The sequence below is a fragment of the Lactuca virosa genome, chromosome 7 (assembly GCF_052849685.1).
Source record: "Lactuca virosa cultivar CGN04683 chromosome 7, Lactuca_virosa_CGN04683_v6, whole genome shotgun sequence".
In the NCBI taxonomy this organism is placed as follows: Eukaryota; Viridiplantae; Streptophyta; class Magnoliopsida; order Asterales; family Asteraceae; genus Lactuca; species Lactuca virosa.
Window position 1 is genome coordinate 149730693 of NC_136432.1, and position 72089 is coordinate 149802781.

General features: G+C 40.5%; 3 protein-coding genes and 1 pseudogene across 5 annotated transcripts; all 4 read right to left on the reverse strand.

The window, feature by feature from the left end:
- Nucleotides 1-9047: 9047 nt before the first annotated feature.
- Nucleotides 9048-10748, reverse strand: LOC145125215 (F-box/LRR-repeat protein 25-like; annotated as a pseudogene). The gene is made up of 2 exons (XR_013715870.1): nucleotides 9731-10748; nucleotides 9048-9301 (listed from the first exon to the last, which is right to left on the reverse strand). The product of XR_013715870.1 is annotated as an F-box/LRR-repeat protein 25-like (transcript).
- Nucleotides 10749-16745: 5997 nt separating this feature from the next.
- LOC145124972 (Peptidase C15, pyroglutamyl peptidase I-like protein) lies at nucleotides 16746-20009 on the reverse strand. Of its 2 annotated transcripts, none has more exons than XM_079060452.1 (5): nucleotides 19863-20009; nucleotides 18822-19120; nucleotides 17625-17729; nucleotides 17300-17347; nucleotides 16746-17215 (listed from the first exon to the last, which is right to left on the reverse strand). In XM_079060452.1, exons 2-5 carry the CDS (start codon nucleotides 19083-19085, stop codon nucleotides 16976-16978), a joined length of 657 nt encoding a protein of 218 aa, XP_078916578.1. In that variant the 5' UTR covers nucleotides 19086-19120; nucleotides 19863-20009; the 3' UTR covers nucleotides 16746-16975. The 2 variants fall into 2 exon arrangements, with proteins under 2 accessions (XP_078916578.1, XP_078916579.1); XM_079060453.1 differs by lacking the exon at nucleotides 19863-20009 and adding an exon at nucleotides 19319-19500.
- A 947-nt stretch (nucleotides 20010-20956) lies between these two features.
- On the reverse strand, nucleotides 20957-22020 carry LOC145127223 (uncharacterized). Its single transcript, XM_079062450.1, has 2 exons — nucleotides 21489-22020; nucleotides 20957-21417 (listed from the first exon to the last, which is right to left on the reverse strand). Exons 1-2 carry the CDS (start codon nucleotides 22018-22020, stop codon nucleotides 20957-20959), a joined length of 993 nt encoding a protein of 330 aa, XP_078918576.1.
- A 9142-nt stretch (nucleotides 22021-31162) lies between these two features.
- NET1A (Kinase interacting (KIP1-like) family protein) lies at nucleotides 31163-37721 on the reverse strand. Its single transcript, XM_079059039.1, has 4 exons — nucleotides 37470-37721; nucleotides 36584-36808; nucleotides 32739-35872; nucleotides 31163-32467 (listed from the first exon to the last, which is right to left on the reverse strand). The coding sequence occupies exons 2-4, from the start codon at nucleotides 36684-36686 to the stop codon at nucleotides 31349-31351; spliced, it is 4356 nt and encodes a 1451-aa protein (XP_078915165.1). The 5' UTR covers nucleotides 36687-36808; nucleotides 37470-37721; the 3' UTR covers nucleotides 31163-31348.
- Nucleotides 37722-72089: the final 34368 nt, after the last annotated feature.

Here is a 72089-nt window from a genome sequence, read left to right on the forward strand (position 1 = left end):
AGTCCAATTACTTGCATTACAATTCACCAAATAACTTAAATAATTAAACATTATCTTATAAGGCAACAATTATTTGATTAAATGGCAATTATCTACTATTTTGGCAAGGATATTCACTCAAAATCAATAAAAATCGGATTTTACTAATTAAAAACGTTTATGGTAAGTATCCCAAGCCAAAACAGCAAGTAAATCGCGAAAATAAGCTGTCAGACCCTTTAACTCGTCGAGTCAGGCCTGGACTCGTCGAGTTCAGTCGACTCAGCGAGTTCACCATGTGACTCGGCGAGTCTTGAAGTCAGACTCAAAAAAAAATTGATTTTTCAAGCAATAATCGATCAAATAAGCATCAATTCATCAACAAACAACCAGTCTCTGATACCACTGATGGGTTTTTGAGCACTACAATATTCCTATGGTGTACATGCAAACCCTAAAGCTTTGGATCTAGTTTGTCTAATGAACATGCAATAATCATCAAAAGCCATAAACCCTAGATCTAGCATGTGATAATCAAATAACATATGAATTAGGATTTAGATCTTACCTTGATTGTTATGTAGCAATAACAATCTCAATTCCTTCTTGTAATTGACTTCTAAAAGCTTAGAGTCACAAGAATCACTCCTCCAATGGCTCACAAACACCAAGAGCAAGAGGATGAAGAAGGAGAAGAGGAGAGGCACCCAAAAACGTCTAGAAACCCTAAGGAATCAGTTAGCCACGTTTTTGGTGCCCTAGGGGTGCTTAAATAGTGAGGCTATTAGGGTTATCTAACAAGGAAACCCTAATTTGACTGCTTAGGACCTAAGCACCCCATGGACTCCTCCTTTAGAGGCCTTGGACGATTTCTAATGGTTTTCCACATAGAATTCGTCCACCCCTCTAATAAGAAGTCCATTAGCCCAATATTCAACTATCACACAATTGATAGTTCTAGTCCCCTAAGTTTAATTAATCTCTTTTAGCCACAAAATTAATTCTTAATTAATTATTGGCTAATATTAATTAAACAATATTATTTCTCCTTTAATATATTATTCTCATAATATATTAATAAATCATAAGTAATCCTCTCTCTCTGTAATTCATCCTATCAAGTTGCTTTGGTGAAGGCATCCCAAAAGGACCATGCACCATCGGGTCAAGTACATACCAAAATAGTTATGGACTTAGACACTAATCCAACAGATCTATGCGCCTCCTCCATCAGTATACGCCGAGCTCCGCCCGTATAGGGCACCCAAATTCGCCCTCAAAAAGTCATAAGTCCTCGGCTGTCCGTCACAAACTCGGACACCTGCCCAATCACCCGCTCCCTCTTGCGGTTTTCCGGTCTCACAGCCTCCACCTGGGCCTCTCGTATGGTATCCAAGACCGAAGTCATCACGATCATCCTCATACACACATCTCGGATCGGGGCGCACTCTGATCTGCGGCTCAGGGCGTCGGCTACCACGTTAGTCTTGCCCGGATGATACATGATCTCACAGTCATAGTCTTTCACCACATCCAACCACCTCCTCTGGCGCATATTCAGGTTGGGCTGATCTATAAGATACTTCAGGCTCTTGTGGTCCGTATATATGGTACATCGAACCCCGTACAAGTAGTGGCGCCAGATTTTGAGGGCGAACACCACCGCCCCCAACTCTAGATTGTGGGTGGGATACCTCGTCTCATGAGGCTTCAGCTGCCTCGATGCATAGGCTATCACGTGCCCTCTCTGCATTAACACCGCACCCAACCCAGATATGGATGCATCACAGTAAACCACGAAATCCTCCATCCCCTCGGGAAGGGCTAACATTGGGGCTTTGCACAACTTTTGGCGAAGAGTCTCGAATGAGGTCTGCTACTCAGGACCCCAAGTAAAAGAAACGCCCTTCCGGGTCAATCTGGTGAGGGGGACGGCTATATTGGAGAAATCCCTGATAAATCTATGATAGTAGCCGGCCAAACCCAGAAAACTTCTGATCTAGGTAGGGGATTTCGGCACTTCCCATCTCATAATAGCCTCAATCTTGGCCGGATCGACCAATATCCCATTCTGGTTAACGAGGGGTCCCAGGAATTGGACATCCCGCAACTAGAAATCACACTTGGAGAATTTGGCATAAAGCCTATCCGATCTCAACACTCCAAGAATCTCCCGCAAATGCTCCTCATACTGCTCTCTGGATCTCGAATACACCAAGATAGCATCGATGAACACGATCACCGAACGATCCAACATAGGCCTGCACACCCGGTTCATGAGATCCATGAACGCTGCCGGTGCGTTAGTGAGCCCAAAAGGCATCACCACGAACTCGTAGTGCCCATAGCGAGTCCTGAAGGCCGTCTTCTGAACATCCTCCTCGCAGACTCTCATCTGATGATATCCGGACCTCAAATCGATCTTGGAAAACCAAGATGCACCTTGCAACTAATCGAACAGATCGTTGATCCTCGGAAGTCGATCACGGTTCTTGATCGTCAGCTTGTTCAACTCCCGGTAATCAATGCACATCCGGTCTGAACCATCCTTTTTCTTGACAAAAAGGATAGGCACTCCCCACGGCGAGCTACTTGGTCGGATGAATCCCTTCCCCAACAGCTCCTAAAGCTGCAAGGATAACTCCTGCATCTCAGGCGGCGCAAGGCGATAAGGGGCCTTGGCAATAGCGCTCCCGGAACCAAATCGATCTGGAACTCCACCTGCCTCTCGGGAGGCACACCCGGTAACTCCTCAGGAAAAACATCTGGAAACTCTCTCTCTCTATCGGAACCTCGGCGATAGAACTCGATCTCTCGGCACCCACTCGCGTATCCATAACATACGCTACAAAACCCTTACAACCCTGTTGTAGACTCTGTCTCGCTCTGGCGGCCGAGCAAAATGGCGACCCAGATCGGGTACCCTCGCTGTATACTGTAAGTACTCCCCCACTAGGGTCTCGTATGGTCACTAACTGACGCTTGCAGTCGATCACAGCTCCGAATCGAGTCAACCAGTCCATGCACACGATGACACAGACATCCCCCATCGCGATCGGTACCAGATCTATCGGGAACTCAACTCCAAAAATCTCAAGCACACATCCCGGATCACATCAGTCGCAAACACCGCACGCTCATCGGCTATGGATACTCTCAGAGGTCGACTCAACGCCTCTCGTTGGATGCTAATGTGACGACTAAACGCTAGTGATACGAAGGATCGACTCGCACCCGAGTCAAATAACACCAAGGCAGGTACAGAATTCACAAGAAAAGTACATATTCATGTCACGATATAAGCACAAAATAACCTTAAATAAGTAAAAAGAACACATACCGGCCACAACGTCAGGTGCTGCGCGGACCTCCTCCGCTGTCAGCTGAAATGCTCTCCCACGGGCTCTCTGTGCCTCGGCCTTCACCGGCCGACCATCACTAACACGTAAAGCAGCAGGCGTAGATCCCTGTGCTGATCCCTAGACAAGCTGTGGACACTCGGCATTCCTATGGCCGGTCTGGTTGCAGTGAAAAAAGACTGTGAACCCCTTGGGGCAATCCTTGGCTATGTGCCCCTCCTTGCCACACTTGTAGCAAGCGCCTGCTCGACAGATCCCCTCATGACCCTTGCCGCACTTCCCACAAGTGCGGCCCTTCTGGCCTCCAGATCTCGAATCAGCGGGCTTTGCCCGCTTGGCTACCGGCGGAGACTGTGCCAGTCGCCTATCCCTCCCCTGAGATTCCGCCTCCTCTCTGGCCTGAGTCTCCAGCTTAATCTCCCTCTTTCGGGCATTTTCCTGAAGCTCAGCAAATGTACGATATGCCGAGTTCGCCACAAACTCGCGAATATCCCTCCTCAGTATGCTCAAGTATCGGCTCATTCGTGCCTTCTCGGTAGACACGTGCTCAGGGCAAAACAACGCCCTCTCATGGAACATCCTCGTAATCACTGTCACATACTCTGTCCTCTGCTTTAGGGACAAGAACTCCTGGGCCAACCGTTCCCTCTCCACCGGGGGAACATACTCGTCTCGAAACATAGTAGTAAACCTCTCCCAAGACACTGCAGTGAGCTCTGCAGGAGTGAAGTTGGCTGTCACAAACTTCCACCAATCCTTCGCCCCCAAGCGAAGCTGGTTCAGCGCGAACCGTACCCTCAAATATTCCGGACAGGAACAAGTGTAGAAACACCCCTCAATGTCAAAGATCCATCTCATCGCGGCAATCGGATCCTGAGTCCCGTCAAACTCCGGTGGCTTCGTGTTGCTGAACTCCCGGTACAGCAACGAGTCACCCCATGTGGTCTGGCAGCAGCGACAGCTGCGGTGGCTGCAGCAGCAGCTGCCTTGGTAATCGCAGCGTAACGCTCATCAAATGTCTCAATCAAGTTGGTCTTGATAGACCCAAACATCTCGGGAATCTCTGCTCGGATGGCTGCGGCTACCTCCTCGTGAATCATCCTGCGAATCTCCTCGTCACTGGTACCACTAGTACCACTGCCCCCTGGGTTGTGGCGCATACCCACCATGATGTCTCTCTGAAACACAACACAAAATAATCAGAGACTCGATCGAGAATACTCGCACTCGATCACTCACCCCTACTTGTTCCTTAGCACCCTAAAGATTCTTACTTGGACTGCTTACCGATCCGGTGCTTCCAGTAGTACGGGCCCAATACTACCTTTCACACCGCATCCGTATTCATCCCAAGTCCTCCTCCTAGGATCCCAGATCGCAAGTACTCTATGCCTCTCTGAACACAGGCTACTCTCTAGTAGACCTCACATAGGCTCCTCTCTGCTACCTACTCGCACTCAAAGCAACTCACAGTGGCAGTAACTCCTAGGCTAAGGCATCACAAATCAGGCCACTCTAGTCCTAAGATATGAAATACCTAGCCTACTCTCTAGCATGCATAATATATCTCATAATATCTCATAACACATAAAATAGGGGTATTTTGGGAAATCACCGTTTGGGCGTTGGCTGATTGTACACACTGCTCCTTTCCGCTTTTCTCTTGAAAACTCTTACTCGTTTTTAGAAAAAAATCATTTTTCTTGAAATTTTTTCTCAATCCTCAGTTTGAGTCCAGACATACCCGAAGGTCTATCCAAATCCCTCAAACCAAGGCTCTGATACCAATTTGTAACGACGTAAATTTTAAACCAATTTTTCATATTTTTTTTTCACAAAAACACATGTCACGTTTCTCAAAAACTCGAAATACCAATATTCAACATAGTTTTCAAAAACATTTATTCACAATCCAGGATCCACAAAATATAACTCCAACTCCATAGTGTGTGTACAATCATGCCGGTGCCTTCCCGCGATCCTCTGAAGTACCTGAAGCACATAACACATAACAGGGTAAGCACGCATGCTTCGTGAGTTCCCCAAAATACCACGCACAAATAATTAGTCACTCGAGGCTATAGCTCTGTAAGACCTTCCGGTCAATGTGTCTCAGTGGGACCTTCCGGTCCCACAACTCTGATGGACCTTTCGGTCCTAGCCATGATGACCTTCCGGTCCTAACTCTGTAGACCTTCCTGTCCTAACTCATTTGACCTTCCAGTCCTAGCTTTGTAAGCATCAGGATATAGCATATACATATCACATAAACAAAAACATAATACTACATAACTCATGTAAACACATAAGACCCTCTGGTCATGCATAGTCACCACTCTAGGTAAGGTATAGTGAGAAAACTCACCTCGCAGCTAGTAGGAAATAGACACGCACTCGAGAATCCCGAACTAACCTCCGCCTAACGCATTAGACAAACATTTCAATCAGTATCCCTTATTTCCTCATTTACACCTAAAGTCCTCTTTTCTCTTTCTACTCGCTTGGATGGGTAAAAGACCATTTTACCCCTCCATGGTCTCAATGTTCCTAATTAACCCACTCATGAAGTCAACAGAAGTCAATATGAGTCAACAGTCAAAGTTGACCTGACTCGTCGAGTGCACCCATGTGACTCGCCGAGTCCACTCATATCCTCTGAATTCTTCCAAGGGTTTCACACAGCTCGTCGATTTAACCCCTAACTCGACGGGTTATCACTGGGTCACGAATCGTTGGAGCAACCCGATCCGACTCGTCGAGTCATCTCATAGACTCGGCAAGTTGACTCATCCGAATGTCTCATTTGGACGTATGAGGTCAGATCTGCAACTCCAACCTCTAGATCTAGCCTCTTAATACCCAAAAGTCACGTAAAGGTTCTGTCTTGATGACCATGCATGGCATAAATGCTCCATAATGTCATCACAAGCTCCAAGGAAGGTTAAATGCATGGGGACCTGTCTCTAACTTAATAAAGTTCAAATCTTTGGACCCTCAAGGTCCTTTTTAGTCTAGATCTGAGGCTCTAACCTCAAACCATGCCCAAATAGCTCAAGAACACAATATGCTTGAGAGAAAACCCTAAAAGCTCCCAAAAATGGGATCTAACAAACAAGAGGTCAAGATGAGAGCTTTATACCTCTGAATAGCAGCTAATGACAGAAGAATGCAGGATCCACAACCTCCTCTTGATTAGATCCACCAACTCTTCCAATCTTTCCTCCAAAAACTCAAGAATGCTCAAGATGGTCTCTCTCTCTCTCTCTCTCTCTCTCTCTATATATATATATATATATATATATATATATATATATATATATATATATATATATATATAGATATATATATATATATATATATATATATATATATATATACAACGAAAAGGGCAGGTTAGGGTTTCTCTCTTAGGAAGGTGGCCGCAAAGGGAGGTCATAAGGGCCTTTAAATAGGCCACAAGCCCGAGAAATTAGGGTTTCCCTCAGCAGCGCTGACTCGGCGAGTCGGCTCACGGACTCGTCGAGTCCACTCATTAATCCACGTCACCAGTCGCGACTCTAGTCGACGAGTTGAGGCACCAACTCGTCGAGTCACTCCACATATCTCAAAATAAATACTTAAAATATTATACCTGGAAATCCGGATGTTACAATTCTCCCCCACTAGAATCAGACTTCGCCCTCGAAGTCCTGTCTTTCAAATAGCTCAGGATGTTGCTCCCGCATCTCTGACTCCGGCTCCCAAGTCAAATCGGATCCCCTCCAATGCTGCCACTGGACCTGAACCAGGGGCACTTATTTGTTCCTTAGAACCTTCACCTTTCAGTCTAAAATCGCGATCGGCCTCTCAATGTAATTCAGGCTCGCATCCACCTGAATGTCCTCTAGCGGTACTACTGCCGTCTCGTCGGCCACACACTTCCTCAGCTGGGACACGTGGAAGGTGTTATGAATCTGACTTAGCTCTAAAGGTAGCTCCAACTGGTATGCTACCCTACCCACTTTGGCGGTCACTCTAAAAGGACATATATATCGGGGCCCCAGCTTGCCTCGCTTCCTGAACTGGATCACCCCTTTCCAGGGGGATACCTTCAGGAGTACAAAATCTCCGACCTGAAACTCTAGCTCGGATCACCGCCTATCTGCATAACTCTTCTAGCGACTCTGGGCTGTCAGTAACCTCTGTCTGACCAGCTGAATCTGCTCGGTCATCTTCAGCACTATCTCTGTGCAGCCCATCAACCTCTGCCTCACTTCCCCCCACCAAATGGGAGTCCGACACCTCCTCCCATATAGGAGCTCAAAAGGAGGCATACCAATACTCGAATGATGGTTGTTGTTGTAGGAGAACTCAGCCAATGGTATGTAGGTGTCCCAACTTCCTCTGAAGTCCATGACACATGCCCGTAACATGTCCTCGAGCGTCTGGATCATTCGCTCGCTCTGTCCGTCTGTCGAGTCCACTCATTAATCCACGTCACCAGTCGCGACTCTAATCGACGAGTTGAGGCACCAACTCGTCGAGTCACTCCACATATCTCAAAATAAATACTTAAAATATTATACCTGGAAATCCGGATGTTACATCAAACTTGGTCAGCACAGCTGAGTACGCCCAGCGTACACGAGTATTGACCAAAACGGGCTGCGTTGACCTCGAACGCTAAGCGTTCCTGGGCTACGCCCAACGTTCGCGAGGGACTTCTTTCCTTTCTTAATCCTTAAGCTCTTTTGTCCATAATCTAGATCCAACCCTAAAATAACGTCCTTAACCATAAAGTTTCTAACTTTATGGTCTTGCATGGCCATTAAGTGTCGAAACACAAAAACCCTAACTACTTAACCCATTAAGACCTTGTAACTCATGCATGGAAGGAATCTAACAACCAAAATTAAATTTTTATGTTTCTAGATGCTCCAAAACGTCTGAAAGGACAGCTTATATGGATTAGAGTAATCCATACTCATAATACCAAGCTTATGGACCAAAAGAACACCATTTCATAACTGAACAAGATCGAAACAACTCTTAATCAAGTTCAGAGCTTTTTACCTCCAAATGATGCCAAATGATGTTGCTATTTTGGATCCAAAGTGTCCCACTCCTCTGAGATGATCTTCTCTTCTTCCTCTCTCCTTCAAGGTTACCAAAACACACACAAAAGATCAAGAATGTTCTAAAAATGGATTAGGGTTTGCTTGGGGACAAATATGGGTTGGAGGCTAATGAAAGGAGATAAATTTGGGACTTAAGGATGCTTAAATAGAGTCTAAACCCTAAAAATTAGGGTTTGCACTCTGGCCACCTACGCCCAACGTTCCTTGAAGAACACCCAGCGTACGTACCCAACTCCCAAAATTATGAAAATGCCCTTTTAGTCCAATTTTGCAATTAATTCACATCCAAGGTCTAAAATGAAATAAATTCTCATACTTACAATAGTGTGGGATTAGGGTTTTATAGCTACCACAATATATGAAATCCTACAAATATCACGACTTCACAAACATGAGACAACATCATACTCCAACACTCAACATTATATGTTCAATCCATATGTTATCAAGACAAAATCATCCTAACAAATGTTTGTCCATTTCGCTCAAGAAAATGTAATAGCTCGTACGAGAACAACAATTATGAACAAAAGCAAGCGACTAAGCTACAATAACAACTAATAATGAGTTTGTTAAATAAAGAAAGAACATATGAAACAGTCAATCAACCAATATCTTAAAATATGAAATGATGGAAACAATGGAACCACATGTACCAAAATGAAAAGAAAATAGAGACAATATTTTACATAAACTAAAATGCCAAAACATAAATTCAATTCATTACAAATCTCCGCTCCCAACTGAATCGCTCTCGCTCTCGCTCTCGGACCAATCATGAAAAGCATCAGGAAACTTCATATTTGATGAAAAAACAAAACCTTTAGCTTCCAAACGCTTCAGAACCTACCAACAAAAGAGTACAAGTGAGAAGATAACAAATATGGGAATCTTGCAATGACATCTTGTTAGAATAGAAAGAGACCCAAGAGGTAGAAGCAAAGATATACATAGCTTCATACAAATGAGTTATAAGCAGCACATGTATAACATAGATTAACAAATAAGAACGTTGAGAGGGGTTTGTAGTTTCTGACTTTCTTCTACAATGTAAATGTATGGGGATGTTTGGAGGTGCATTTAGATAGAGACTACTATGATTTAAAGCAGATAATCAGTTGATTACAGATAGAGATAGTTAGGGTCAATTCTTTATTTAACAATAATCAGAAATCGTAATCATAATCATTTTTAACCAAACACTCAAAATTTACATTTTAATGATCATATGATTTTTACATACATATAAATTGTCAGAGGAAAGCAAAATTTTACCTTATAACAGAAAATCCCAATTTTAAGATCCTTGACATGGGAGAGGTTTAGTATAAATCCTTTAAGCATCTCTTCTTCATCTTCTTTATGCGATGTTCCCCAATGCCCTATCCTTGTATAGTCTAACTCTGCTTGGACTAAAGAAGGCACGTTTACCAACAAAAGCTTCCACAACAACAAATCATCTATGATTGTTAGTGATGAAATATTAGGAGCATTGATTTCAATAATATCGTTAGGAATATCATATTCATGCTGAGGATCATCATATCCAAAGAACACCAACTTCTTAACGCTTTTTGAGGTGATATTGAGCAGCCTGTAACCATAACAACGTTCTAATACCAAAGTTTCCAATACAGGACTACCAGATAATATGTTTTCAATCAGTTCTTCATCTAAATTTCCATCTGAAATCCTCAAACTCCTAAGACATTTCCAACTAATCGCCCCAGCTGGATTCAATATGCAGCCTGATAATCTCAAATCAGTAAAACATGAACTTATGAAAAAAAAATTGATCTACCAGACACTCATCTTCAGAATCCATATCCCATAACGTTAAGTAAAGCTCTTCAACATTACATCTTGTAGCATAACGTATCCAATTGTTGACTTTCGATTCAAAGCCATTATAATAAGTTGCATCCACTTCGAATTTCTTAAGCTTCACTTGCCGACATTGAACTAGGGTTTTGTCGACGCACGAAACAAAATCGGACCATGGTTGATTATCCTCAATATGTATGAAAACTAAAGAAGAAAGCGCAGTCCAAAGATTTGTCCATCGCTTCGAAAGTGTACCTGTTCTAATGGCACCTTTTGTGCAGGGTAAACGAGACAGGATTTCTAGAAGCAAGCAATCCGGCAACTCACTGATTCGATCGTCTTCTCCCTTCTCCATGATTTTTTGCAACTTTCGGGGAATTTTAGGTCCGTCTTCCACCGTTTCCATGGCGGTTTCCCCCACGAAGACTACACAAAACTCAAATCAGGCGCATAAGGTTACAATTGGTGAAATGAAGTTATGCTTTCACCCCTAAACTTTGAAAAACTAAACATTCAGTCCTTATAAACATAACCACTACTTTGATATTTAATTCATTCTTTATTGATTGATTATCACCGATTGTTAAAAATGCCCTCTAGAAATATAAAGCAAACCAAGTTATGGTAATCTCTCACGTCTCTTACACTAGCAACAAAAGTTATAAAGTTGTAAATTGTTAATCCAGTCAACTTTGACATTGGAGAGAAGAAATATAAAACAAACCAAGTTATGGTAATATCACTAAAGTCCCATGTTTTTGGCACTAAATTGGAAAAAGCCCTGCATTTAATTTTCATTTACTGTGACCACGATATTTTCATTGACTTATTGTTTGAGGGCAAAGAGCCGGTTTCACCGGTTTCAGCAGGTTGCATAGCTTAGTCGAACATTGGAGGTAGTTTTGGGTCGATTCTTCTCTCCAACGTCAAACCAAAAAGATGGTAAGCTCCTCCAACACGCACACACAAGGTTACAAAGAGTGGGCTTTAAGGAATCGTTGGTCTGAAGATTTGAGATGCGAATGTGATGAACCTGTGACATTCTCGATCTCCAAAACTGTCGATAATCCATGGAGGAAATTCAGGGGGTGTCCAAACTATCAGGTAATATTAAGTAATTTTTTGTGGTCTTGTTGAACCATTATGAACAAGTGATTGTTGTGCAAGACTCAAAAAAAATGCGAATTTTTTTATGGCTCGATCCACCCCTGCCAAACACTTACTACAAGGAGACTATGAAGAAGTTCCATATGGATTTGGAGGAGGCTAACAACAATAAAGCATTTGGAATGGAGGTTTTGAAGCTTTCGGAGGAGGCCAAGAACAACAAAGCAGTTCAACTGGATATTTTAAACCTGTTGAAGGTGGAGCTACTTATGATGGTCATGCTTTTGGTGGTGGTGATAGTGATGAGGTTTATGGTTCACAATGTTATGCTTAAAGCACTGTGAAGTTGTGGGCATTAGTTAGGTTCAGGTGGAATGGTAGTAGTAGTTTAGGTGTAAGGGTATTTTGGTCAAGTTAGGCAGTAAGTAGATGCATGTGTTATGTATGGCAATATTTTGGTTTTGTAAGAGATGACAATGACAACAACTTATTATGTCTTAATGATAACAATGTATTAATTCCTTTAACACATACATATGTATAAAAATAAACAAATCATGGAAGGTAACAACAATTACAATTAAGTCATTTAAGACATACATATCAATGTCAGTTAACAGCCCAAAAATGGGAATGTACTTTACAATGCTTCCCACAAACCACTATCATACCATTTAACCTAATTAGAACCAAACTTCCAATTCTACCAAACATTATGGATATGAATTGGAAGCTTGTTACCAAAAGACAAGTGTACCCAAAATAGATGTTTACAAAAAGGGCAACCTATTTACTAATGCCCATTCTACCCATTGAACCCTTAAACACAACTCCTTACTCTAAAACCCAAGGGGTTTTGGAGGAACCACCACCATCAACATCTTCAACCATTTTCCTGAGCTTCACTTTCCTAATTCTTTCAGAGAGTTTCCTCTTTTTCTCCCAATGGAAATTGTAAGCACCATAACTTCTTCTGGAGGGTAGGACTCTTGCTCCAACCTCTCTCTCTTCAACTCCTTCTTCCTCAACCACTATGCCTTCAACTTCTTCTTCCTCAACCTGTATGCCTTCAACTTCTTCTTCTTCAACCTCTCTCTCTTCAACTCCTTCATCAACCTCTCCTTCTTCAATCAGTTGTTCCTCAACCTCTCTCTCTTCAACTTCTTCCGCATCCTCTTTTTCTTCAACCTCTTCAACTCCTTCCTCAGCCTCTTTTTCTTCAATCTGTTGTTCCTCAACCTTTCCATAAACCTACAATATGGAGGGCTAGTTAGTAAATCTACAATATGAAAGCCAAAAATAGTGATTACCAGAACATACCTCTTTCATAGCAGCCACTGCTTCAGTATGTGTATATCTAGACATCAGCAACTCCTGTAAAGTAAGTCTTTCACTCACATTCACCTCATTGTCATCATGTTCTTGTTCCTGAATATCCTCTTTTGCTTGACTCATACCTTGCTTACCAGTAGGTGCATGGGTAAAAAGATCAACAAAATCCTCATCACAGGTTAGGGACACATCGTCCTTTGCTTCACTCTTATGTTTCTTACCATTAGGTGTTTTCTTTGGTGTTTTGTTCCTTGATCCGGACACTTTAGTTTTCCCTCCTCTCCTTGCCATCATCTTAGTCCTTTTCAGAGGACTAACATTAGGACCACCTACTTGATTACCAGATTCTGAAACTAGGGGAGGAGTAACATCACTTCTTGGTATATCAGGCCCACCAACTTGATCACCACATTCTGAAACTAGGGGAGGAGCAACATCACTTCTTGGTATAGCAGACTCAACTGGAGGGAATTGGTCAAAGATAGGTTGGCCTCCCCCATCTTTCCTAGGTCTTCCAATCTTCCTTTTTGGGACAGGGGGCTTAGGTACCTCATTATTTGTGCATGAAATCTTATTATGCCCAAGTTGTTGGCACTTTCCACACCTCACAGTCCTAGTAACCTTTAACCTTTGTGAGGGGTATTTGGCATCTTGTGATTCAGATGCATGCTTCACTCTATTTACTTTGGGTCTTCCAGGCATCCTTCTAACGGGGGGTGGTAATGGTTTAATAAACTCAGTCATTGGCCACAAGTTGCTTCCACCTACAGGTTGTATGTTCTGACTGTAGGTTGCAACATATTTGTCCTTATGGAACCAAGAATAAAGGAATTGACTTGGATCTTTGTGGACATAGTTGATTGCAGCTTGACTATGCATACATGGTATGCCCGACAACATCCACAAGTTGCAGGTGCAAGTGTGATTGGCTAAATCAACATTGTATCCATTGTAGCCATACCTAGTCTCAAACACATCACCACCACTTAGCACCATTGTCCACAACCTACACACAAAACAAACAAAGTACACATATAAATACTTAATATTTTTTGGATACATGCCAATAAAAACTTATATTACCTCATATCTTTCCCAAATTCATTAAGCTTCAGTTGTATGTTAGGCCCATAATTACCCCTCCATTTGGCTACCTCTTGACCTCGGAAGGTCCCTACTAGGGATGAGATTTGGTACTACTAGGGATGAGATTTGGAACCGGAAGGTCCCTATGGTTTAGGGTAATTTGCATGTTTGGTCTCTAACTTATTTTTTTAACTCGGAAGGTCCCTACTAGGGATGAGATTTGGAACCGGAAAACCGGACCGGAACCGAAATCAGACCGGAACCGGAACCGTTAGAACCGGAATATATAGAACCGGTTCTGGTTCCGGGTTTAAAAATTGGCTTTATCCGGGTTCCGGGTAATCCGGGTTTGGGTTCATCAGGTCTGAGTAAACCGGGTCTAAAAACCGGAACTGGAACCACTTTTAGGGTTGGAACCGGTTTTTGTGAAATGTTTAAAAGATGCATATCTCATTCGTTTCAACTCCGATTGACATGCGGTTTTTTCCAACGTGTAGTTTAGAGTTTGTACATGATTTTAGACTATAAATTTGTCATTTTTAGTTTTATATTCATTGACTTACAGTCCCCCAAAGTCGAGATATCAAAGCTGAAAATTTGTAGTTTTTCAGTTTTCTTGTATTCTGTGAAAGTTTTAAAACACGCGTATCTAATTCGTTTGAAGCCCGATTGACATGTGGTTTTTTCCAACTTGTAGTTTAGAGTTTGTACATGAGTTTAGACTATAATTTTGTCATTTTTGGTTTAAAATTCAATGATTTACAGTCCCCCGAAGCCGGGATATCAAAGCTGAAAATTTTCAACTTTTCAGCTATTTGTTTTTGTACTTTGTATTCTGTGAAAATGTTAACACATGCATATCTCATTCGTTTAAAGTCGGATTGACATGCGGTTTTTTCCAGAGTGTAGTTTAGAGTTTGTACATGATTTTAGACTATAATTTTATCAATTTTGGTTTCATATTCAATGAGTTACAGTCCCCCAAAGTTGGGATATCAATATAAAATTTTTCAAATTTCAACCCACTAAGTAGTAAGTAATTACCAAAAAAATTCAGTTTTTCTGGGTTTTCCGGTTCTAAACCCACGTTATCCGGTTCCAACCTACCCATTTCGATGTTTCTGGGTTTTCCGGTTCTAGACCCACTTTACCCGGTACCGTACCTGGAACCGAACCGGAACCGGTTCCTATATATCGGTCCGGTTTCCGGTTCTACAAAATCTCGTTAAACGGTTCCGGGTTTTTCGGGTCCGGGTCCATCTGGTCCGGGTTTGGACCCACTTTCATCCCTAGTCCTTACTGTTTGTTTTTGTTATGCGTCTGGTCCCTGTCCTACCAAAAAAAACTATTTTGCACTTGATTTTTTAATTTATTTAAATAAACACACCCCCTCACCTTACCTTACATACCCCACCATTTTTCCCTATTTAAATAATAATCTTTTTAGGTAAGGTAAGGACCAAATGCGTAACAAAAACAAACATTGAGGACCAAGCGCGTAAAAAACAAACATTAGGGACTTTCCGAGTTAAAAAAATAAGTTAGTGACCAAACGTGCAAATTACCCCAAACCATAGGGACCATTCGTGTAATTTACTCATTATTTTTTACATTCATTATTAAGTTTGAATAAATAACATGGACTCCTAAAGGTAATATTTGCCTTTTTTGTTTGTGCTTTGCTGGATATACAGATATGTTTATATACATAAGTTCAATCTTGGTGTACAGTGGTGTTGATATTAATTAATTATTACAACATAATTAAATTGGTATAATTGCGGCAATTGATTTTAGTGGAATCGTAGCTGGTTGTGTATATTGGTTTTAATTCTGATGTAATTATTTTCACGCTAATAATTTCTTTAATAACGGCTTGCCTCAAAATGTAGGACACTAAATTTCTATTCTAAAATAAATCACAATAATTTGGAATAGCAATTATTAGCATGAAAATAATTACATGAGAATTAAAACCAAAACACCCAACCAGCTACGATTCCACTAAAATCAATTGCCGCAATTATCCGTCAACAGAATCCGCCTCCTTCAAGTCCAATAGTCGTTCGTCGGCAGCCCCCACACAAATCGGTCTTATCCACGACCAAGACCGCCGTCCTTGACTCCAATGATTTGATCGTTCAATGTGCATTCCTTATTTTGCTCCGAAGCCAAGAGCAAGGGTAAACTTGCATTAAAGGAACTTGTAGTTGTCGAACCAAAGGGTCCTTCCAAAAGAGATCAATCTCCCACACCCTACTATTTGTTGTAAATTGGAATGTTCAATAATTCTTTATTCATGCAAGTTATTTATTGACCTAATTAGTTACTCCCATGGTCGAAGACCTCAGTTAGTCACGCATAAAAAATGGGTATGTAAGTGGCGGTTTGATTCGGTTATTAGCCAAAACCGAACCATATTCATTATAAATGGTTAATGCATTTCAGTAGTCATTGGTTATCGGTTATAGTATTGGTTTTGGTTACGATTTTAGTCGGTTAGTAATTATAGTTTATGGTTAATATTGGTTAACCATAATGGTTCAAAATGATATAAAAATTAATAAGAATAAATACTTTGCTATCAAAAGTTAACAAAATAAAGTACATTGCTATAAAAAGTAATTGATTGAATGTGTATAATAACTATATTTATATGACAGAAAATTATGTATACTATCTAATTCCAAATAATTACCCTTTAAATTTTCAATTCTTAATACAAATACATACTATATATTTAATATTGTATTATATTAAAAATATTTATCATTATTATTGACTAGATTTAACATAACAAACCCAAAAAAGAAAGGATCATTCATCAAGTAATGTCTTACTGGCTTTATGTTGGTCTACTTCAACACTTGATAACAACATCCAACAAAAGAAAACCCAACCCTGGGAACTGTAAAGGGATCAAAACCCAAAAACCCAAACATTAGAAAAGTGGGAGCAAATGCAGATGATATACAGATACAGATTCACAGCAACACAAGGAGACAATGGCTTGGCTTGGCTTGATTAATATTCACAAGTTGTGAAACATAAGAAAAGTGGGAGCAAATGCAGTTGATGCAAATTTAACACAAACATAACTGATTATTAAAATAAAACACAAAACCTTTAAAGGATTTGGATTTGAGCAGACAACAAATAGAAGGTAGATTTCTAGCATAAAGAAGCAAGCAGCTCCAGCAAGGAAGCAGCAAATTGCATTTGGATGTCTTGTTCGATTGTTTGGAAGAGAGGGACGTGTACAAAGACGGATTTAACCCCATTTTGCTCTGCAAACCTAAGGGAATGATAGTAGACATAGTTGCACACAAATCTCCCAGCATCATCAGATGTCACCACATCATAACCCATCTTTGCCAACGATCTTGTTATCTCATCCACAGGAACACATGTCTGCAATAAACAAGTAGTAAAAATTAGTTTGAAATCTTATGAAAAGACGTAAATGCCCTCCCTCATCATCGGAAATGATTTTACCTTTCGTGTTTTTGAAATTCCACCGTCTGCAGGAATAATAGGAACTTTCTGCAAATAAAAAGGATTTGACATTACAGACCAAACAACAGCACAAGAATAAAATAAAAAATAAAAAGTGTATTCAAGTCAGAATTGGGTAACTACTGAAAAATATATTAGTTACTTACCTTTTTTTCATAAGAATTTTGAAGTACAGGGGTGTTTTTTGAACACTTTAGATAGTAGTTAGTTACCCAGTAATTCTGACATTAACTTTTGAAAAAAAAAAAAAAAAAAAAAAAAAAAAGGTTATGATGGAGTATGGAGGGAGGGAGGGAGATCTGACCTGAGGCTTCCATCCCATCTCATCAGGACAGCGGAAAGTAGCTTCATTTACAGCTTGATGCTCAATAGCAAACCTTGTGGCCCCGCTATTTACTCCAAAATGTAACTGAAAAAATAATAATTTCGAAAAAAATATATATTATATTATATACTTCATTGGCTTATAGCTCATACACACATTAAAAATAATAAATAAAGGTTTAAATGGAAGTTATAATACACAAATATATGAAACTACATTGCTATTTCTTGCATTTAGCCCTAAAGCCTCGTCTTCTTGTGTTTACTTTTACTAAGTGCACCTATAATAATCTAAACTATCATGGAAAAATTCACGTTGACTTGCCTCTTTCCAATGCCTAAAACATGAATTTTCCTTTAGATTCCATCATTATTTCTTGTTTACATAGTTTGTGAGCATTTTTAAAATATCACAATTACCCTTCCCATGTTCCCAATCATATTTCCCCATGTATCACTTTTTTACTTAATTGACTTTGTGGGAACAAAACAAAATCCTCAGAAGCTGTATAGTATATAGATGTTTCTTTTGAACTTAATGCAAAAACAACAACTCAATAGAAAAAGTTATGGAAACAAGGTTTTCCCCCATTGAATCCTAATTATTTACAAATTTCCCTCGTTTATTTTTTATTTTTCCTCTTTCTCGAAATATCATTCAAACGGTACTTTATCTTATCCAGACAGCGGTTAATAGGAAAATAAAGAGGAACAGGGCCTCAGAGAAAGGAAATTTTATGGAACTCCCACCTTGATTTGATGGGAATTTTGGACTTTTTTATAATGTAATGATACAATACAATCACCAAGGACATTTTTTTGGAACATTTATAACAGCTATGATAAAGGATCTATATGCATGGTGATACTTTATTTGTAAACTACTCAATTCACAAGGATCAGCCTCTGGGTATTAAGATATGGTGGTATGGGGTATGAAATAATAACATACAGTTGCTCAATCTAGTGCTAAAGTTGAATTTAGATACATGGAATATGCAGTAGGTGACCTTTTGTGGATAAAAAAATAAAATCATAATGGATGAATGATGATCTCCAAATTTAGAGATAGAAACCTATTGAAGTAGTAATGAATATTAACTTTGTATGTATACAATTAGTAAACAGCAATTTCACATAGAAAATTGAGAATCAAAGATTAGAGATAACAACTGACCAGAATGACTTTGGAGAAATTGGATTGTTCAGTGTCCTTGCTGACAGCAGATTGTAATGTCTGATACAAAGGAACAAGAGCTCCTTGGCCTGCAGTCTCCAGAATTGTGCAACTACCAAGAGTCACCCCCTTTGGCAATCCATTCTTCTTCATATACTCGTTCAAATTATTAACAATTTTCTCAGTTGGATTGTCTGAAACTCCATGAAATTTCTTAAACCCTGTCACATGGAACGTTACTGCTGGAGGCCCTTCTGACCCCATTTACCTACACTTGATCACTAATACTAAAGTTGCACCTACAAGAAAATGATTACTTATCAGTTGAGATCAAACTCTAATTACACAAGTTACACAGAATACTTATTCCCATCAGTTTATAATGTTTGAGCAAATCTACTTTCACTTATGATTATAAAGTCAAATAATCAGTTTGCTCATAGTTGCAACAAAAGTATAATTATCCACTATTAGAGTAGAATTAGTTAGATATAGACCTGTCAGTTGACCCAATTTTATCTATTCCTTAAACGATATCAATTTCCCAAACACATCGCACTATCAAAAGTGATTATCTGTCTCCAACACCATGTTTTGTCAAGGTTGATTATGTAATTCCGAATTTTCAATAGAGTAATCACTTTCAAAAACGATAATCGAAACAATCCCTAAGTCGGAAACTTGTATTTCTGCAGATGAATAATTATCGTGTTTTAGCTGAAAGTCAAACGAACACCTGACAACTGATTTTCAAATACATATCCGGAATCAAATCATACATACAAAAAAATCGAACCGGTCAGTGATTACTTCGGCAACTGTACATGAGAATTGTGATCGAGCATATCACATACGAAATCACTGAAGGCCAGCATGAAAATTATTAAAAAAAAAACCCCTATAACTTTTCGATAAATAGAGTCGAATAAATCAAACTGTGAACTATAATTCAGAAGCAATTGAAACAACAAAACCTGATCAAAGGCATATTGGATCAAACAAATCAAAAGGAAGGAAAAGGAGAAGGAATTGTGCGTTTACCTGAGAATTGTGCGCGAAATGGGTACAACCACCAGTCTTATCTGTATAAGCGATTAAGCAAAAAAGTTTAAGCTGATTGAGATTCCTTTTGGCAATCAAAAGCGAAGAAAAATACACATTAGAGGACGTGTCAAATGGTGTGTCGTTGTCACACTTTGATGAAACTTGGCATTTAACATCTTCCCTTTACCATTCTTTTTTGATGAATGCAATCGTATTTTGTCCTTACTTTGGCCAAATACAAAAAATATGACACCTAATTCATTTAATTATTGTTTTACCTATATTTGCAAATAAAAGGTAAAATTCATAAAAAAAAATAATAATAATAATAATGTTTTTTTATTAATTAATCCCACTTTATGTAGACATTTGCAAAAATTACCAACTAATCCGAAGTTGAGCATTTCGTAATAGACCTAATTAATTTTGGATTAACTTTACGTCTCATCAAAAATATATTTTCATCATAAGAAAGGACGTTTTGGATTTCAAAATATTGATCTTGAATTTGTAAGTTGGATTTTGGATTTCGGACAACGTTTTTCCCCAAAAAAAACAGTCATGACAACTATTCTCAAACACTTGTTAACGAGTATAATGGTGATCAATGACGTATCCAACCCGAAAGTGAAATGGGGTGCATAGTTAACCGTTGACCGTGTAAATTAATAATAATAAAAAGATACTTAAAAGTAGAATAACATTAAAACATTCAGCTAAATGTCATTTTACAATTGAAATCTACGAGCAGACATAGCTAAGAAACGTTTGATAATACTTTCATTCGTAACCTTGGAAAATCCTTCTCTTTCAAGCGCGCAAATTACACAATCATTTAAAAATTTATCCGAAATCCGATTCCGCAAATCTGACTTGACAAGCTTTATCGCGGAAAAACATCTCTCCACCGTTGCGGTTGCAAACGGCAAAAGCAATGACAACTTCAATAACCGGTAAACCAAAGGAAAGTTAAGATGCATATTGCTTTCCACCATCACTTTAGCAAGGTCAGATATACTCTTCAAAGTAGCAAATCTTGCATCTTGTTACATAAAAGTTGGGTAAACCGAAAGTTCATTTAGAATATTCAACTAATCTTTAAAGCTAAAATCATGTCGATAGAAATCGGTCAACTTTCGTAACTTTGATGGGTCAAAGTCACAAAATGAATCATGTGGATTCAAACCCGTCATACAAATAAGCAATTCGGAACTTACTTCATTAAAATGATGACCGAACTCTTGAATTTGCATATCCAAAACCATGTTCAACAAAAAAAAAAACTCGTAATAATGGCGATTGGAGATAGTGGTGTACTGTCTTCGGGCTCTTGGATTAACATAAACTTCCTCCATGTTCACCATTTGAATGTTATTATTCTCATAAAAAGAGGTGATATCCAATATAAGTGCATCAAACTCATCATTTCTCATTTTTTTTTTAATGTTGCAGTGGTTGATTTCACCAAACTTATAGCATTCACAATATCTTGATCCTTTCTTTGTAGAGTTTGTGACAATATGTTTGTGATCCCCAAAATTTTCAACATCAACTGCAAGTGGAACACAAAATCAAATGATCGAAGATATATTCGAAGACCACTTGCTTGACATTGACTAAAACCATTAAGGCATTCATCTTCAATATATTTAAGCACATCAGTAACAGATGAAAACAAACCAACCAAACGCGATAGAGTTTTGTAATGAGAATTCCAACGTGTATCTCCGGCTCTACTAAGAGAAAGTTCTTGGTTTAATCCACTTCCGGTATCAATTTCACCACGGCCGATGGATTCTTCTAGTTTATCTTTTTGACTTTCACGCAACATATATGTTCGTTTACAAGAAGCACACACAACATTCATTAGAACAACTATCATATCAAAAAAGACTCCAACGTCGTGATGTTTTTTTGCAACTTTGACAATAACTAGCTGAAGTTGGTGAGCAAAGCAATGAACATAATATGTTGAGGTATTTTCTTTCATGATTAAAGATTTTAGACCATTAAAGTTCTCACTCATATTGCTTGCTCCATCATAACCTTGACCCCTGACCTTCTTTAAACTCAATCCATATTCAAAAAATAAAGAGTCAATAGCAGATATCTTTTTGAATACATGGAGCCACCATTTGATTGTTCCCTGGAGCATTTCGTAATGTAACTTTAAATACACTCTAATTTTGATCCCGAATCAAATTATATACTTCCAAGAAATTTCCTCTAAAAAGAGACATTTCAGACTCATCGTGACCACGAAAAGGTAATGCACATTTCAATAAACATCTACAAGCATCATAGAGCCAAACTGGGCTCGAAGTCATTATGGACTCGAGGTTGATACGGACCCGGTGGTTGATATGGACCCAACACAGTTACTTGCTGTTACACGGGGTTGATACGGACCTGACACAGCCATGTGCTGTTATATTTATGTGTATGATGTATGTGGTATTTTTTGGAAGCTTACTAATCTTTGTGCTTACAGTTATGTTTATGGTTTCAGGTACTTCCGGTACGAAAGGGAAGGGTCCGACATGATGGCACAACATTCCCCCCCCTCCTATGTTTCCACGATTATGATTTCTTTTACTCTGATGTTTTTGATAGTTTATATCTTGAATGTTTTCGAGACATATGATGTATAGGATTGATGAATTTGAAAATGATGAAAATGAAATTTTTATCACTGTTCTTGGGACGTTACATGGTTTGAAACATCTGAAGTTGGGTCGTGTCTTGAAATTTCAATACTGCTTACCATGTAAGGAAGGAATGGAATGGTTCATTCTATAGGAATTAAAAATGTTTTGTGTTTTGTTTTGTCTGATGGAATGGAATGGATCATTCTTGAAGGAATGTTATTCATTTCTTTCCTTTGTGGAAGTGAAATATAGGGTTTATAATTGAAATAATTTGCTTTGGATCTTTTTACAGACTTCAACAATCCCTTTAAGGAAGATGGGATAGAGATCACTAGTGTGGATATCAATTATCCAATAGAACCAAATTCTATAAGTTGTTTTTTCCACTTGTACGTTTTTGCTTAATTAATTTATGCATCAGGTTAATGTTTTTATGAATGGATTAAATGAAATGTCTTCTAAATACAAAGCAATTTTCATTGCTTCAATTCAGTAGATTTTTCAAAGTAAAAGGTGTTAATAACAAAATGCTACAATTATTCTGAATTACAATATAGTAATAGAAGAAATGGAAGTCGAATGCTATAATAAGCAACAACAAAATTGAAATTACATTGCTTTTTCTTGCATTAATCCCATTTATGAATTTCATGACTACTACCTACAACCATACTATTCTATTGAATGAGTATATCATCAATCTGATTAGGAAAAATTTTCTTGAATTTTTATAGGTTGTCTATGAGTTTGAATGGGAGTATGATGATCATGAGGTGAGCCTTTAATCCTTATTGCTTTCTTGAATGTTAACTCATGAGGTTGAGGTTTGGTAATAAATACAACATAATTTCTACAATTGTAGAAAATTGTTAGTTTTACTCATGTTACAAATTACAATCATCAAAATTCTTGAAATTAATTTTTTGTAGGATTTAACTAATGTCCTCTTTGTTGAGCAATTGCCTGAAGATCAGAAGGATGCCTTCAAGGTAAACTTGTTAAATAAATAAGACAACATTTAATGGGGAAAATAAGAAACAGAGGCTATATCTTTATAATCTTGTTGGATTGTCTTTATTTGACTTATTTATCAAATGATATATGAATTTGTTAAGGAAAAGGTTAGAGAAGGTGTCACACCCTCGAACCAGATGGCAGAAACGTCTAAGGGCTCATGTGACTATCAATTGAAATATCATCACAATGAATATACATGAAACATAACACATTAATCACCAAACATTACATATTACAGCTGGTATTGTTCACATCAAGTACATTGTCATAGGTTACATAAATCCAAAGTATTAATAGTACGATGAGTGACGTTACACAAAATAAATCCATACACACTTGAAAGTCCTTCTGCTTAACGATTACCTAAGAATACAAGTTATTTTGAAAACGGTCAACATATATAATGTTGGTGAGTTCATAAGCATGTTTGAATAAAACTCTTTGTATTGTTTGTAAAACCCAGAAAATCCGATATTTTCTGTAAAAAGTCTGAAAAATGATGTGAAAATCGAGTATAATGCATGTGTGAATTTCATAGTAGTACGTATAGGAATGCAGTTCAAATTTCTTTGTATTCTTTCTGTTGTAAGTAAGTGGTATTTGAATAATAGTATTTCCCCAGAAAATCCGATATTTTCTGATTTATGAAAATGTCACGGTCTTTGCATTGTAGAAATGTTTTGTATCATTATGACTTACGAGTTTTTAAATTTTCCGTAATGTCTTAATGGGAATGGATCTCTATATGAGTCGTTGTTGTTGTTGTTTGGCATCTGGTTTTGTTGAAGCTGAGTCCTACAGTACTTTGCGGTATGGCCTTTCCGGTTGCACCTTGTGCAAATCATCTCTCTACATTCCCCCTGATGGTGGAAGTTGCATTTGTTACATTTGGGGAGATTTCCTGAGTACTGCTTTGGAGCATTAGGCGTGGCTGAGGCTGGAGCATGTGGTGTGGTGGTAGCTTGAGTTGCAGCATGAACAGTCACCGTTTGTTGTTTCTTAGATGATTCCGAGTTTTGTTTCCCCTTTCGCTTGTCGTTTTTCCCTTTCTTGTTCTCACCTTCCTTCTTAACCTCCGCTTCTACTGTTTTGGCACCCTTTTTGTTGCCATGATCATACAATTTCTTGGCCAGTCTCTTGGCGCTATCAAACGTCTTAGGGTTTGCCGCAATGACATTCCCTTGGATAGGTGCAGTCAATCCCCAGATAAACCTCTCAATCTTTTTCCCTTCTGAGGTGATCATTCCTGGATACAAGAGAGATAGTTCACTAAACTTGGTTATGTATGCATCGATATCGGAGTTTTGAACCGTGAGGTTCCACAATTCTTGTTCCATCTTCTGAATTTCGCCTCTTGGACAGTATTCAGCCAGCATCATTTCTTTGAGCTCTTCCCATGGCAACGCGTTCGCCACTGGGAGTGTCATGGCCTCTATGTGTCCATTCCACCGGGAGAGGGCTTGATCAGTGAATGTGCATGCCGCAAACTTGACCTTGCACCCATCCGGACACCCACAAATTTCAAAAACTGATTCCACCTTCTCAATCCATCTTTTCAGAGCTATTACACCTCCTGTTCCATTAAAGGTTCAAGGTTTGGTGTTAGTAAAGTCCTTGTAGGTGCATGTTCGTGTGGCTCCGTGGTTTTTTCCTTGATTTGTGCTTCCGATTCCCTATCCGTTGCCTTCTCCGTTGTTTCCATTGCGGCTCTCATGGCCACCATTTGGCCAGCGGTCGCCTGCGCCTGATCGCCGATATCACGAGTCCTCCTTACTATCACTGGCAAGGCTCGATCGGAAACTTCGTCAGTGTTCTTTTCGTCCTCTTCGTCATCATCGGTCTCATCAAACTCGCAGTCCATGTCTGTATACTCCTCTTCCTCTAGGTCAGAGGCTGCCTCGGGTCCTACCACGGGGTCTTCTTCAATTTCTCCGTGAGCCACTAGGTTTTGGTGGAAAAGAATGCCCTGATGCACTCCATCCATGGTGGTTGCGCGAGAAGTTGGGAGTGAGAAGGGTGAAAAGGGGTGTAAGACGTTGTAAAAATTTTAATCACGTATACATATAGTATTTCCAAAATACTCCTATAGTATTTTAATTATTTATGTTTGAATTCCTGAGAAGTTTTGAATATGAAGTGAGTTTTCTAGGTCAACTTCCCGCCATAACTACCCCCAAACACATGTTGGTCATATTTTGAATAAATATAGTTGATCAAGCTATATTTACCCCCAATATAACCACATAACTGCCCGGGTTTAATCACAGCGTTCCATTTCCTCTAGAGACTTTTAATGTTATAGTTTTAATGTATGCACTTTATTCCAATTGTTTTAGTCCCATTGTATTTATAGTTGCATATCATGTATGGTTAGATATGCTAGTTCACTATAAACAATGCTCTGATACCAACCTGTCACACCCCCGAACCAGACGGTGGAAACGTCTGAGGGCTCGTGTGACTATCAATTGAAATATCATCACAATGAATATACATGAAACATAACACATTAATCACCAAACATTACATATTACAGCTGGTATTGTTCACATCAAGTACATTGTCATAGGTTACATAAATCCAAAGTATTAATAGTACGATGAGTGACGTTACACAAAATAAATCCATACACACTTGAAAGTCCTTTTGCTTAACGATTACCTGAGAATACAAGTTATTTTGAAAACAGTCAACATATATAATGTTGGTGAGTTCATAAGCATGTTTGAATAAAAGTCTTTGTATTGTTTGTAAAACCCAGAAAATCCGATATTTTCTGTAAAAATTTGAAAAATGATGTGAAAATCGAATATAATGCATGTGTGAATTTCATAGTAGTACGTATAGGAATGCAGTTCAAATTTCTTTGTTTCTTTCTGTTGTAAGTAAGTGGTATTTGAATAATAGTATTTCCTTAGAAAATCCGATATTTTCTGATTTATGAAAATGTCACGGTCTTTGCACTGTAGAAATGTTTTGTATCATTATGACTTACGAGTTTTTAAATTTTCCGTAATGTCTTAATGGGAATGGATCTCTATATGAGTCGTTATAACCATACATGATAGTGACTGATTTGCATGTCTTGGCATTTTTCCAAACGCCGGATTTTCGATCAAGGTTTTGTCACCCTAGACTGGCCTAGTTTAACTGTAGCGAACAACTCAGGTGTGGGGGAGTCACCCCCGTATAGATCTATAAACAAACTCTTGCTCTCCCTCCAGGAGATTCTAATTATAACTACAAGCTACGGCCATACACTCAATGATGTCAACCGACACGTCTCACTAGATCCCATTTGTTTTCACATGAATTTGTATACTGTTATATGTATTTAGAAGTTCGAACACTAGATGATGCATAAAATGAAAAGGTAAGGCCCAACAAACATGAAGAAAAGGCAACCATGGCCCATTAGACGTGTAAGTTATTTCCAGGTTAAATTAGCATGTAAATGGGCCACTAAGGCCCAATAACATGTAAATGCTAAATTAGGCCCATTTAGCATGTAATTGGGTCACTGAAGCCCAATAGACACGTGATGAATACATTGGGCCCAATAAACATGTAAATGGATCACAAAGGCCCAATAAACATGTATAGGAAGTATTAGGCCCAATATTCGTACGGTTATTGCATTTCGTTTATTTGTTATAGTATTGTTCACTTCGTCGGAGAATTTATCCATAATGTTATAAAAATCTAGTATTTTGTTATAACGGTATTTTTAGTTTGTTACGTCAAAATTCTATAATTTGAACTCGTGTTTAACAAAATTACACTTTAGGCCCCTTAAGAACTAAATTAACATTTAGAGGCTTATTTTTACATAAAATGTCATTTATGGTCTATTTTAATTAAAAATAACATTTTAGTCCATAAATTTATAAAAATTTGTATTTTCGCCCCAAATGTTTAGTAATTTACGGTTTTGGTCCAAAAATACTTATTTTGACATTTTCGGCCCCTCTATGCAGAAAATTACATTTTCAGCCCCTTATTTACATAAAATGACATTTTCGGCCCAATTTTTATAAAATTAACATTTTTGGCCCAAATCTTAAGATAATGTCATTTTCAGCCCCTAATCTCGTTTATTCTCAATTTTGGCTCAAGTTTTGATTAAATAACATTTTTATCCCCAAAAATTGATATTTTTGCAATTTGGGCCCAATAAGCCATGAGGCCCACATTAAGGCCCAAAATGCCAAATTTTACACTTTTGACCCTTAGGAAAATAGGGTTGATATAAAAACTCATTTTTAAGCTAATAATACCCTTTTGGCCCCTATAAAACCGTAGGGGTCACTCTTGTCCCAAACTTTTGTTTATTTGCCAAAAATGATCATTATACAAGATTTTGTTTTGTTTTTCACAACTTAGGCATTTATATAACTTTTAACTTTGTAGTATGGTGTCTAGAGTGTTTTTGTTTGTGAATCTCACTTATTTTTGTTAGAGTTTTATAGATCCATCAAGTTTATCACACAACCACAACAAAAGCCAAGAAAATCACACATAACATGCATAAATACATAGATCTACACATAAATACTTGTATTCTCCCCCAAAAACAAGTAAAAACAAAAAACAAGGGGGTATGAACTCACCTTTGCTTGTTGTTCTCGGTTTTGAAGAAGAAGTGAGTGTGTTTTCGGCCCTAGCAAGCCTTCTTGAGTAGATTTCGAGCTTAAGAAGTTTCTAAGAGTATGATCATGGAGTAAAGCTATGTAAGAAGGAGTTCTTAATGTTAAAATGAAAGGAGATGTTTGTGTTTGATAACAACTTACCAAAGATTGAAAATACTTGATGAAGATCCTTGAAACACAAGCAAAATTTTGAGATCCTTGGAGGAAGGAGGATGATCTTGAGAGTGTTTGGAGAGGATTTGAAAGTGTGTGTGTGTGTGTTAGCTCTCGGCCGAGAGGATAAGAAGAAGAGAGAGAGACATAGAGTTTGATTAATGGTGGTGTGATAGGTGCATGGGTACATGCACCCTTGCATGGATACCCAACATATAAAGATTAGGTGTCAAGGGTTAAGAAATCCTCCATTTCCTTTTTTTTGTTTTACTCCTTGGGCCGAGAATGGGCTAGGAGGAAAGAGGATGAAGAAATGGTGTTGGGCCCAAACTCTTGGCTTGATCGAATTTTATAGGCCCAATATTATTTTTCGGCCCATTGGGTTCATTAGATGGTCCACAACCCATTTGAAAGAAAGAAAGGGAGTTGATGGCCCATTAAGGCAAATTAATTCATTTATGGCCCAATAGGGTTAGAATGAATCATTCTAGGCCCAAATGGTCCAAAATGTTATAGATTTATGAATTGGGTCCAATTAGAATCCAAATAGGGTTTCTAAGCCCAATATAGTTGAATTGAATGCTTATTAGTCCATTAGGCCCAATAAGGAAATCCTAGTCCATAATGAACTTGAACCTGGATCTCTAGGGTTTTCAACTCCCAATTGACTATTTGGATGCTTTGTGTAGAGTTTTGAACTTCACTTGTGAATTTTGATTAAGTTTGTGGTCATAGAATGAACATAGTGTATGATATCAAGTTAGAGTTACAAGTATTATCATAGTTGACGTTTACATGATCACAGAATTTCCTGGCAAAAATGTCAGTTGTGACAGAAGGAAAGAAAGCTAATCGTGAGGTAACTTTGTTAGATAATTTTTTTATTATTTTAATGCTAAAGAATTACTTGAGATTGGTTTTTTTTTTTTTATATTTGTAGGCAAAAGAAAAGATGAAGAATGCTCTATAGGCAATAAGTAAAGAGCAAAAGGCTGCATTTGAAAAGATGGAATTTTATAAATTATACACTGTTACCACACCCGACACCCCAAATGTCTCAAATCTTAAAGGTTTGCTACCTTTTTTTTACAAAAATAATTCATTTTTTTAAAACTTCACAACATTATTTTAAAAAATGCAAGGAATTTTGAGCTAAACATTATAATATAAAGAAATGAAAGTAGGATGCTATAAATAATATACGAATCAATGAAAATTCATTGCTAATTCTTGCATTTAGCCCTTGGGTAATTTTGTAAAAAATTCGTTGTTGTTTCTTTATGTTAAAAAACAACATCATATTGTAGTCAACCATATGTGTCCTTCATTTTGACCCGCGTTACAAAATGACCTATTTGCCCTTGATTTAGATCATCAGATCATGTTTTATCAACATTGAAGGATGTTTGTTAATCATATGTGTCTTTTTTCTTGTAGTCTCCATACATTAATCGGTACTACGGAAAAAGCTATCAAGTATATTGACCAGAATACCCTTGAGACCAAAGATAATAAGATATCAAGATTTTTGTAGCTATAGGAATATGAAATTTATTGAGTCTACTTTGGCCATTAAAGAACAAGTTCATTTTCAATGACCTTCACGTATTTTGTCGAATTAAATTCATTTTATAACACTTGTATTTAAATATTTTTGTGCATCCATCCATCCATGTCTCCCTATGTTATACAAATATGGTATCATGTATGTATGACCAGACATGCATGGTGTATGGTGTGACTCATTAATGATTAATTCATGAGATTATTATGTATCAAGTTTTGTGAAGACACTTTTTATCCCATGTAATAAAATGGAAGCAAATTCCCATATATTGTTAATAGACTTGATTTAATTATAATGGTAATAGTTTTGTCTTTTTGAGGAGTGAGATGTTTAACTAACGCAAGTCGAGGTAGACTAAACTAAGGTCAAGTTTTTGTTAAACAACATTTAAGGTTAGATAAATACAAGGTTCCTTTTGTTACTTGGTTGAGTTTTTTTGCAATTTACTATGTTTTTTCTATTACTTTCATGCAAATAGCCGTTCTAACCAAAATGATAATTATTGCTGCCTATTCTGTTAAACTATGTACGATTTATATTTTATGTTTTTTAAATTTGGTAAATATTTTTTGCTAATACTATATTCCAGTTAAAAAACTCTATAAAAAATAGCAATGTATATAAAAACAGGATGCTACAATAAACACATCACCAAATGTATATTGCTTCCAATGCATTGTCTATAAAAAAATAAACAACTTTATATAATTTATATAACTATAATTGGTAGATTTTTCATAGTACAATGCTATAATAAGAATAAATGAAAGTATGATGTTATAAAAGAAAGTAAAACCAATAATTTTTTACATCGGTCAACCCAGCTACCGGACGGGTATAACACTAGTTTGTACTATTTGCAACTATTATTACCACCGAAAGTTAGTCTAAGATACTACATATTAAACCTTCCAAAGACTTATGAATTAGTCGTAGTGAGTGTTTTCGGTCCCAAAAGAAAACATATTTGAGAATAGATGTCAGTCCTAGAAAAGACATCATGGACTGGACTGACATGATATTGAATAGGGAGGGATAAAAAGAATTGTATTGAATACTAAAAGAGATAACAGATACTGAATGAGATAACATCAATGATTGATATTCAACCCGTGAAAGATAGTATCGCAGAGAACACATTTATACATGGACTGGTCAAAGCAAATAACTTACAATAACGTCATTGTCTCATTGACTGGTGAAAGTGGTTAAAAAGAAAAGACGCCCAATTGGCCGGATGCCACTCAATACTCATGATCAATATACAAATGAACAATAAAACATGCATAAATCAAACATTACAGTTATTCTCCCGTCCCTTCCAAATTCCAAATACAGACAGATAGAAACTAGCAACTACAAGTCAAGTCTGAAAAGTCTGATAATAAAAGTAAAAACACATTACTCTAGATAACGTTTTCACAATATGAAAACACATTCGTCATAAAGTTAAAAACCCGACATTTTAATACGTTGGTCGCCTTTAGTGACAGACGGCGTGAAACACCCACAAAGCCGCTTCCTCCTCCCCGTGCCGCCACTCCTCCCACCACGGTGAATAAAATCACGCAAAATCACACTTGTCCGGCTCTTAGTCCTCGAAAACCTGCTCTTCCCTTTGCTTTTCTTCTCATCTTCCACCTTCAATAACACATACTGAATCTTCTGAACCTCCAGTTGCACCCGTTTGATCCTTTCAGACTCTTTCCATGCATCATCTTGCTCCACCCAAACCGATAAAGACGGGTTTTTCTCAACACTAGCCATCGATTCAACGTTCACATTCACTAACCTCAAAATCGTCTCTTCAGCTTCTTCCAATTGTTCTTTCACAGTCTCGAAATCAAACCCCGTTTGTTTCTTCTTACCCTTCTTCCCGGTTTCCAGCTTTTTAGCCAGATCTTTGACTATGGTTTCAAGATTTGCGAGCTTTTGAGCATCGGATGCAAGTCTATCCAAAAGTTTGCATTTTCTAGTGTCTTGATGTTGATTGGGTTGGGGTACTACAACCTCTAACTTATCGACACCTAAATCTTCTATTTGTGGCTCGTATGGAAGCCTTTTGAGTTTCTTTTCGGTCTCGATTTTGTGGGCTTCATGGGCTATTTGAAGTTGTTCGATCATTATATCATCGGTTCGGGAATATGCTCTTCGGCTTCGGCTCCTGCTATTGGTTGATGATGAGCCATCAGAGGCTTGATCGAGTGGGATGTCACGAATCGGGACACCTTTTCTGGATTCAGATGATGATGATGATGATTCGGGTTTGGGTTTTGAGAGGTTGAGATTATCTAAGGTTAAGTAACGTTTTCCACGTAATTTTTCCAGTTTGTGTTGTTGGGTCTCGGTGGTTTTTGTGGGTTTCGGTTTGGTTTGGATGGATGAGATTTCACGCCTTGTGACCACTGTGTTTATGTCTTCGATGATTACTTTTTCAAGTGCTGTTACACGAGTCTGGACATCGATCAAATCGCAGAGACCTTTTGATAATGGTTGCTGTGATTTTGGAGTTTCATTTGATTCTGGATCAATTTGCTGATGGTGTGGATGAACTTTTACTTCCAGATCCTGCAACATTTTCAGCATATATTTAGGGTTGTTTTCGATGTTTGTGTCTTTTTAGCACACGCCAAACACACTATAAAGAGAACATTCTGTAATATTTAAATTCCCTCTCTATAAAGAATTTTGATTCACTAACCTTTTATTTGAACCGTAAGAAATTGCAATAAATAGCAACACACTGGCTTTAGTAACGTTTTTATAAGTCCAATGATCAAATTCAAAATGAAGTGAAAGTATGTTGCTATTTATTATACTTTGGAAAGAAAGAGTGTACCTCTGATTTCCGGCCAGCTGATGTGGCAAGATTTGCTGCCATAGTGAAGAAGTTATTCTCAAGAGACGTTATATTCTCCTTCAAAGAACCAATAACCGGATTATATGCAAGCAATTCCGCCCGTAATCCTTCAATTTCACTCTCCATAATGCTTGTTTTTCTTTTCATCTCTTCTATCTCCCGATCTTTTGACACGGTTTGACCTTCAAGATTCTCACAAACCCCGGTCAACTCATGAACTTTATTTTCAAAAAGAATATCACGCGTGTTGGATATTTGAAGATCAAAAACAAACGAAGTAGCCTCAGCTTCCCACAATTCAAACTCGTTTTCCCGTTCTTGAAGCTCGGAATTCAAATTATCTTCGATATTTTTCCGTTCCTCAAGTTCTTCATGTAACATATCCAATTCTAATCCAAGATTCTCATTCACTTCACGGAGATATTCCGTTTCTTTCTCGAATGCATCAACCTTCAACTCCGATTCCTCATACTTTCTTGTCATCCCCTCCATCGCAAATTCCAATTCCGACTTCATCTCCTCGGTCATCTCAAGCTTCGATTCCAACTCCTCAATCGTACATTGCATAAGAAAATTTTCATTTTCAAGCTCGTTCTTCACGATTCCATACTTTTTCTCTGATTCCCGGAACTCTAATTCCAGTTGCTTGAGAAGGGTTAAAATGACATTTTTCTCCATGAGTAACCGGTGCTTATCATCTTCTTCTTTCTTCAAAGAACGCTTCAAATTCTTGATAATTTTTATAATCTCTTCAACAGATATCTTTGCGGTTTCGTGCCCCCCCATGGAACCAATCTCTAGAGCCAAGAACACCTGATAAATCCCAAATCTTAGATTTTCAACTTCAACTAACAACAGCTCTTCTTCAACCTGTTGCTCAAGAATCTCTGTCTCAAGCTCAGAAATCAATTTATCAGCCAATTTCGATGCCTTAACGTGTTTCTCGCTCTCAACCAATAACTCATAGTTCTTTTCTTCGACTTCTTGTATGAATTTGTGCAAGATGAAATTTTCGAATTGAGCTATCACAGCTTTATCAAGTTCCTCCTGGAATTCGTCTTTCCGGCATTTGCTCTCTTCTAGAAGCCGAGCCTGGAATTCCTGATTCTTGATCATAAAACTCTCCCGTTCTTTCTTTTCGATACTTAAACAACTCATCAATTCTCGAATTTGAGAACGGCCCGTTTCTTTTTCGATCTCGAACTGTGTAAACCGATTCTCGAGAGCTTCTAATCTCCGCCTCACCGATTCCAATTCCGCCGCCAGAATGCCTCTTTCCGCCACAAGATTGGATTTCTCAGTGTTGAGCAATTCACATAGTGATTCCAATCCCTTTGATTTTTCCCGGAGATTTTCAAGCTCAAGATTTGCTGTGGAAAGAGCATTCTCAAGAATAATGTTTTGATCCCCGAGTTTTTGCATATTAACAGTAATTATATGTAACTGAGACAAAAGAATAGTTTTTTCAAGAACTAGAGCTGATTGTTCGCCATGAAGCAGCTCATATGAAGTTTCCAAACCAGAATTCTTCTGGATAAGCTCCTCGATCTTTTCCGGGAGGCGTTTTTGCTCATCGGAATCCTTTTCAATGATCTGTTTTAGCCTCGAGTTTTCATCCTGCAAGTGTTTTACAGTTGACCCGATTGACTCGGGATTCAACCCGACCGACTCGAGTTGACTCATTAACACCTGATAACTCGAATTTAATCCCGTGATTTCTTCTTTTAAACCGAGAATCTCGTCCTGCATGGCGGTGGATTGACCCAATTGCAAAGCAACCTCTTCTTCAAGTCTCTCCTTCATTTCTTTCAGCCCCATGATTTCAATTTCCTTCAAATCTTTCAGCATATGAAGGCTGTTTTTAAGCTCATTTTCAAGATTTCTCTGTTCTTCTTGAGATCGAGTGTATAACATTTGCAAAGTCTCGAGAGCCGCTTCGATTTTAACGTAATTTGTGTGCTCGGTTTTCGCCGTGACTTGAAGTTTCTCAAACTCATCGTGTTTTTCCGATAACTCTCGATCTTTTAACATGATCTTTTTGGCCAAATCGCTCGCTTCCATCTTTAAATTTTGATTTGAAATCCCTAATCGAACACAAATCTCTTCAGCATCTTGAAGCTTTTTAGTAAGTGTTTCAATTTCTGATTGGGCAGAGGAGAGATCACGTTCTAATTTGTATGATTTCTCAAGGGATTCCGCATATAAAACCCTCAAAGCTTCCTTCTCTTCGGTTAACCCTGCGAGATCGATTTTAAGTTTATCGACTTCCCTTTCCGCTCTCGCAGCTTGGTCGGAATACGTTTTGGATTCCGATTCCGATACCGCAATCTTGTTCTCCAAATCTGTAATCCTATCGAGACATTTTCCATATTCCAAAAGACCGGAATCGTTTTCCGATTCCAATCTGGTGAGTTTGTCCATCAAATCTTTAACTTCACTTTCACCCATTCCCCGTGTTTCTTCAATCTTTTCCTCCAAATCCGATATCGTTTCAAGATACTCCATTTGCTTAGCTAATCCCGCTTCCTTTTCCCCTTGCAAAACCCGAAGATTCTCCTTCAACATATGAACTTCTTTTTCGGCTTCAATCGCAATTCCATCAAGAATCTTGGCTTTTTCAAGTGCCCGATTAAGTTCTCCATCAGCATTACAAATTTTCTCCAAACTTTCTCGATACTGAGCAAGTAAAGACTCCTTTTCACTGGTCAAATCGGTCAACGCCTTTTTCAACTTCTCAATTTCATGTTCGGCTTTATTCGCCCGTTCGGTTTCCGAGAAAATCTTAGCTTCGATGATCTCGAAGCTAAAAGATTCGTTGTTATTTTGATCATCGGGTGTTTGAGATTGTGTGGTGGAGATTGAAGATGCTAATTCTTCCTGTAGGCTGAAATGCACTTGATCGGGAAAAGCCGCCTGTAAAGTCCTTTGAGCATGGCGGAGCTCACCGGTTGCATAATCATATCGTTCCGCTAGTGCACGGTAAGCTCGGTAGAACTCTTCAACTAATTTCATCAGCTCTGGCCTCTTCTTGTAGTACATTTCTGCCCTCCTTGCAAATGAATCCGCATCTTCTTCTATCAGTTTGATCATCGATTTCACTTTTGTATCCATATCTGCAAACATGAAACAATGTGAGTGTGTTTCAATTTGACTTTCTATTTTTACAAGTGGGCCCCTCATTTTCATAAAGAACACTTTATGTGAATATGAACCATGTTAAATGACTTCATCAGAAAGAACGAGTTAATGATTATCAAGTATCTCATCAGAATCAAGAGCATCATGACCATAGGTGGACCCTGGAATTCTTTTTGAAATGCAAAAAAAGATTAAAGATGAACTCTTTTTGTTTTATTTTAATGCGTACCAAAAAAAGAAACTCTAATGCTGCTTCAGATTCCTAGATCCATGACCCCATGATTTGGGAATGTAAAAGGTCGATGAAATTCTATACCCCATCACAGGAGTCGTATTCAAATGCACACGAGATCAAATATCCCACAAATAATAAATTTGGATGCGTGTTGAAAGTAATTATCTAACTATTTAGAGATCAAATAATCAGTTTGATTATCGCTTATTTTATTGATCAATTATTTAAATAATCAGAATTTCCCAAATAACCAAACACCATTAAGAGTTCATTTCAAATAGTACCACTTTATTATATTATCAGATCAGATTGTGGTTGTTCAATATCTGTCGGTGGAAAGGAATGCGATTCAAACAAGTACCAAAACTATCTTTCATTTACATAAGCAATCAATCAATCATTCATCAAAAATAGATAAAAACAACAGATAAGATGACAAATCACTCCATACCTGTAAGATTCTCTTGAAGCCATTTTGAATTTTTAGGGCTAATATGGCTGTCCCACCACCAAGAATACAAACGCCTTGACTCTGAATTTAACATGCAGGCCATCACTCCAGCACGGAAGAAAAAGGCAGCTGATTTGGATCTTCAAATCCCAGGAAAGTAGATCAGGGCCACAATCAAATTTTTTTTCTTTTTTCTTTTTCACAAAAAGTAGGGCTACTTCGCACCTAAAAACGTCGGTTAATAAGTAAAGTTAGACAACCACAAAAAAGTGGAATTAGGGTTATATCAACATCCGAGTAGATTACAATAATTACATTCTATAAATCAAGCAGAAATTGGGGATTTATAAGGAAAAAGAAACTCCTCAATTGAGTTGTAACACTCGAGTAGCTGTGAAACCTCTTAATCTGAAAAAAATTACGTTAATTACACAATAGTCTCTCAGGTGGGTGTTTGAAACCATTAGGCAAGATATCGTTTTCAAGCCATCTAACCAAAAAAAAAGTAGAAAAAACAGTATGAAATCAATTGAGAAAATGGCAAAATCAGTCGGAATATTTCAACAATCTGACCGAAAGCAAGACATTTTATGGAAATGGGATGTTTTTTTAAAGAGAAGATTCATATTTATTTTTTTCAAAAGCGTGTCGAGGTGAGATAAAATGATGAAATCGAAAATTAAACCTAAATTGATTGAAATGATGAGACAAAAACATCAACAAAAAAACATTTAACCAAAACCCAGATGAGTTAGATTAGCATTACAAAGAAAGAAAATGAAGTAAAAATCCAAGAAGAAAAAACAAAATCTCGGTTCTCAAAACAGTAAGTGCTAAGGGGTATGAGAAATCAAGATTTTCAAGCAACGAAGATCGATAAACTTACAGAAAAATGAAATCATGCAAATGGGGTTCTGGATTCTGATCTGCAGTTGTAACCCTTCACCCCGTAGAACGGAATTTCCTCTGTCTCTCAACCCATTCGCTTCTCCCACTTTCTCTCTCTAAAAACTCTGACATTCAACGGTAGGTTTTCTTCTTTAATTGACTATTGGGTCATCTTGTTTCTAATTTTATTGCAGACATACAGTGTGAGAATGACTCATGGACTGTAAAAAGCAATAAGTGGGAAACGTGAAGGTTTCTACTAAATGTGTTAGTTTATTGGGGGGCTCGAATCTCGCACATAATAAATGGTAAAATACTCAAACTTAATGATTTTGTCCATTATAAGCATGTTTCTTCAAAATCATATTTCTTATCCCATCCCATCCCATCCATAAATATAATATAATTTTCTGTGTTTATAAAAGATATAACAAATATTATGAATATCCTGTCCATAAAAATCATATATTTTCTGTGTAAGTATATAATAAGATATAATAAATATTATGACTACAAAAAGATGTTGTATTGAATTCTAAAAATAAAAAAAAATTAGAGTTACATAAAAATTGGTCCCTTGAGTGTTAGCTAAGTTTACTTAAAGTCATAATGTGTTTGTTTGCTTAAACTTGCATTGATCGTACTTATGTTTCTTATTCCTAATGAAACGGTTCCTATGTTAATGTCGGATGAATCTATATCTTGTATGAAAACGGTATTTCAACGATTTTAAGCACTTGCCTTTTATTGGTAATAAATTGCAGCACCATTAAATTGCACCTCAAACAAACCGACATATAGTTATGATATAAAGGGTAGCCCCATGCGAAAGAAACACATGTGGTGCACCTCAATGCCATAGATCGTCCCTACATTGATGAAACATATTATGCCAAATGAGATGTTAAACTAACATATAGAAATGTAATTTACAAATGAAACTCCCAAAAGGCATACATAGTGCAATTGGGACTTTCATTTGTAAATGTTCATATGGTAATGGTTATAATATTCTTTACAAGCATAACTACTTAAAATAAATTTGCCATCTCAACTTAATGTACAAAGTGTACCGTGTTTATAAAACTTGTCCTCATTCATATGTTCATCGAGAGAATATCAACAAAAGTTGCCCGACTCGTAATTTTATTATAGATGAATAGATAAATCCTATCTTTGGATGTGCCCTCTAATTAGTCACATAGACAACATGGAAAGTTGAATTATAATGTCCTAATGCGATGGAAGTGATGTCTAAGGTACAACCTCTTACCCTAATAAATCTATAAAGTTTTTTTTAGTGTTTGTTTCTTTGTATTTATATTTTTCACCCATAATAATAAAACTCTAACCGTATTTTGTCTCAATTGTAAATTAGTTTACATGGTGCCAGGGCCACTTACGTTCATTCATTTATGATTGTTGGGGACGACTTGTACATGGGGATGTGGTATTCTGCGGGTTGAAAATTTTGGCGATTTTGGGTATGATTTTCTGATTCGTTATTCTGTTTAGCGATTTTGGGCATGATTTTCTAATGCGTTTTTGTCGTTCGTTTTAGCGATTTTGGGTATGATTTTCTTATTATTTTATGTATTCTGTTTGTTTTGATTAGTTTGATTTTGTCAATTTTAAGGGTTTTGATTGTTGCTATTTTTTCGTTCGTCTGTCATTAATTTGATCGATTATGATGGTTTCAATAGTTTTGTTCGTTTATCGCATTTATTGTTTGTTTTCTAAATGATTTGTTTGACTGATATTGGCAATATGGCTCCTAGAAATGATTTTCTTTAGTCCATTAGTACCTAACTCGATAGCAAGAACTATGTCTACTATAGTTATGTTATGAAGAACTTTTTGTGGGGGGAAATATGTAGGGAATTATGTCAGATACAAAGGACAAACCAATAAATGAGAAGGCTGCAAATTATATAACCTTATTGGACTTGTGGGAGACCAATAACTCCAACATTATCACTTGGATTAGCAATTATGTAATTCGGTTTATTGTCACACAATTGGTAAAGTATGATATATCGAAGAAAGTATGGGATCACTTGGATAGACTGTATACATAGTCTAACTTTGCAAAATAGTATCAGTTATAGTTTGATATTTAATCCATCCAACAGAACAGTCTATGTACTCGGGAGTTTTATTCATTTATGTATGATTTATGGTATCATGTTAGGACATGAAAAGCTTGATTTGACATGCAAAATAATAAGAACACAATCGACGCGATGATTTAGGTGCTAAAACACATTATCGATCATAATGAGGAGTTACAAAATGTATGATCTAGATCTAGTTCTAAATAAATAACTATACTCATAACTCTCATTGATTACATCTCTCAAGCATACTATACAATGAATATGACAACCAATATTTATAGAGGTGCATGTACAAGTCTCTATCTCAATTCATGGTTTAAAAACTCACATGTTTAACTTGGTCTTTGTAACACCCCGTTTTCAGGATTTAAAAAAATAAAATATAAGCTTATATTTATAAAATTATAAGTAAAAATAAATTGGGTTTTAGAAAAAGTAGTCTATATAGAAGTTGTAGTTCACTAAGTGGCGATTCCGTGCATATAAAGAACATCATAAACGAATTTCGTATGAGAAAGTTACGACCATTCGAAGTTTTGACGAAAATCGCAAACGCGTGACACGTAACTTATTGACGTTGCCTGTCAAAGGTTGGATGGAATGACACATAGCGCGAGGCTGCTTCTGGGTGTGACACATAGACCAGAGAGCGACACATCCCATGTGTAACGTCTCAAAAACCATCGTAAAATTTTTCATTTTTAAAAAGGCATTTTCTAGTCACCAAAACATTGTTTTACAACCATAATCAGAGTAATAAGATCAAATTATCTCTAAAAAACATGAAACTATTGGATGATGTGTACAATCATGCCTTTGCCTTCTCCCGGTCATCTGAGGTACTTGAAACATTTATATCAACAACTGTAAGCCAAAGCTTAGTTAGTTCCTCCAAAATACCCCATGTAACAATACACATACCATGCATGCATACATGAGCCTATAGTCTGACTGGACTGCCTCGCAAGACCTACAATACACCTGAACCGCTCTCTTGATCGTACAACACATAGCTAGACCGCTCCCTTGGTCCTAAAATCTGACTGAACCGCCTCGCAAGGCCTACAATATGATGGGTTTTGAGCATTCTAACACTCCTATGGTGTACATGCAACCCTAGAAACCTTGGATCTATGTTTGACTAAGATACATGCAAATAATTATTTTTCCAAGGTTCTTATCCTAACTAGCATGGCATGGGGTACTTGAATCAAATAAAGCTAGTAGAATTACTTACCTTGTAGTTGTAGTTGATTGCTTGGAGTTTGAGAGCCTAGCACCAATAGTGTGGATGCCTCAAATGGAAGTCACAAAACACCACAAACTTGGATACTTGAGAGAATAGTCACAACCTTTCTTGAAATCGGCCCTCTTAGTTTTCTCACATCAACTAGTGTGATTTCAAGAACCAAAGCCTCCTTTATATAGTGTGGTGGATTAGGGTTACATCCATATAAACCCTAATACCCATGTCTTTTCATTTCCATGAGATCCATGGGTTAAAGCTCCATGGAGTATCCATGGACTTTCCATGCAAGCCTAGCCCATTCCAAATAAGCATTAGCCCACACTATATAAATACAAGAGCCCATATTTAATTAGTCATACTTTTGATCTCTAAATTAATTCTAAATTAATTATAGATCAACACTAATTAAATAATATGATTTTATATTAATATATTAGAACTTATAATATATTAATAAATCATAACTTATACTATTCTCAAAAGATTATCCGTAAATTGTTCGGGTGAAGTGCAACCCAAATGGACCATGCCGGGTCGGGTCAAGTACATACCAAATATAGTTATGGACTTAGACACTATCTCCAACAGTCTCCCACTTGGATAAGTCTAATAACTATAGTTGCAAGTATGACTTCAGGAACCGATCAGCAATCGTAGCTCTTAAAACTCTGTTGAACTATGAAGCGCCATTTTAGATAAGTGATCATATAATCCTCTGTTCTAGATATTAGCCGGACAAATACATGGAACATGGTCTTGCTTATTGTCCAACATTTGTTTCCCGATTTCTGATTTGTTTGACATAGAACTTAACTGAACACATCAATGTAGTTCTGACCGGGCCCGGTACATAGGTCAAAACAAAATCATCGAGGGGCCCAGATATCGCTTCTAATCCTAGAAGGAACAGATAAACTTCGACTCATATGTTTGCTCTACTACTTGTTGAACTACACACAAAGGCACGGTTTATAACATCGAGTTACCAATGCGTTTTCGTGCAATCAATGCATAACCAACTCATAGGCAACAAATCATATCTCTAGGTTTGAAGACTTATATGATATTACCGTCTCACGATCACTCGAGAAAAATTCCATGAAGTGATACAAGTGAGCGTGGGTTGAATCCAATACTCAGAACTTATGAGCACTCATGAGTGCTGTAGCCCCGCTTTGTCTAACATCTTAGACCTCTACAAGCCAACCCATGACAGTCTTGATTCATATCTACTTCCAACATATGACCGACTGTGGAGAGTTTGAATAATATGATATAAACCATAACATAATTATTCTGGAAGTCAAAACATGCAAAACGAAATAATAGTAAACGATCGACAAGAGATAGCAACACTTTACTCATAAATAACAGCTTTTATTTATCATCAAATGTCAATTACACTTTACAACTTTCAACATTATCTAACTACTAAAAACTAATATCATCCTTCAGCCCTATGCTCCGAGCATGCTGGAGATGCTTAACCCAAGTCAGTCCCTTCGTGAGGGGATCTGCTGGGTTCTCATCCGATGATACCCTCTTTGCTACGAGGATTCCTTCTTCTATTCGATGTCTGATGAAGTGATATTTTCTGTCAATGTGTCTGGATCTCCCATGATCTCTTGGTTCCTTGGCTAAGGCAACCGCACTATTGCTGTCACAGAAAATCTCCATTGGCTCCTTTATAGCTGGTACAACTCCAAGGTCTCCGATGAAGTTCTTTAGCCATATAGCCTCCTTTGCTGCCTCGCTTGCTGCTATATACTTTGATTCACAAGTGGAATCAACCACTGTCTCCTGCTTGGAACTTTTCCAAGTAATTGCCCCTCCGTTTAGAGTAAAGACCCAGCCCGACTGAGAGCGGAAATTATCCCTGTCAGTCTGAAAGCTAGCATCATTGTACCCTACAACTCTCAAGTCCTCACTGCCACCGAGGGTAAGGACCCAGTCCTTAGTCCTCCGTAGGTACTTGAGGATATTCTTTACCGCAGTCCAGTGTGCCTTGCCAGGGTTCCCCTGATACCTGCTAACCATGCTCAAAGCAAAGGCTACATCAGGTCGAGTACACGTCATAGCATACATGATCGATCCTACAGCTGAAGCATAAGGTATTCGACTCATTTCTGCTATCTCAGCCTCAGTACTAGGGCTTTGTGTCTTACTCAATCTGGCGTTACTCTGGATGGGTAACTCTCCTTTCTTGGAGTTATGTATGTTGAACCTTTTCAATACTTTGTCCACATAGGTGCTTTGACTAAGTCCAATTAGTCTTTTACTCCTGTTTCTCAAAATCCTTATCCCTAGGATATAGGCAGCTTCTCCAAGGTCCTTCATAGCGAAACACTTCCCAAGCCAGGACTTTACTTCCTGCAGGGTTGGGATGTCATTTCCTATGAGTAGTATGTCATCCACATACAGTACCAAAAAGCTGACTATACTCCCACTAGCCTTGATATAGACACAAGATTCATCTTCACTCCTTGAAAAGCCAAATTCTTTGACTTTCTCATCAAAGCAAAGATTCCATCTGCGAGGTGCCTGTTTTAATCCATAAATGGATTTCTCGAGCTTACACACTCTACTGGGGTACTCTGTACTGACAAAACCCTCTGGCTGAACCATGTAAACATCTTCAGCCAACTTTCCATTAAGGAAAGCGGTTTTGACATCCATTTTCCATATTTCATAATCATGAAATGCAGCAATGGTTAACAGAACCCTAATAGACTTAATCTTGGCCACTGGTGAAAAGGTCTCATCATAATCAACTCCCGGAGTTTGAGAATAACCCTTTGCAACCAGTCGTGCCTTATAAGTGTGTATATTACCATCCATGTCGGTCTTCTTCTTGAAGATCCATTTGCACCCAACTATCTTACGATCAGGTACATTGTCAACCAAGTTCCAAACTTGATTGTCATACATGGACTGTATCTCGCTATCCATAGCCTCTTTCCATTTAGCAGCCTCAGGGCCTGCCATGGCTTCCGTGTAGCTATTAGGCTCATCCAGATTTACCAGTGTGTTATCACTGATAAGTGTCTCACCTTCTGCAGTAATATGAAAACCACAATAATGCTCAGGTGCATTCCTAACTCTGGTGGAACGCCTCAGAGGTATAGATTCTTCAGTCGGCTCAACAAGAGTTTCCTCCTCAAGTTGAGGGCTAGGGTTTGAGGTTCCTTCACCACTTGACTCTTGAATTTCCTCAAGGTTAATTTGCCTCCCACTGTCTCCTTGGATCATGAATTCTCTCTCTCGAAAGAATCCTCTTCTTGCTACAAAGACCACATTATCACTGGGTCTGTAGAAGATGTAACCAAAGGATTTCTGTGGGTAGTCGATGAAAATACACCTTTCGCTTCGGGGTTCGAGCTTATCGTGAGTCTCGCGTCTCACGAAAGCCTCGCAACCTCAAATCTTGATGTGGTATAGATTGGGAACTTTTCCAGTCCACAACTCGTGAGGTGTTTTGGCAACCTTCTTTGTAGGGACTAGATTAAGGATATGGGCGGCAGTCTCTAAGGCATACCCCCAAAATGAGATTGGTAGCGAAGCTCGACTCATCATGGAACGAACCATGTCCAACAAGGTCCGATTGCGCCTCTCAGCTACACCATTCAACTGTGGTGTCCTAGGAGGTGTCAATTATGAGACAATCCCATATTCCTTAAGATGGTCAAGGAACTCAGTACTAAGATACTCACCACCACGATCGGATCGAAGCATCTTAATGTTCCTGCCCAACTGATTCTCCACTTCTTGCTTAAACTCTTTGAATTTCTCAAAGGTTTCTAACTTATGCTTGATTAGGTAGACATATCCATATCTACTAAAATCATCAGTAAAAGTCATATAGAACCGATTAGCATCTCTTGTGGCGGTTCTGAAGGGTCCACACACATCTGCGTGTATGAGGTCCAACAAACCTTCACCCCTAGCACAAGTGACAGTAAAAGGTGACTTTGTCATTTTACCAAGCAAACAAGATTCACAACTATCATCTGACTTTAGGTCAAATGACTCCAAGACTCCATCCTTTTGGAGTTGGCCTATGCGTTTCTTGCTTACATGTCCAAGACGACAATGCCATAAGGATGCTTTATCTAAGCTAGTGGAAGAGTTAATACACAATACATTATTTCCTAGATTATCTACAACAGATACAGTTTCATACACGCCATCACAAGGTAATGCTTTAAAATAAAGAACATTATTAAAGAAAGCATCAATACTACCATTATTATTATCAAAATAAAAGGTAAAACCTTGTTTATACAATGCATGAAAGGAAATAACATTTCTTGCCATTTCTGGCGAATAATAACATTTATTCAAATCTAATGTAAACCCACTATTTAGCACTAAGGAATAAACTCCTATCTTGGTGACAGGTGAAGCTTTCCTGTTTCCCATGATCAAGTTTATCTTTCCCTGCTCCACATTCTCACTTCTTTTTAGTCCCTGCAAATCACAACATATGTGAATACCACAACCTGTATCAAGGACCCCAAGACTTAGAATGAGGTGAGTTATTAGACAATATAGTGTATATACCTGCATGGTTGGGTTTTACTTTCCCATCCTTCAAATCTTGCTGGTACTTTGGGCAGTTTCGCTTCCAGTGCGATTTTTCATGACAATAGAAGCATTCAGCCTCATTAGGGTTAGCAGAAGGAGTGACAAAACCTTTCTTGGTTTTGCTTGAAGAGGAGCCTTCAAGGGTCTTACCCTTGGTACCCTTAGAAGGGTTCTTTCTCTTCTTCCCTTTGCCATGCCCAATTGCCAAGACATTGGCCGCAGTTGGAGTAGGAGTAGGAGTAGTAACAACCGACTTACCCTTTAGACCACTTTCGGCGGTCTTCAAGAGTCCTTGAAGTTTGCTGAGGGTGACCTCTTCCTTGTTCATGTGATATGTCATGCGGAATTGATCATAACACGATGGTAAGGAGTGCAAAATAATGTCTATTGCTAACTCCTCGGGGAAGTTCATATCCAGCTTCAGTAAACGGTCCACATACCTTTGCATTTTCTGCATGTGGCCCGTGATGGGTTCACCATCCTTCATTCGGGTTGTTATCATGGAGGAGATTATTTCATATCGCTCTTGACGAGCACTTTGATGGTAGCGGTCCATCAAGTCCTGGTGCATCTCAAAAGGATAATAGTCCTCATAGGACTTTTGGAGCTCGGCTGTCATGGTGGCCATCATGATGCATGCCACTTTTGTAGCATCTCTTTCATGTACCTCATATTCAGCAAGCTCTTCAGGAGTAGCAGTTGGCTCGGGTACCTTCAGCTCCTTGTCGAGAACATATTCTTTGTTCTCATACCGAGTGACCATCCTGATGTTTCTGATCCAATCTGTAAAGTTGGACCCATCAAAGATGACTCTCCCACAAAGATTCATGAGAGAGAAGGAGCTAGTAGGGTTTGAGCCAGAAGCATTGTTATTGGAAGACATCTGAAAAGAAGAGGGAATAAATTAGATTAGATATAGAGATAGTCCTTAAATAAACACCCAAATGTAATATTAAGGCTAGGACCCAACACAATATTTTATAACTTAGAAGAGGGATGTCGTAATCTAAGCTATAAGATATTTAAAGGTAGGTGAATGGCGATTCACCAATTTCCACCATGAAAAACGAAATATTTAATTAGGTTTTAATTGGTTTAGAAACTCCTAGATTCTTTGAGATTCATTGAAATTTCTTCAATGGCATGTTTCAATCTCGAGTGTGCCCTTCAAGTTTTGTGACTGGGATGCCGAGGATCACAAAACAAGGTGTGAAGTAACCATGCAAATTACTTGGTACCCTTAATGTATTACCCCTCAATCGATGTGCCGGTTAACCACACACGCTCCATCGATACTATGATAAACATTAAGTCACCCTTTACCTACCTTGTTAAGTTCAAGTTAGTGTGCCGGTTAACCACACACGCTCCACTAACGACTTAAACAAAGTGTAAAGTGTAATTTCATGGATTAGCACCTTATTCACATTTTCCTAAAATAACTAAGATTGGGAATTCAATAAAGTTTAGTTACTTTAGTATTATCATTATACTTTTAATGAGAATTTATAAGTCCTTGTCCTACCCGTTCGGCTAACGACCCTCCACCGATCAAGGAAGCGGTGGGTGAGAGTGGACACCCATTAAGTTGCCATTTTATAGGCAACAACCTTATACCCCCCTTATAGACCGGCTTCGTGAATGAGGCGTACTAGCGGTAAGACGACTTGATCTTATACATGTATAAATATTATTAAACTTATAATATTATAAAGTATAAGGGTTGAATTTTAACTTTTAAAATTCTAGGGGTTGGAACTAAAGTTTTTAATATGACTTTACATGTTCCAAAACTTGAGGGCAAGTTTTGTAAACTTTCAAAACTTTTCATTTCTCATAACTTATGAGTTAATGGTTATTAAAAATGAAGACTCTTCATTTTTTGTAACATATGTGTTCTTTTAATGGTTATTTATAAAGTGACTTTTGGTTATCCATAACTTAAGAACTAGTTATGGACTCTATTAAAACACATAAAGATCAAGAATTAATCTAATCAATTATTAGCACATAATTTCTATGATCTTCTAAACTCATATGTTTATGAATGTTCATATCAAAAATTTCAAGAATCGTAAGTACATATACAAAACTTGAAATTTTGATACGAGCTTTTGAACAAAACTTCGATTTTCAAGTTTTTTTTTTTGCATCAAGTATCAAATAAACAAACCAGGCTCTGATACCACTGATGGGTTTTGAGCATTCTAACACTCCTATGGTGTACATGCAACCCTAGAAACCTTGGATCTATGTTTGACTAAGATACATGCAAATAATTATTTTTCCAAGGTTCTTATCCTAACTAGCATGGAATGGGGTACTTGAATCAAATAAATCTAGTAGAATTACTTACCTTGTAGTTGTAGTTGATTGCTTGGAGTTTGAGAGCCTAGCACCAATAGTGTGGATGCCTCAAATGGAAGTCACAAAACACCACAAACTTGGATACTTGAGAGAATAGTCACAACCTTTCTTGAAATCGGCCCTCTTAGTTTTCTCACATCAACTAGTGTGATTTCAAGAACCAAAGCCTCCTTTATATAGTGTGGTGGATTAGGGTTACATCCATGTAAACCCTAATACCCATGTCTTTTCATTTCCATGAGATCCATGGGTTAAAGCTCCATGGAGTATCCATGGACTTTCCATGCAAGCCTAGCCCATTCCAAATAAGCATTAGCCCACACTATATAAATACAAGAGCCCATATTTAATTAGTCATACTTTTGATCTCTAAATTAATTCTAAATTAATTATAGATCAACACTAATTAAATAATATGATTTTATATTAATATATTAGAACTTATAATATATTAATAAATCATAACTTATACTATTCTCAAAAGATTATCCGTAAATTGTTCGGGTGAAGTGCAACCCAAATGGACCATGCCGGGTCGGGTCAAGTACATACCAAATATAGTTATGGACTTAGACACTATCTCCAACACAATACACCTAGACCACCCGGGTATCTTGGCATACAACACAAAGCATGATCGCCTCAACCCAACCACAATATGTCGACATATGCAAACAGATAAACAATAATCAGCAAAGCACAAGTAATTATAACAGATCTACCAAGCTAACAGATCACTACAACATACCAACATCATACACACAGGGATATTGCAATACAAAGTATAATGAGAAAACACACCTCCCAGTCTAGCAGATAAACTATGTACAAACTCACACAAATCTAAGAACTGGTACTACGAGTCACCTATACAAAAAACATGGACAAATCCTCAATATACAACCCAAAAACCCTCAAGTTGGCCAAAGGTCAACTTGGTAAAAAATTCAACGGTCAAAGTCAACAGCTAGCCACCACGTCGTGGCCACCCACTGGCCACATGGTGGCAGCTCCACGACGACATAGGTGCGACCAGACCAACCACCATTTCGTGTCAGCAACACAAACAATCAGTCGCAAAGAACTCATCTTCCACGACGTAGTGAGCAATATGCCACACTGTAGGAACTATTTTTGGACAACTTAATGGATTAAGCCCTTAATCCATTAAGCCACACTCTCATCTCTTCCAAAAAGCTTCCTAACATCAGTTAGCTTCATAAAAACCCTTAATTTATGGACATGTATGTCCAATGCATGTCTTGAACTTTGTAAGGTCAAAAAGGGTGGAAATGAGGTCAAAACCTCATGCATGGAATCAAAGCACAACCATTATTCAGATATGGAATACTAAACCTCAAAGGGACCTCAAGGATCCATAAAGTTGCCAACTTTATGGAATCCATCCACTCAAACTCTCCCAAACATGGAGAAAATGCATAATATCCTAGATCTAGCATGCTTGAACACAAAAGGTATAAGCTTTAGGACTTACAAGAGTCCAGAAACAGCACAAGATGATGATGATAAGATTTCTTGTTGGAACAATGCACCAAAGACACCTTTCTTCTTTTTCAAAGGACAAAAAACCACCACAACAGCTCACATAGTGCATCTTGCACTTCCAATTCATTCCGAGTTAGAAAAAGTAAGTTGTTTAATAATGGAGGCTAGGGTTTTCTCAAGGTTGAAAGGGAAGTGATGGAGGTAGAGGGTGAGCAACCATAGCCATCACATCCCTTAAATAAAGGCGCAAACCCCATAAATTAGGGTTTAGCATAAAACGGCTTCCACGCCGTGGCTAGAACCTTGCCATGTCATGGTGCACACCAAAATACATGTTTCTTAACAGTTGAGGCCATGACGTAGTGTCTTCCCCCACCACGTTGTGGCCAACCAAAACTTCATATTTTATTCTTTAAATGATAAAACATGCAAAGGGAAATATATACCAAGAACTAGTGTTACACTTCTCCCCCACTTGAACTAGATTTCGTCCTCGAAATCCTCAGCTGAAAACAGATCCGGGTAGTGCTCGCGCATCTCTACCCCGGGCTCCCAAGTCCACTATAATCTCTTCCAGTGCTGCCACTGCACCTTAACCAAGGGCACCACCTTATTGCGCAATGACTTTCTCTTCCTATCAGAAATTATCATGGGTCTCTCTATATATTTCAGGCGCTCGTTGACTTGAACGTTGTCTAATGGGACCACTGTTGTATCATCCACCAAGCACTTTTGAAGCTAATAAACATGGAAAGTGCTATGAATCTAGCTCAACTCCTCAAGCAGATCTAACTGGTAGGCCAACTTGCCCACCTTGGCCAATACTCAAAAAGGTCCGATGAACCGGGGCCCAGGTTGCCCCGCTTCCTGAAGCGTATAACACCCTTCTAGGGTGATACCTTCAGCGGTACCATATCTCCAACCTAAAATTCTAACTAAGACTTCTGCCAATCTGCATAACTCTTCTGTCAGCTATGTGTTATATGTAACCTTTGTATGATCTGCTGGATAAGCTCCGTCGTCTAGAGCACCACTTCAGTGCTCCCCATGACCATATGTGTAATGACCCCAAAAACAGTAATAATTTTGTTCTCTTTTAAAAGCTTATCAAATCATTCATTAATTGTTAAAAATCAACACCAAGTCATAATATCCAAAACTTCAAAGTACAAATATATCAAATGTGGAAATCATGAGGGGGGGGGGGATGTTATGTCATCACGTTGCGCCCTTCCCTTTTGAACTGGAAGTACCTGAAACCATAAACATAAACTGTAAGCATAAAGCTTAGTGAGTTCCCCCAAAGTATCACATACCACACATAAAAGAGAATAAATGCTATGGGCCAAATCATAGTCATATAATCCTTTCTTGCCATGGGCCAAAACATGGTCTTTCCGTTCAGTGCCGAGGGCCAAATCCCGATCTTGCATATAAGCGCCATTGGGCAGATCCTGGTCTTTCATATAACTGTCAGGGGCCAGATCCTGGTATTTCATATAATCAACACAAGGCATCTATCATTCTACACAACAAGCAATAGGCCGACATTAGTGCCTTCAACCCATGGATCTATTGAGGAAACTGTTAACGTATCCCTCAGAGGGAACGTCAAAAAGAGAAGTCAAAACTAGTACCGAGCTTGGCCTGAGCTAAACTCAGTCGGACCAAATCCGAAGCCAAGGTCGGGCCTTCACCAACGCGAAAGACATAGGCGTGATAGTTATGGTGCAGATCAGCGCTATAATCTCCTCACCAAGGGATAACATCCCGACGAGCGTGGGACCATTCAGAGCGTCCCACGTGCTCGTCAGACGATAGCCACGATTTCCGTAATAACTGAAAGATCCTCCTCTAGCCAATGAGGAGTGGATGCAAAAAGGACGTGACGAAGGATCTTCCAGTAGGAGTCCGTCACGTCACGCCCCACGAAGGAATGTCCAACAGAATCAGTTGAGGTCCACATGCCTCTGGAACCAGGTATAAAAGGATCCTTCTTCCTCGTGAAGAAGGAGGACTCTCTTTTCAGTGAATATTTTTTCTCTTCTCTGGGAACAAACACTAACTAGATCGACGGAGCTTCGTCCCGGTAATCCCTCCAGAACGTCGACTAACGATTTACTTTCCATTTTTGTACTATGATATCAGGAGATGGCATTTACACTAAACCCACCAGCAATATCAGCACTACCGTCTCCAACATATCACAACAGAAACTCACCTCAACTGTTGAAAAACTAGATAATTGCTCGGGTTGTTGGACCAGAAAAATCCCCGCTCTGACTAAATAAACAAGGCCCCGATTAATAATTGGTTCATAATCCATAGCTGGAACTCTACTTTATTTGTCTCATATCTAATGAAAAAAGGCCAATTTATCCTTTTCATTTAAGCCCAAACAAAATCCTAGGCCAAAACCCAAGGATCATCCAAAGTCCAACATGGGCCCAAATCCAGAAGTGACCCTTTACCAAGAAAGTCTATGGTCCAATCCCAACAAGCAAAGCCTAACGATTCAAGGCCCAAAATGACCAAAAGCTGGAATGGGTCGTACGCCCCGCATACACGACCGATACGAGAACGAATCGTGGCTAGGGTGCAGTACGCATAACGTACTGGGCATTACGCCCAACGTACGCACCCAATAGCAAAACTCATAATAATGTCTTAATGCCTTAAGACCTTACATCCAAATTTCATATATGAGCTTAATAAGACCCTAAGGCCATAAAGTTGCAAACTTTTTGCCTTTGCATGGCTACCAGAAGCCCAACACTAAAAACCTAACTTGCTCAAACCTTTCCTACACCATAACTCTTGCATGGGATCAAACCAAGATCCAAGCTTGGATTTTTATGACTTAAATGCCCTGAGGTGTCTAAAAGGACGACTTAAAGGCTTTGGAGTACCTAATACTCACAAGACCTAGATTTTGGGACAAAAGAGAAGAGAAACTAAGCTAAACCAAGATCTAGAACAAAATGAGCCAAGGTTGGAGCTTTATACCTCATAATGGTGCACAATGAAGAGAAAATGTTGGATTCAAAGTTGTTACATCCGGATTTACAGGTATGGCAATTTGAGTATTTATTTTGACTTATGAGGAGTAACTCGACGAGTCGACGCCTCAACTCGCCGAGTAGGGTCGCGACTGATGACTTAGATTAATGAATGGACTCGACGAGTGGGCAAGTCGACTGGACGAGTCAGCGCTGTGGACAGAAACCCTAAATCTTTGGGCCTGAGACCTATTTAAAGGCCCTTATGGCCTTCATTTGCAGCCACACATACCCTTGAGAGACACTAATCGAACCAGAGGGCATAGAGAGAGAGAGGGGAAGCTAATTTCTTCACTTTTGTGCATTCTTGAAAGGAAGAAGGAGGGGATTCAAGCTAAGCTGTCTTGAGGGGCTCAGATCTTCTACCATTTCATTCAAAGTTGCTGCTTAAGGTATGGATCCATGCCCATTTTCGTATGAGTAGTAGATCTCAAGAATCTAGGGTTTCTTTTTCCCCTTTTTAGTTGAGTTATGGAGTATGTGAAGACCCTTTGAGGCATAGACATCAAATCTGGATCTTGAGAGGTCCAGAGAGTCCCAATCATCCAGCTTTATGCAGTTCCATAAGAGTTTTGAGGCTAAGTTATCATTATAAGGGTTATTTTGTCAAATAGAGTTAGATGTGCGATGCATGGACATAAAGGTCGAACCTTTACGTGACTTTTGGGTGCTAGGAGGCCAGATCTATAAGTTAGAGGAACAGATCTGACCTCAGAAGGTTATATGAGTAATGCCATGGAGGAAACTCGCTGAGTCCATGAGATGACTCGACGAGTCGGGTCGAGTTGCCCCGCGATTCGTGACCACTGGTAACCCGTCGAGTTGGTAAGTTAAATCGACGAGACGAGTGAGGCCTTAGAAGGATTCAGAGGATACACATGAACTCACCGAGTCACACGAGTACACTCGACGAGTCTGGTCAAAGTTGGACCGTTGACTGGAGTTGACTTCAGTTGACCTTAGGGTTTGGTCAAACTGATTAAGAGGGGTCAGGGAAGGGTAGAATGGTCTTCTACCTATTCTCTAGAAATGAGGATGTAAAGCGAGTATTGATTAGAATTATTATCATTGTGCTAGGCGGAGGCTAGATCGAGGATATCGAGCACGAGAGTTACTAGACATCTTACGAGGTGAGTTTTCTCACTATACCTTACCTAGAGTGGTAGTTATGTGTGACCGGAAGATCCTATGTGCTATGATGATTATTTGATTCTATGTGATATGTATATGTTATGAATTGCATAGTCGGGCCGGAAGGTCGACATGATTGGACCGGAAGGTCAATAGGGTTGGACCGGAAGATCAACAGAGCAGGACCGGAAGGTCATTAGGGTAGGGTCGGAAGGCCTACCAGAGCTGTGGAGCTGGAAGGTCCACTGAGACACATTGGCCGGAAGACATCATTGAGTTATAGCCTCGAGTGGCTAAATTTTTATGCATGTGGTATTTTGGGGAACTCACTAAGCATTTATGCTTACTGTGTTATGTGTTATGTGTTTTAGGTACTTCCGATGATCGCGGGAAGGCGCCGACATGATTATACACACTGGCAGAGGATTATGTTTTTTTTAGATTCTGGGATATGTTTTGTTGTGATGACATTGGATACACATGAGATTTTGAGATTTTTATATGAGTTTTATTGTGTTTGAAAAATGAAAAATTGTTTTAAAAGTTACGTTGTTACAAGTTGGTATCAGAGCCTTGGTTTGAGGGATTCGGATACACCTTCGGGCATATCTGAACTCAAACTGAGGATTTGAGAAAAGTTTTCAAAAAGAAACGATTTTTCTAAAAAGAAGTAAAAGATTTCAAAAGAAAGCAGAAAGGAGCAGTGTGTACAATCAGCCAGCGCCCGAAAGGTGATTTCCCAAAATACCCTTACGTTATGTGTTATGATATATTATGAGATGTGTTATGCATGCTAGAGTAGGCTAGGTATCTCATATTTTAGGACTAGAGTGGCCTGATTTGTGATGCCTTAGCCTAGGAGTTTTGCTGCTATGAGATGCCCTAGATAGTAGAGGGTAGTTCATGAGAAGTCTGCTAGAGAGTAGGATGTGTCCAGAGAGGCATAGAGTACTTGCAAGTTAGGATCCTTGGAAGGAGGACTTGGGGTGAACACGGATACGGTGTGGAAGGTAGTATTGGGCCCGTACTACTGAAAGCACCGGATCGGTATGCAGCCCAAGTAAAAAAAATCCTTAGGGTACTAAGGAGCAAGTAGGGTTGAGTTACCGAGTGCGAGTATACTCGAGCGAGTCTTTAACTTCTTTTGTGTTGTGCTTCAGAGACATCATGGTTGGTACACGCCACACCCCGGAGAGCAGCGGTGTTAGTGATGAGGAGATTCGCCGGATGATTCATGATGAGGTGGCCGCGGAGATCCGGGAGGCCATCCCGGAGATGTTTGGGTATATTAAGACCACTTTGATTGAGACGTTTGATGAGCGATACGCTGCTGTTTCTGAGGCGGCTGCTGTTGCAGCCACCGTAGTTGTCGCTGCTGCCAGGCCACATGGGGGTGACTCGTTGCTGTACCGGGAGTTCAGCAACACGAAGCCACCAGAGTTTGATGGGACTCAGGATCCGATTGCTGCGATGAGGTGGATCTCTGACGTTGAGGGATGTTTCTACACTTGCTCCTGTCCGGAGCATCTGAGGGTACGGTTCGCGTTGAACCAGCTTCGCTTGGGAGCGAAGGACTGGTGGAAGTTTGTGACAGCTGATTTCACTCCTAATGAGCTTACCGCGGTGACTTGGGAGAGGTTCACCACTATGTTCCGAGACGAGTATGTTCCCCCGGTGGAGAGGGAACGTTTGGCCCAGGAGTTCTTGTCCCTCAAGCAAGGGACTGAGTCTGTGACGATGATTATGAGGATGTTTCATGAGAGGGCGTTGTTTTGCCCTGAGCACGTGGCCACCGAGCAGGCACGTATGAGTCGATATTTGAGCATTCTAAGGAGGGATATTCATGAGTTCGTGGCGAACTCGTCATACCGGACATTTGTTGAGCTCCAGGCAAATGCCCGGAAGAGGGAGATCGAGCTAGAGACTCAGGCCAGGGAGGAGGCGGAGTCTTAGAGGAGGGATAGGCGGCCGGCTCAGTCTCAGTCGGCAGCCAAGCGGGCAAAGCCCGCCGATGCGAGGTCTGGAGGCCAGAAGGACCTCACTTGTGGGAAGTGCGGCAAGGGACATGAGGGGGCCTGTCGATTAGGAACTTGCTACAAATGTGGCAAGGAGGGGCACATAGCCAAGGATTGCCCCAGGGGGTTCATGGTCTGTTTCCATTGCAACCAGACCGGTCACTGGAGGGCCGAGTGCCCACAGCTGTCACAGGGAGTAGCTCAGGGATCCGCCCCTGCTGCTGCACGAGCTACTGAGAGTCGGCCAGTAAAGGCCGAGGCACCGAAGGCTCGCGGGAGAGCTTTTCAGCTGACAGCGGAGGAGGTCCGTGCAACGCCCGATGTCGTGGCCGGTACGTATTCTTTTATTTATTTATGTTGTAGTTGTGATATTGTGCTTATATTGTGGTATGCATAGGTACTTTCCTTGTGAATTATGTACCTGCTTTGGTGTTATTTGACTCGGGTGCGAGTCGATCCTTCATGTCTTTAGCGTTTAGCCATTACATCAGCATTCGACGAGAGGCGTTGAGTCGACCTTTGCGAGTTTCCATAGCCGAAGAGCGTACGGTTTTTGCTACTGATGTGATCCGAGGATGTGTACTCGAGATTTTCGGTGTGGAGTTCCCGATAGATCTGGTACCAATTGCAATGGGGGGATGTCTGTGTCATCGTGGGCATGGACTGGTTGAGCCGATTCGGAGCTGTTATAGACTGCGAGCGTCAGTTGGTGACCATACGAGACCCTAGTGGGGGAGTGTAACATCCCAAAATTCAAGCCCGAAAATTTCATTCTTAAATTAATAATTTTTAAAACATTTTACCATAACACTTTCAATAAAGCAACACATTACAAAATCATAATGTTGTGTCCCAAACCATGACATCAAAAATAAGGAAAATCATAGTACAATCCCAGAAAGTCCGATGCGGAATCATGTGTGTGTGTGTGATGCGATGCTACGCCGCCGGATCCTTCCCCTTAGACGAAGAGGTACCTGAAACCAAAACCGAAACCGTAAGCACAAAGCTTAGTGAGTTCCCCCATCATACCACATACCATACAATATCATCAGTATCTTTCAACCGGTAATCATCGGCGACATCTTTCAACCGGTAATCATCATCGGTATCTTTCAACCGGTAATCATCATCAGTATCTTTCAATCGGTAACTGTCATCGGTATCTTTCAACCGGTAACTGGGGACCATTCCACCCCCACCACTAGCATACAACAACCAGATATAAACATACAGTCAGGCATATCCGGGTACTGACCTACCCTTCGGTCCTAAGGACCGCTGTCAGGGAAACTAATCCCTATTATACACGTAACATATCATACAGATAAAACTCATGACCAAAGCACGTAACCAGACCAAGATAATTATCACAAAGACAATCATCTTCTAAATACCCCTCTTTGGTGGGCCGGCATTGTGGCCTTAGACCCACCCCTACTGGAAGGTAACTCACCTCGTACGAGTAGCTGCTGATAATCTGTGCGGGAAACCTCTGTCTGCTGCTGCTTCGGAAATCCTCCGGCTACAATCCCCACAAAACACTCAGTCAGAATCTGATATCTACTCCTAGGGTAGAATGACTATTTTACCCCCAACCAAGTCCAAGTCAAAGTCAACTTCCAGTTGACCCGACTCGCCGAGTTGGGCCGTCAACTCGTCGAGTCCCTTCCCTTTACTCGTCCTTATCCACGACTCGACTCGTCGAGTTTGGCAACGACTCGACGAGTTCCCCTTCTTTACGAACATCAATGAACCTTCATCCGACTCGCCGAGTCGTATGAACAACTCGTCGAGTTCACCTTCAACTGATGAACAAGTCCTGACCTTGACTCGTCGAGTTGTATAAACAACTCGTCGAGTTCATCTTCAAACATAAGAAGATTGCCTTGGACTCGCCGAGTCTGTTCTAGCACTCGTCGAGTCCCATGAACTCCAGGTCTAAAACTAAGTCCAATGCGTTGGGTCACGCTTTCTGTCCTGCTACAACCCTTCTAACGCCCAACTGAGTTCTTTGACCCTCAATAGATGTGGGACTCAAAGCCTTGGACTCGTCGAGTCCCAAGAACGGACTCGCCGAGTCGATAACGTCCACACCCTAAATCCTCGATTTCTGATGTACAACACTTGTCCAAATGATAGATCCAAGCCAATAAGCTCGATCTAGCACGTAAAGTTACGAACTTTACGTGCATGCATGGGACTTTTGAGCCAAAAAGGCTCTAAAATGGCTCTTTTGTTGCATGGGGCCTTCCTTGGGTGCAAAAGCAACCCAAATCTGCCTTGTGACTCTCCCCAAGTGCTAGATCCGAAGTCTTGACCCCCAACCATGTTTGCAAATCATGGTTGGTCACCTCATATGGCTTAAAAGCCCTAAATCCTCCCCAAAAAGGGATCTAACAAACAAGTAAGCAAGGTACATACATTATACCTTTCAAAGACTGCAAATGATGAACCAAACTCGAATCCTTCAGTTTCCTCTTGATCCTTCTATGCTCTTCCTTCTTCCTTGTGAACAAAACCACCAAAATCACCACAATGCCTTTAGATCTTCACACATTCGGCTAGGGTTTGCTATGGAGGGTCTTTGGGAGCAATAGGGGCGAGTGGTGGCTGAAAGAGATGATTAAATAGGGTGCAAACCCTCAGATTAGGGTTTTGTCCAGTCAGAGCCTACTCATCGAGTCTGGCCGCCGACTCGACGAGTCCATCACTTAAGTCCTGCATCCAATCTCACTCCTACTCGACGAGTTGGGCCTTCAACTCGCCGAGTCCTAGGCCAAAAATGCAAAATACAACAAAATAAATTACATACCAGGAACCGAGTGCTACAAATCTCCCCCACTTATTTCAGACTTCGTCCTCGAAGTCTACTGCTCGTTCCTGGAAAAGTTCTGGGTAATGCTCCATCATCTCATCCACCGGCTCCCAAGTCCACTCCGAGCTCTTCCGGTGCTGCCATTGCACCTTCACTAGTTCCACCTTCTTGTTCCTCAGATCCTTCGACTTCCAGTCGAGGATCGCCACTGGCCGCTCAATATAATTTAGGCTGTCATCGACCTGAATATCCTCTAAGGGTACCACTGCTGAGTCGTCCACCAGGCACTTCCACAACTGGGAGACGTGGAAAGTGCTGTGGATCTGGCTGAGTTCAGCTGGCAGATCCAACCTATACGCCACCTTGCCCACCCTGGCTAGGAACCTGAATGGTCCAATGTACCTGGGGCCCAACTTGCCCCGTTTCCTGAATCGGATGACGCCCTTCCATGGCGACACCTTCAGGAGAACCATATCCCCGACCTGGAACTCCAGGTCTGATCGGCGCTTATCGGCATAACTTTTCTGCCGACTCTGAGCGGTCTGAAGCTTGCTTCGGACCTGCTGAATCCTCTCTGTCGTCTTGAGCACTACTTCGGTGCTTCCCATTACCCTCTGGCCAACCTCGCCCCAACATATCGGGGTCCTGCACTTCCTCCCGTACAACATCTCGAAGGGAGGACGATCGATACTCGCGTGATAACTATTGTTGTACGAGAATTCAGCCAACAGAAGGTAAGTATCCCAACTACCTCCGAAGTCTAAGACACACGCCCGCAACATGTCCTCCAAAGTCTGGATGGTTCGCTCACTCTGACCATCGGTCTGCGGATGGAAGGCGGTGCTAAAATGCAGACGAGTACCCAACTCGTCATGAAACTTCTTCCAAAACCTGGAAGTGAACCGAACATCTCTGTCCGAAATCACCGACACTGGCACCCCGTGCCGCACCACCACCTCTCTGATATAGATGTCGGCCAGCTTCTCGGCCGAGATGCTCTCCTGAATCGGAATAAAATGAGCGCTCTTGGTCAATCGATCGACGATGACCCAAATCTAATCCACCCGTCGCGCGGTCCTGGGAAGCTTTGTGATAAAATCCATCGTAATGTCCTCCCATTTCCACAGCGGAATATCCAACGGCTGCATCTTGCCGTGTGGCCTCTGGTGCTCGGCCTTGACCTTCCTGCAGGTCAAGCACTGCTCCACGTACCATGCTACATCCCGCTTCATGCAGGGCCACCAATAGTCCAGGCGAAGATCCCTATACATCTTCGTCGCCCCGGGATGAATGGAGAATCGAGATTTGTGCGCCTCCTCCATCAGAACCTGGCGCACACCCCCGTGGTACGACACCCACACCCTACGGTGTAGTGTCAATAATCCTCGGCTGTCATAGTCGAAGGAGGAAACCTATCCCACAATCCGCTCGCTCTTCCGATGTTCCTCCTTCATTGCCTCCTGCTGGGCCTCCCGAATCCGCTCCAAAAGCGGAGTCACCACTGTCATTCTCAGACAGATATACCGGATCGGCGCTGCCTTGCGGCTAAGCGCGTCGGCCACCACATTGCCCTTTCCCGGGTGGTAGAGGATCTCACAGTCATAATCCTTTACCACATCAAGCCACCGACGCTGCCTCATATTCAGATTTGGCTGGTCCATGAGATACCTCAGGCTCTTGTGGTCCGTGTAAATCGTACAACGAACCCCATAGAGGTAATTGTTGGGTTTTGAGCATTCTAACACTCCTATGGTGTACATGCAACCCTATAAACCTTGGATCTATGTTTTCTCTATTATACATGCAAATATTAACTATTCCAAGGTTTCATCCTAACTAGCATATTATGAAGCACCTATACTACAAAGTTCTAGTTAGATGACATACCTTTTGATGTAGCTTGATGTCTTCAAGCTTTAAGAGCTTAGACCCAATAGTGTGGAAGCCTCAAATGGAATCACAAATCACCCAAAGACCTTGGAAGAACTTGAGAGAATATGTATGCACACTAAAATCGGCCCACTCTTATTTTCACACACTTGTTCCCATTTTGTGAGCCAAGGACCCCTTTACATATTACGGAGGATTAGGGTTACATCCATGTAAACCCTAATACCCATGACCTTTCATTTACATAGGATCCATGGGTTAAAAGCTCCATGGACCATCCATGAAGGCTTAGCCCAACCTAAATGAACTTGGCCCATTCCATATATATAAGAGTCCATATTTAATTAGTTCTTTTTGATCACTTAATTAATTCTAAATTAATTCTTGATCAATACTAATTAAATAATATGATTCCATATTAATATATTAGAACTTATAATATATTAATATAAATCATAAATATACTATTCTCAAAAGACTATCCATATAAATTGTGCCGGTGAAGTGCAACCCAAATGGACCATGCCGGGTCGTGTCAAGTACATACCAAATATAGTTATGGACTTAGACATTAATCCAACAGTCTCCCACTTGGACCATGCCGGGTCGTGTCAAGTAAATCAAATAGTCTTAACGAGCTTTGTGGTGGACATGACCAGTGCACAAGAATGTGTACTCGATCCCTTTAGTCCTTCAATTGACTCACACATCCATGTGAACAAGTAATTAGTCTTGATTTTCCAATGCTTGAAAGTTCTCATTCATCATACTATTCAACTTGCATGATTCCAAGTTTCGGTCCAATTGAAACTTGGGTGATGAGGAACTTTCCTGATTTGGTAAATTTAGACACTACCACAAATGAAAGAATCAAATCCATTTTCCAATATTGCTGTCAGTGGAATCATATAAGCAACAATTTCCACAAATGCCATTGTAAGGATACTTCAAATAAATAAAATTAAACAATTTTCTTTTATTTTAAAACTTTGTGGAAAAACTTATCCTTACAATCCACATGGAAAATTGTTGTTATCTATTCCTTAGCAATATATCATAACTTCTTAAGCAACTGCTCAAAATTCTGATGCGATCGAAATCCACCTTCGCGATCAGAATCAACATATACTTCCTTTAAGATTTCTCTCTATTCTTTGATTCTTAAAACATCAACATGTGACCCAGTCACATCATGTAATGAGGATCTCAGAATAGAACTTAACAGAGTTAGATAATGGGCTCTACCTGATGTAGAGTCAAACTTATTGACTTTAACATCCTTAGGTAAATTTGGCAGCTTTGCAATCAACGCCCCTTCCTTTGGCAAAATAAACATATGGACCCTTTGGTAATGGGACTATCTCATACTTAGCCTTTCTCTTTACCATTTGGTCAACCGGGTTGACTATGGCCAATCCCTTTCCATTGGGAAGAGAATGCTTTTTCTGGATTTCCAGTGTCACCATTGTCACTGTCCATAAAGTTTTTGGGAAGTTGATATTCTAATCAAATTTGCTTTACTATCGTTCCAAATCATTGCTGATTCAGCAGCACCAAGCAAATAGATATCATCATTAAGGTTCATGTCATAGTCTGTTTCATAGTAGTCCTAAAGGAACTCACTATGTGACTTAGAAAGTGATTGAACATCCAACTTTCTCAAGACTTTGACACCTAACTCTCCCGGCTTGTCAATATGTGACTTCATCTCTAAGATGTGATCACACATAGACCTTGCTTGCCATTAGGGCTTGAGTGACCTTGAACTTGTGGGTTAGGGAGAATAATTGGAGGAGGTGGAGGAAGAGAAGTATGACTTCCATGAGCCAAACTCGGGAAGTCATATTCATTAGGAAAGCTTGGTTTGGGAAGATCATTGTTGTCTAAACCAGACATCAACAATGGGAGAAATTCACGTAAAGTTGATTTAAGTCCTTAATATAACACCCAATATGATATATTAAGGCTAGGACCCAACAAACTATTTTATAACTTGGAAGAGGGATGCCGTAATCCAAGCTATAAAATATTTGAAGGTAGGTGAATGACGATTCACCAATTTCCACCAAGATAAACAAAATGTATTATTAGGTTTTAATTGGTTTTGAAACTCCTAGATTCTTTTGAGATTCATTGAACTTTTCAATGGCATGTTTCAATCTCGAGTGTGCCCTTCAGGTTTTGTGACTGGGATGCCGAGGATCACAAAACAAGGTGTGAAGTAACCATGCAAATATACTTGGTACCCTTAATATTTACCCCTCAATCGATGTGCCGGTTAACCACACACGCTCCAACGATACTATGATAAACATTAAGTTACCCTTTGCCTACCTTGTTAAGTCCAGGTTAGTGTGTCGGTTAACCACACACGCTCCACTAACAGCTTAAACAAAGTGCAAAGTGTAATTTCATGGATTAGCACCTTATTCACATTTTCCTAAGTAACTAAGATTGGGAATTTATAAGTGTTTAGTTACTTAGTATTTATCATTATACTTATAATGAAGGGAGAATTATAGTCCTTGTCCTACCTGTTCGGCTAACGACCCTCCACCAGTCAAGGAAGCGGTGGGTGAGAGTGGACACCCATTAAACTGCCATTTTATAGGCAGTAACCTTATACCCCCTTATAGACCGGCTTCGTGAATGAGGCCTACTAATGGTAAGACGACGTGCTCTTATACATATAATATATTAAACTTTTAATAGTATAAGGGTGTATTTTAGACATTTAAAATACTTGGTGGTTTAATCTATTAATTAAACTATACTCTTAATTTAATTAAATTTAAACCATGTCATTATGGAATTATTAATTCTCTTTTAATTAAACACTTTAATTATCTATTAATAAAGTCCATAAGAGTTAATTGAATTATTCAATAAAAACATCATAATTCCAATTATTAAATTCAAAATTAAAACCATTTAATTAATTGTTTAAGTTATGAACCCAAGAGTTTTAGAATTCAATTCTTTTTTTTTTATCGTAAAAAACTTTTTCCAAATTCCAAAACTTGAGGGCAAGTTTTGTAACTCTTGAAAACTTTTGGATTCCATAACTTATGGAGTTAAATACTTGTTTTATGATGAAACTTTTCATGTTCCATAACTTAAGAACAAGTTATGGAATTCTTTAAAACATTAAGACCAAGTTTTGTAACTCCATAAAAAACTTTGAATCATGTTTTTAAAAACCTTTTCATATCCATAACTTATGGAGGTTTCAAAAAACTCTTTAGATCAAACTTTTAAAACTAATAAAATAATCATATCATTTTATCTTTTACTAAATTTGACCTAATTCAACTCATATAGCAAATGTTTCAAATTTTACAAATAATTAGTTTTTCACAAAAACAAGTAATTATCTTAAAATTTGACAAACGTCATGTTTTTTTTCCTTTTTTTTTCAATTTGAAAATAAAACATTTGCATCAATATAACAGAAAACAACCCATGGCTTTGATACCACTGTTGAGTTTTGAGCATTCTAACACTCCTATGGTGTACATGCAACCCTATAAACCTTGGATCTATGTTTTCTCTATTATACATGCAAATATTAACTATTTCAAGGTTTCATCCTAACTAGCATATTATGAAGCACCTATACTACAAAGTTCTAGTTAGATGACATACCTTTTGATGTAGCTTGATGTCTTCAAGCTTTAAGAGCTTAGCCCCAATAGTGTGGAAGCCTCAAATGGAATCACAAATCACCCAAACACCTTGGAAGAACTTGAGAGAATATGTATGCACACTAAAATCGGCCCACTCTTATTTTCACACACTTCTTCCCATTTTGTGAGCCAAGGACCCCTTTATATATTACGGGGGATTAGGGTTACATCCATGTAAACCCTAATACCCATGACCTTTCATTTACATAGGATCCATGGGTTAAAAGCTCCATGGACCATCCATGAAGGCTTAGCCCAACCTAAATGAACTTGGCCCATTCCATATATATAAGAGTCCATATTTAATTAGTTCTTTTTGATCACTTAATTAATTCTAAATTAATTCTTGATCAATACTAATTAAATAATATGATTCCATATTAATATATTAGAACTTATAATATATTAATATAAATCATAAATATACTATTCTCAAAAGACTATCCATATAAATTGTGCTGTGCAACCCAAATGGACCATGTCGGGTCGGGTCAAGTACATACCAAATATAGTTATGGACTTAGACATTAATCCAACAGTAATGACGCCAAATCTTGAGGGCGAACACAACAGCCCCCAGCTCCAAATCATGCGTTGGGTAGTTCGCCTCGTGAGGCTTCAGCTGCCTCGAAGCGTAAGCAATGACATGCCCTCTCTGCATCAATACTGCGCCCAAACCCGAGATACACGCATCACAGTACACGACGAAATCCTCCATGCCCTCTGGCAGGGCTAAGATTGGCGCCTCGCACAATCTATGCCTCAATGTCTCGAATGCAGCCTGCTGCTCAGGCCCCCAACGAAAGATCACGACCTTCCTCGTTAGTCTGGTCAGGGGTATGGCTATCTTGGAGAAATCCTGGATGAATCTCCGATAGTAGCCGGCTAATCCTAAGAAACTCCGAATCTCAGATGGAGACCTCGGAACCTCCCATCTCATCACGGCCTCCACTTTGGCGGGATCTACCGAAATCCCGTTCTGGTTGACAAGGTGCCTAAGAAACTGCACCTCACGCAACCAGAACTCACACTTGGAGAACTTAGCATACAAGTTCTCCCTTCTCAAAGTCTCCAGAACCTCTCGCAGATGCTCCTCGTGCTCCTCCTGCGTCTTGGAATAGACCAAGATGTCATCGATGAAAACTATCACAGACCGATCCAGCATCGGCCTGCACATACGGTTCATGAGATCCATGAACGCGGCAGGAGCATTGGTGAGCCCGAAAGGCATCACCACAAACTCATAGTGACCATAACGGGTCCGAAAGGCAGTCTTCTGCACATCCTCCTCTCTGACCCTCATCTGGTGATACCCTGAACGCAGATCAATCTTATAGAACCAAGACGCTCCCTGTAGCTGGTCAAAGAGGTCATCAATCCTCGGGAGTGGGTAATGGTTCTTCACCGTTACCTTATTCAGTTCCCGATAATCTATACACATCCGATGCGACCCGTCCTTCTTCTTCACAAACAGAATCGGGGCTCCCCAGGGAGAACTACTCGGTCTAATGAATCCCTTGTCTAACAGCTCCTGCAGCTGTGTAGACAACTCCCGCATCTCAGGAGGAGCCAACCGATACGGTGCCTTGGCTATCGGAGCCACACCAGGGACTAGGTCGATCCTGAACTCCACCTGTCGCTCCGGAGGTATCACAGGCAACTCCTTGGGGAATACGTCCGCAAACTCTCGTACCACGGGCACATCGCCCACCGTCGCCCGACCCGCCTCCCGGGTATCCATAACCTAGGCGACATAACCTGCGCAACCCTGCTGGAGGTAGCGCCTAGCCCTCGCTGCCGAACATAAAGCTGGTCCTCGCTGTGGCCTTTCGCCCTGAACCACCAGCTCTCCCCCACTAGGGGTCCTAATCCGTACTGACTGCTGCGCGCAGTCAATCACTGCCCCATTGGGGCTCAGCCAATCCATACCAATAATAACCTTGTTCCCCCGCAAAGGTATGGGAACCAAGTCCACCAGGTAACGTTCCTCGAACAGCCTCAAAACACAATCCCGGTAGACCTCTGACGCTCGTACCGACCGGTCGTCCGCAATCTCGACCTCTAGAGGGCAATCCAACATGCCCGAAGACTCCGGAAACTTCTTGCTAAGCGCAAGAGAGACAAACGATCGAGTGGCACCCGAATCAAACAACACCTGAACTGGGATACCGTTCACATGGAACGATCCTAAGCAAGGCACATAATATATCAAAATCACAACGACATAACATAAAAGCATAAAAATAAGAAATCATACCCGTCACCACATCGGGTGCAGCGCGTGCCTCCTCGGCTGTCAGCTGAAATGCTCGGCTTCGAACCACTGGAGCCTCCAACTTGGCCTTCCGGCCATCCACAACCCGTGTTGTCGCTGGAGTCGGCGCCATTGCCGGCGCCGCTGCTGCTGTCAATCTAGGGCAATTGGCCTTTTTATGGCCCTTCTGATTGCAATGAAAGCAAATCAGGTCTAATATCTGAATTGCACGAGTAGGGGCAGTACAATCTCTGCCAAAATGCCCAACCTTGCCACACTTATAGCAGCCTGAACCCGGCCCAGTGCGACAAGCTCCCTCGTGTGACCGACCTCATTTCCCACAGCGGTCCCGATCTGACTGGCCTTTCGGCCTACCATCGGATCCCTTGGGCTTCTTCCCCGAATGCCTTCCTCTTCCGGATGTGCTCCAGATCAATCTCCCTCTCCCTAGCCCTAGCAATCATGGAATCCAGGGTAGGGCAAGCTGAGAAACTGACATGCTCCTGGATGTCAGCTCGTAGCATGTCATGGTAGCGGGTCCTCTTCATGTCCTCATCACCCGCATACTGGGGCACCAGCAATTCCCTCTCCCGGAACTTGGCGGTGATCTCCGCCACAGTGTCCGTAGTCTGTCTCATGTCCAAGAACTCCCTGGCCAGCTGCTGAAGCTCCACAGATGGCGCAAACTCCGCCCTGAATCTGGTCACAAAGTCTGACCAGGTCATAGCCTCAACAGCCGAGGCTCCCAGAGAGTCGCCAACCGACTCCAACCAATCTCTGGCCCTGTCTCTCAAACACCCTGCAGCGAAACGGACCTTCGACCCTTCCGGGCAGAAGGTCGTCAGCTACGTAGACTCGATGTCTGCGATCCATCTCCTAGCAGCAATGGTGTCTTTCACCCCATGGAAATCAGGCGCACCACTCCCTCTGAAGTCCTTAAAGGACAGTGTGCGTGATCCTGACTGGCTGGCCGCCATGTCACTCCTAAACGCCCTGAGGCGATCCTCCATCAGCTCAATGATCCCTTCCTTGATCGACCCGAAGATAACCGGCGTCGCATCAAGGATACCTCTCGTGATCTCGGATGCGATGAACTCGCGTAACCCATCATCCACATGCTCGGATCCTGCGCCCGAGCCCGATCCTGACCCAGATCCTGAACCTCCTGCTCCATGTCGCGTGACCACCATTTTGAAAATAAACATATGAATGTCAGGATCATATATACTTTTCGGAGGTCTCGCACACTTTCCAAGTTTCCAGGTTCCATCTAGGCTCTCCTTGATTCGAGTACGAGTCCTCTGCTTTCAGTAGTACGGGCCCATACTACCTTCCACATCTACCCGTACTTTCCTCAAGGATTGCTTCGACTTCACCAAGTCCCTTTTACCGATACCCTTTCCACTGACCTCATCCTAGGCTTCCCTAGGGCACTCTCCGACCTACCCTCCGCCATCAGCTGCACTAGGAGTCCCCACCACTTCCCCCTAACTAACTTGCAGATACTGTTACATATCTGTTCCTTAGCTAGTTGAAGATGGCCAGAACCCCCATAGCACAAAGCAAGCAGCATTCGTGCATTGGGTAACCAAATCAGGCATAACCTACACAGGCCATCCTACTGCTGACTAAACAGTCCTAGCATACAGCTCATACAACAGGCATATAAGGCATCCTCCCTAGACCCTTAGCCCTAACTAGCATGCAATTCTCAGAATCATATATCAGGCACACAAGGCATCCTGCTATATCCTTAGTCCTATTCTAGCATGCAGTTTTCTGAATCAAAACCATATAGCATAACATAGCAAGTATGGGTATCTTGGGGAAAACTTCCTTGAGCCCGGCCGGTCGCACGCATCACACACTTCGTCTTTCTTAAAATCCTTCCATTTAGATTTTAGAAAACCATTTTTCCTTGTAAAACTCTTTTAGTCCCTCGGTTTGAGTCCAGACACCCCCGAGGGTGTGTCCGAATCCCTCAAACCAGGGCTCTGATACCAACTTGTAACATCCCAAAATTCAAGCCCGAAAATTTCATTCTTAAATTAATAATTTTTAAAACATTTTACCATAACACTGTCAATATAGCAACACATTACAAAATCATAATGTTGTGTGCCAAACCATGACATCAAAAATAAGGAAAATCAGAGTACAATCCTAGAAAGTCCGATGTGGAATCATGTGTGTGTGTGATGCGATGCTACGCCGCCGACTCCTTCCCCTTAGACGAAGAGGTACATGAAACCAAAACCGAAACCGTAAGCACAAAGCTTAGTGAGTTCCCCCATGATACCACATACCATACAATATCATCGGTATCTTTCAACCGGTAATCATCGTCGGTATCTTTCAACCGGTAATCATCATCGGTATCTTTCAACCGGTAATCATCATCAGTATCTTTCAACCGGTAACTGTCATCGGTATCTTTCAACCGATAACTGGGGACCATTCCACCCCTACCACTAGCATACAACAACCAGATATAAACATACAGTCAGGCATATCCGGGTACTGACCTACCCTTCGGTCCTAAGGACCGCTGTCAGGGAAACTAATCCCTATTATACACGTAACATATCATACAGATAAAACTCATGACCAAAGCACGTAACCAGACCAAGATAATTATCACAAAGACAATCATCTTCTAAATACCCCTCTTTGGTGGGCCGGCATTGTGGCCTTAGACCCACCCCTACTGGAAGGTAACTCACCTCGTACGAGTAGCTGCTGATAATCTGTGCGGGAAACCTCTGTCTGCTGCTGCTTCGGAAATCCTCCGGCTACAATCCCCAAAAAACACTCAGTCAGAATCTGATATCTACTCCTAGGGTAGAATGACTATTTTACCCCCAACCAAGTCCAAGTCAAAGTCAACTTCCAGTTGACCCGACTCGCCGAGTTGGGCCGTCAACTCGTCGAGTCCCTTCCCTTTACTCGTCCTTATCCACGACTCGACTCGTCGAGTTTGGCAACGACTCGACGAGTTCCCCTTCTTTACGAACATCAATGAACCTTCATCCGACTCGCCGAGTCATATGAACAACTCGTCGAGTTCACCTTCAACTGATGAACAAGTCCTGACCTTGACTCGTCGAGTTGTATAAACAACTCGTCGAGTTCATCTTCAAACATAAGAAGATTGCCTTGGACTCGCCGAGTCTGTTCTAGCACTCGTCGAGTCCCATGAACTCCAGGTCTAAAACTAAGTCCAATGTGTTGGGTCACGCTTTCTGTCCTGCTACAACCCTTCTAACGCCCAACTGAGTTCTTTGACCCTCAATAGATGTGGGACTCAAAGCCTTGGACTCGTCGAGTCCCAAGAACGGACTCGCCGAGTCGATAACGTCCACACCCTAAATCCTCGATTTCTGATGTACAACACTTGTCCAAATGATAGATCCAAGCCAATAAGCTCGATCTAGCACGTAAAGTTACGAACTTTACGTGCATGCATGGGACTTTTGAGCCAAAAAGGCTCTAAAATGGCTCTTTTGTTGCATGGGGCCTTCCTTGGGTGCAAAAGCAACCCAAATCTGCCTTGTGACTCTCCCCAAGTGCTAGATCCGAAGTCTTGACCCCCAACCATGTTTGCAAATCATGGTTGGTCACCTCATATGGCTTAAAAGCCCTAAATCCTCCCCAAAAAGGGATCTAACAAACAAGTAAGCAAGGTACATACATTATACCTTTCAAAGACTGCAAATGATGAACCAAACTCGAATCCTTCAGTTTCCTCTTGATCCTTCTATGCTCTTCCTTCTTCCTTGTGAACAAAACCACCAAAATCACCACAATGCCTTTAGATCTTCACACACTCGGCTAGGGTTTGCTATGGAGGGTCTTTGGGAGCAATAGGGGCGAGTGGTGGCTGAAAGAGATGATTAAATAGGGTGCAAACCCTCAGATTAGGGTTTTGTCCAGTCAGAGCCTACTCGTCGAGTCTGGCCGCCGACTCGACGAGTCCATCACTTAAGTCCCGCGTCCATTCTCACTCCTACTCGACGAGTTGGGCCTTCAACTCGCCGAGTCCTAGGCCAAAAATGCAAAATACAACAAAATAAATTACATAACAGGAACCGAGTGCTACAGGGAGTACTTACGGTGTATGGCGAGGGTACCTGATCCGGGTCAGCATTTTGCCCGGCTGCGAGAGCGAGACGGAGTCTACAGCAGGGTTGTAAGGGGTTTGTAGCATATGTGATGGATACACGAGTTGCCACAGAGAGGCCGAGTTCTGTCGATGTTGTTCCGATAGTGCGTGAGTTCCGGGATGTTTTCCCCGAGGAGTTGCCAGGTGTGCCTCCGGAGAGGCAGGTGGAGTTACGTATTGATTTGGTTCCGGGAGCGGTGCCTATTGCCAAGGCACCCTATCGCCTTGCGCCACTAGAGATGCAGGAGTTATCCTCGCAGCTTCAGGAGCTGTTGGGGAAGGGATTCATCCGACTGAGTAGCTCGCCGTGGGGAGCGCCGATCCTTTTTGTCAGGAAAAAGGATGGTTCACACCGGATGTGCGTTGATTACCGGGAGTTGAACAAGCTAACGGTCAAGTACTGTTATCCGTTGCCGAGGATCAATGATCTGTTTGATCAGTTGCAGGGTGCGTCTTGGTTCTCCAAGATAGACTTGAGATCTGGATATCATCAGATGAGGGTGCGAGATGAGGATATTCAGAAGACGGCGTTTAGGACTCGCTATGGGCACTACGAGTTCGTGGTGATGCCTTTTGGGCTCACCAATGCACCAACATCATTCATGGATCTCATGAATCGAGTATGCAGGCCTATGTTGGACCGATCAGTGATTGTATTCATCGATGACATTTTGGTTTATTCGAGATCCAGAGAGCAGCATGAGGAGCATATGAGGGAGATCCTCGGAGTGTTGAGATCGGAGAGGCTTTACGCCAAATTCTCCAAGTGTGATTTCTGGTTACGAGAGGTCCAGTTCTTGGGGCACCTTGTTAATCAGAATGGGATATTGGTCGATCCGGCCAAGATTGAGCCCGTTATGAGCTAGGAGGTGCCGAGATCCCCCACCAAGATCAGGAGTTTTCTGGGGTTGGCCGGCTACTATCGGAGGTTCATCAGAGATTTCTCCAAGATTGCCGTTCCCCTCACCAGATTGACCCGGAAGGGCGTTGCTTTTATTTGGGGCCCGAGCAGCATACCTCGTTTGAGACTCTTCGCCAGAGATTGTGCGAAGCTCCGGTGTTAGCCCTGCCCGAGGGAATAGAGGATTTTGTGGTTTACTGCGATGCGTCTATATCGGGGTTGGGTGATGTGCTTATGCAGAGAGGGCACGTGATAACATATGCATCGAGGCAGCTGAAGCCTCATGAGACGAGGTATCCCACTCACGATTTAGAGTTGGGGGCAGTGGTGTTCGCCCTCAAGATATGGCGCCATTATATGTACGGGGTTCGGTGTACCATATACACGGACCACAAGAGTTTGAAGTACCTGATGGATCAGCCCAACCTGAATATGCGTCAGAGGAGATGGTTGGATGTGGTAAAGGATTACGACTGTGAGATCCTGTACCACCCGGGCAAGGCTAACGTGGTAGCCGATGCTCTGAGCCGCAGGGCGGAGAGTGCCCCGATTCGGGATGTGTGCATGAGGATGACGGTTATGAGTCCGGTGTTGGACACCATTCGAGAGGCCCAGGCGGAGGCCGTGCGACCGGAGAACCGCAAGAGAGAGCGGGTGACTGGGTAAGTGACCGAGTTTGTGACTGATAGCCGAGGGCTTATGACCTTCCATGGTCGGATTTGGGTGCCGTATACGGGCGGAGCGCGTAGCACACTGATGGAGGAGGCACATAGATCGAGATTTTCGATCCATCCCGGGGCCACAAAGATGTATTTAGACCTAAAAAGAGACTACTGGTGGCCCTGTATGAAGAGGAATGTTGCGTGGGTAGTTGAGAGG

Bases quoted from the DNA above. Each gene is read 5' to 3' on its own strand.
- LOC145124972 (XM_079060452.1), bottom strand. From the start codon at position 19,085: ATGGGGTCAGAAGGGCCTCCAGCAGTAACGTTCCATGTGACAGGGTTT. The intron at 17,730-18,821 runs GTCAGTTGTTAT...TTATTTTTTCAG, and splicing joins ATTTCTCCAAAGTCATTCTG to TTACATTTTGGAGTAAATAG. The intron at 17,216-17,299 runs GTAAAATCATTT...TGTTTATTGCAG, and splicing joins GAATTTCAAAAACACGAAAG to ACATGTGTTCCTGTGGATGA.
- LOC145127223 (XM_079062450.1), bottom strand. From the start codon at position 22,020: ATGCTCCAGGGAACAATCAAATGGTGGCTCCATGTATTCAAAAAGATA. The intron at 21,418-21,488 runs GTTTTAGTCAAT...TTCCACTTGCAG, and splicing joins TGAAGATGAATGCCTTAATG to TTGATGTTGAAAATTTTGGG.
- NET1A (XM_079059039.1), bottom strand. From the start codon at position 36,686: ATGGCCTGCATGTTAAATTCAGAGTCAAGGCGTTTGTATTCTTGGTGG. The intron at 35,873-36,583 runs GTATGGAGTGAT...TCATGTTTGCAG, and splicing joins GCTTCAAGAGAATCTTACAG to ATATGGATACAAAAGTGAAA. The intron at 32,468-32,738 runs GTACACTCTTTC...AAAATGTTGCAG, and splicing joins CAGCTGGCCGGAAATCAGAG to GATCTGGAAGTAAAAGTTCA.